The following is a 72,089-nucleotide window of genomic DNA, read 5'->3' on the forward strand; positions in this document are numbered from 1 at the left end:
TTCAGACCTTAATCAGCCTGTTAGGTTTCTGGTTTGTTCACTATCATCGTTATGAAAATACAGGTAATGCAAATTTTACAGCTTTATAAAAAAAACAGCCTCCTCTATACTTGTGCCCAAAACAGCAGATATGAGTTCTTCTAAGAAGCTGCCTAGCACTCTGAAAATGAAAATGGTGGAGGCCCGCAAAGTAGGAGACGGCTATAAGAAGTTGCCATTTCCTCGGTTTGAAATGTAATTAAGAAACGGCAGTTAACAGAAATATTGTAGGTTAAGATAAGGTCTGGAAGACCAAGCAAAATGTCTGTTAGAGCTGCTTGTAAGATTGCTAGAGAGACAAATCAGACATCCCAAATTGACTGCAAAAGACCTTCAGGAATATTTTTATGACTCTGATGTTATGGTACATTGTTCTACTGTTCAGAGACACCTGCACAAATATATTCTTCATGTAAGAGATATCAGAATAAAACCTCTCCTGCGTCCACAAATTCTTGACGCAAAGATAACACTATTTGTAAAAAAGCTGAAGTTGAAAAGAGTATGCCTTCTACAAATGATCCTAAACACATATCAAAATCCACAATAGACTACCGTACCTCAAAAGGCACAAGCTGAAGATTTTACAATGACCCTCACAGTTCCCTGGTCTGAACATCATTGAAATCTGTGGCTAGGCCTTAAAAGTGCAGTGCATGCAAGACGACCCAGGAATCTCACAGAACTGGAAGACAAATGGATGAAAATCCCTCAAGCAAGAATTGAAAGACTCTTGTCTGGCTACAGAAAGTGTTTATAAGCTGAGATACTTTCCATTACTAGGTACTAACCATGCAGGGTTCCCAAACTTTTGCTTCGGCCCATTTTCATTTTTTATTATTTTTAAAATGTAAAAGCTAAAAATATTTTTTTTTGCCTAAAATACAAAGGAAATGTGTCTTCTTTAACTTTATGACTTTTAGAGATCATTTTATCTTCAACTTGCTTAACTGTTCACAATAACAGTAATTTTGACCAGGAGTGCCCAAACCTTTTCATGTCAATGTATAAACAATATAATAAGTTTCACTATATTTCTATTTATTTACATGGTATATTTTCCAGCATGAGGAAGAATAGAGGTTTAATATACAGTACAGATCAAAAGTTTGGACACACCTTCTCATTCAAAGAGTTTTATTTATTTTTGGGACTCTGAAAATTGTAGATTCACATTGAAGGCATCAAAACTATGAATTAAAACATGTGTAATGAAATACTTATAAAAGTGTGAAACAACGGAAAATATGTCTTATATTCTAGGTTCTTTCATTACTACTTTGCACACTCTTGGCATTCTCTTGATGAGCTTCAAGAGGTAGCCACCGGAAATGGTTTTCCAACAGTCTTGAAGGAGTTCCCAGAGATGCTTAGCACTTGTTGGCACTTTTGCCTTCACTCTGCGGTCCAGCTCACCCCAAACCATCTGGAGGTGTGTTTGGGGTCATTGTACTGTTGAAAAATAAATGATGGTTCAACTAAACGCAAACCGGATGGAATAGCACTCCACTGCAAGATGCTGTGGTAGGCATGCTGGTTCTGTATGCCTTCAATTTTGAATAAATCCCCAACAGTGTCACCAGCAAAGCACCCCCACACCATCACACCTCCTCCTCCAGGCTTCACGGTGGGAACCAGCCATGTAGAGTCCATCCGTTCACGTTTTCTACAAAGACACGGTGGTTGGATCCAAAGATCTCAAATTTGGACTGTTCAGACTAAACCACAGATTTCCACTGGTCTAATGTCCATCCCTTGTGTTCTTTAGCCCAAACAAGTCTCTTCTGCTTGTTGCCTGTCCTTATCAGTGGTTTCCTAGCAGCTATTTACCATGAAGGCTTGCTGCACAAAGTTTCCTCTGAACCATTGTTCTAGAGATAAGAAGGTGTGTCCAAACTTTTGGTCTGTACTGTATATTGATACATGGATTGTTATAATGTAAAAAAGTATCCTGACAATACAGATTTAAAGCATAAGTTTAAAATAAGACATAGATTTTTTATAAATGAGTGTCCACTACTAACTCAGCTATTTCTGCAACTCCCGATGTATAACAATGTCCGCCTACTCTCCCAGTGTAGAGACCATTGTTGGGACCCTCATCGGTCAGACTTTATAAAAGTCACTGTGAATATGAGTAAGCCAGAATTAGGGTCCATTTAGACATGTAAGTTAATGATCAGCCTGTCAAAACAGTCTAGCAAGCAACCGAGAGTGCTGCTACTAAAATGATGTTCTATATACACACAATAATTGTATAAATGTACAGGATATTAATGAACGTTCTGTGAACATAGAAATGTGCTCGACTTGCCTAAACAGGTTATAAAAGGCTGCCGATCGGTATATATAATATATATATACAGTATATATATATATATATATATATATACATATCCAATAGGTGGTTGTTTATAAATGCTAAGAGGGTACTGTGCATGGTAGCCTGACAGCTCTTAATATGGCTTACAGGCATAGCATTATCCGCTATGTCTACCGGATCCCAGTGGTTGCCCTGGACTTCATCCTTTATAACCTGTACAAGGATTTGGACTTACACAGAGACCCTTGGGTTGACTCCACAGAGTAGCTGCTAGATAATGTAGAAAACTTGTAAACGGTAGTCAAAAATATTCTCACGTTTATACAAGGAGACCAGGGAGCAAGCAGAGAATTGTCATACTGAAGGATAGTCAAAAAATGGTTAATGTCAAAACAAAAGTCAAATATGCAGAACAACAGTTGGAAGTGTGCTGTGAGTTTAAGTCAGGTGTGGTTTTGTCCCATTGGTCACAGCACGAAGCAAATTTTTCCTGCTGGACGGCATACACACACTCATACTGCATGTGAGAATCAGCCTCAGTCGACCCATCTAAATGGACCATAAGGTTAGGTGCATATGTAGCGCCCTACAGGGCAGGCGGTTAACCTACTCATCGCCGGGCCATTTCGGGTCAGGTCTGGCATTGTCATGTGGTGGCCTTGCCCAGTTCCGTTGACCCAAGGCGTACAGTTAAATGGTGGAGGAAGTGTGGCGCCCTGGACTAGCCAGGTCGTCACAGGTACTACAACATACACAAAATCCTTGTTGCCTCCCTCCAGGGGCTGATGTCCACACCAGGTGAGGTGGAGCCAGGTGGTTGGCCCCACCCACTGAGGAGTTCACAGTCCTGGAGGCGGGAAAAGGAAGTCAGTGCAGTTAGGGAAGTGAAAGTGAGAAGGAGTGAAGGAGTAGTGGAGGAGCAAACTGACAGTGTCCGGGTATGTGGCTCGGGCACTTAGAGCAAGGTTGGCAGACGTTGGTGGCCGTCTGCAGGAGAAGCAAATCAACGCGGAACCGTAGGACCGGGGACGGGCGGTGGCCCGCCGGTACCGAACTGGGGAGCGAAGTGAAGCCAGCACAAACCGGCAGGGCCTGCGGACCCCGACCAGGCTTGGAGTCGCCGTTAATAAGGTCAAATCCGTCAGTGACCAGAACCCCAAGGGTTTCCTAACAGCCAAGACCCGATTGAAGGCAACCGTCCAACCAACAAAAGAAAATACAGCTACCCCCACAGCTAGAGTTCCAAGGGCCAGAGCCTGCGGGAAAAAGGGCTCCTCCGGCACATATACACTCTGGGGAGCGGGTTACCGGTGGGAAGCCATCGGGACCGAATATCCACAAAAGGTGCAGGGAAAGGCAGCCACCACCAACCGTCCGGGAGAAGTCAGCCGGCTGCGGGACCCATCCATCCAGCCGTTTGGTTTACCAGAGACTTTGCGTACATTTGTGGCTGAGTGAGTACAAGCATGCCTTCCGGCACCGCGCTACACAGTCCCCGCGACCCTGCACCTTGCCAACCCTGCCTTCCCGTTACCTCATCGGGCCCCGGGACCACCAACCCCTACCCACGGAGGGGGGAAACAACATCCCAGCTGCTCCCTACCATCGCTCCCGGGATCCCCGTCAATAGCAGTGGTGGTGCCCAACCTCACCACAACCCGTGGGTGGCGTCACAGACCAAATTCCCAAACCAAACTACCCCCTTTCACTCATGGGCAAGGAGCGCCGCTCGAGTCCCCGGATCCGGCCCACCGCTCGAGCCACCGAGCAGCAGCAGCGGCAGCGCCGGACCCGAGCGTGGTGAGCGCAGCGCCCCGCTGCCCGCGACAGAAGCATGGTATTGGTAAAAGTTTGTCATGATGCCGCCTGTGGTATGCGGATAGAAAATAGCCGCCGATGCCGCGTTTCTCTCCAGGACAGGTGTTAAGGCAGCCGGGATGGTGTCGCTCCCCACAGGTGGATGATGACGGTTGTAATGGCCGTAGGTGCCTAAGTGCTGGGCGGTGGCAACGGTAAGGACGAGCCAACACAGTCTCTGCGGGTTCAGGGTGTAGTTTACTCACAACTGCCAGACCAATCACACTGGTCACTGGCGTGATGGGATCAGGTCGCTCCCGAATCTTAGGGAGGTCAGCACCGGTCCGATAGTCCTCACTGCGCTTTGTAGTGTGGATTCCTGTGGCTTGAAGCACTTAGAGTCCCTTCCGTACTAGGTAGAGTACAGTTCCCTATGCCAGTCTCGGGGATCCCCTTGAGTCTGACCGTGATCTAGACTCCAGGAGTCCTATATGCCACCTGGCTCTGGAAACTTGGGTGGCCAAAGAAGCGTGGAACGTCTTCGTCCGGCAGAATCTGGTGATGCAACGGGGAAGTACACCACCCTAGGGTGCTGCACCGTGAACAGCGCTGGTCCCGCGGCAACTGACACGGTATCCTCCTCAGCGACCGTTAAACTTCTATGTCCCACAGGAACTACCGGGAAAGATGTCTGCTCACTGTCACTCCTGCTGGAGAACGCTCTAATTTTTGGTGAACTGTGTTTGTGACTCCTCTATCCCCCTGGTGGCTGCTCCTCTCCCCACCCAGGTCCTAAGCTAGTGAATTGGGGCCCCTGTTGTGATGGCATCCTGCAAATACCACACACTGTTGGAAACCCCTTTTATACCCGAACCTAACCCAGTCCCCAGTGGGAAAGGGGCAACCCATGTGTGTATGTGGTTGTGGTTGAAAAAAACGGTACCGACCTCCTTTTAGATCCATAATCCATGATCAGCACCACACCCTAAGTGGGGTGCAGTACCCTGTGGCAACCTGAGCCATAGGGGCGCCACACATACATATCAATAAATGTTGAATTATTGTAAAAAGTCACAAAAAACATTTGAGTTTTTGTGGTGGCATCTGCATATGTTGCATTACAAAGGTGACACTTGGTAATAAAGTTCACAGTAGATAGGGCAAGCTGCATATCTCCTATATCCACTGTGGAAATTATAGCCTGTAAGTGAATGATATTTGTTAGAATCCAATTTATTTACATTGGTCTGACCATTATTGCAAATTTCAGCACAGATTCAGCAATGAAACTTGTGCAACAATTTTACCGTGTGTGAACTTGGCTAACAAATGTTTTATCTTCATATGCACTGCATTTCGGAACCCAAGCATGTCATGTTTCACACGTGCTCAGGAGCTGTTACTGGAAAGTTCTGTAAATTGATAAGTGAGGAAGCAAATAAACCAGTCTAAGGACAAGTTGCCAGCCTTTCCAGGCTGCCGGATATATTCGCAACAGCTTTGCTTTTTGACCAGCTGCTTAAGATGCCATTGTAGTGTCTTTTACATTTCTGGTCTAATATGCAGAAAATATGCTGAAAGCAACACTTCATAAAACATTTTGGCCAATAGAAATCCTGAGCCAGCTGTCGGAATAGAAGCTTTTATATTTGTTAAATAATCATGTTTGTCTGAGAAGATTTTAAAGCCGTTCAATATTGCACACAATAAAAATGTCTCTCTTTAAAAATCAATCTTTAACCTTTATAATAATAATAATTCTAATAGTAGTTTATTATACATACATTTTACAGTATGCATTATTTGCATTTTATGATTGGGGTGTGCACTGGAAAAAACTGAATGTATCTATAAGATCACATTTATATGATACATGGTTAAAGAGTGTCTTCAGGACGCTATGGATCAGCATACTATTTTCTCCACTGTAGTAAATAGGAGTGTAGATAATGATTTTGCATGCAAAGGTGAAGGAAGGCACGGATGCCAGGCCATACGGGCACCGCATTCCCTTGCCAAGGAGACTCCATGTACGGGTGTGACTTTTAGTGGGGTGTGACACTTATTGGTTTCTTCAGGCTGATGTCCATCAGCCCGCTGCCGAGCCTCGTTGTAGATGAAATAGTAACACATACAACTCCAGGGTTGACTTAGCAACCAAACTCGTTCCTTTTATTCTTTACACCATTATGACAGACATGGCCTTACTCCTCATGGTTATGACTCTACTGTTTCTGGGATACTATTTCTGGAGCTACCCCCCTCCCCGCTATCTTCAAACATGTCCTCAAGATGCCTGGTCTGTGTCTCCATTCCCCCTCCTCCTCACACCTTCGTCCGCTTCTTGGCTCTGTCAGCTCTCTAGTCACACAACTCTCTAAACTTGCTGTGGTGAACAGTAAGCTACAGACCTCTTAATCTGTAGTGACACAACCACCTCTATACACCTCCCCACTTAAATATGGTTGTCTCCAACCATAACTTTAATAAACACAAATATAAAACATTAAATGAAAAGGTTACTTTTGAGTCCATAGCAGTGATGGTCAAAGACCAGAGTTCTTTTCACTTATCCGGGTGCCAGACGAGAATACACCTTTAAAACAAGCCGGCTGTAGGCAACAGTCCTTTTCTGCCATCGGTGTTAGTGCCCCAGCGATTGTCTGCTCTGGGCAAGATGCACTAACAGTCCTGGACGTGCTCCGTAGGGTCCACCATTCCCTCTCTCTCCATCTCCTCTTTGCGGATTCCAGTCTTTTGGACTACAACACTGCTCAGCAACATTGGGGAATGGTAGAGTCCATGTTGCAAAGTTCATAGTGCAAAGTTCATAGCGCAATGTCCATAGTGCAAAATCTATAGGGCAACTGAGGCACTGTTTGTGAAGTGCAAATGGAAGTAGCACAACTCCAGGTTCCGCATTCCAGCAGAGGGGGGCACAACATGTGCAAAATAATATGGAGAACCGAAATGAACAAAAACAATTGGCCACCCGGGCCAGCTTCAGAATACCGGGGCTCCTGACTCACCCCCCACATGATGCAAAACAGTCCCACCCGACAGGGTGCAACAATCACAACTGAGGGCAGTCCAGATCCAGTTAATAACAATACCACATGAACATCGTGGCCGTCCTCATTTCAAAGTGGCTTTGGATTCGGCCACCTTAAAATAGATGGATGTATGGGCTCCCTGGGCGACGTTCACCACTGCCACTTCTGGGGATTCAGCCCAGGGCTCCATCACAGTTCTGGGAACACTGACCTCTGTTTCCTCACTAAGATCACTGGTCCCAAAGGTCAGCATCAGTGGGGGACTGTCTCTTTGCCGGGATTCCTCAGATTGCAGCACGGTGGCTCAGTGGTTAGCACTGCAGTCTTGCAGCGCTGGGGGCCTGGGTTCAAATGCAACTAAGGACACTATCTGCAAGGAGTTTGTATGTTCTCCCCGTGTTTGCATGGGTTTCCTCCGGGTACTCCGGTTTCCTCCCACACTCAAAAGACATACAGATAGGGACTCTAGATTGTGAGCCCCAATGGGGACAGCGTTACCAATGTATGTAAAGCGCTGTGGAATTAATAGCGCTATATAAATTAATAAAATTATTATTATTATTATTGCATCAGCTCCTGAAAGGCCCCTTTCGCCACTGCATGGCAAATGACAACTATGTACCATCCATGGCACTCATCCTCTTTGATGAAGCGGACTTGGTCTCCCCAGGTTAAAGCAGGACCTTCACTAATCACCCGGCATTGATATACATCTTGGCACCGGTCCCCTCCTCCTAGATAAAACTATAGCCTCACTCACAGTCCAGGTGACCTACCACCCTGTAGATTACGCGGCTGCCATCTGCACCACCGCCTGGGAACACCAACTAGGTCTGCACCCAAGCCTTTCTCTTCTTCTTCCCAGCTATGAACCTGGCCACTAATTTGACTTCCACGGGTTGCAGGACCGGGGGCTTCCCAGCTACGTAGTGTTTGGTAAGGGTCGGTTTAGCAGGTGCCACACTTATGGTCGGTGGCATTGATGGCAAGCTAGTGTCTTCATAACGGGCACTGTTACCCTTACGTGGGATGCCAATTGTAACTATTGAAATGTCCCCATAGCTGCAGGACCTCTTGGGAGTAAAAACGGCAACCGTTGTCTCAACTGGTAGAGCTCAATCTTTAAAAAAAAGGGTCTCCTGTGACCCTTTTCCCCAACTGCTGGACTCCATGCTGCTCCTTCTTGGCTTCCATTGCCAACTGGGTGACCCAGTCCTCTCAGCTATGGTGGCCGCTGCTGCTATGGACATGCAGCACATACCAGCAGCTGTCTCTGCTGAGAAAATGTTCTAGGCTCTGGTCTTAATCCATTCTGCTCTGCACAGTGAACATAAATGGTGCCAACCTGTATTGTTGGGGGACTCTCCATCTTTTGGACCAAACCCTCCAGGGTGGTGCCATTTCCAGCTCCTTCACCCCTTTCTTCAGAGCCGCCACCTTTTCCCCATCATACGTCTTGGAAAAGGTGGTCTCTCTCTCTTCGGTACACTCACCAGAGGTGAACACCACTAAACATGGAGTGTTTCTTAATCCCCAGCTTTTGATCACATAAAGTTCAGCCTTGCGATTTTTCCCATAATGAAAATCCTGTGAAGTTCAAACAAAAATTGCAGGTAAACAACTGCACACATTGTTATAAGAGAAACCACTGAAATCTGTATGGTAACCATTACAGCATGCTGTCTTCAGATTACATAGCAAAAAAACAGCTTACAGATTCCCTTTAAAGGCAGTACAAAATTAGCAAGGAGGGACAAGGTTAGGAGGAAAGTTGGGGTCAAATTCAGAGTGTTGTAATGACCCAAGCAAGAATTTAAGGCAGTCCAGAGTCAATACCAACAATCAATCCCACAAACTGGAAGGGTTAAATAGCTATGCTGCTGTGTAAAGAAGATGAATGCATGATCATTGATGTGTGACTCTAATCAATGCATTTCGGCCTAACCTCCTTCATCAGGTTAATCGCATGTGAAAACTCTGATTAAAATCACATATCGAAGATCCTCTGCATTCATCTTCTTTACACAGCAGCATGGCTAATCAGGAATATATTAACAGGAACAGAATTAATGTTTAGAGCTGTCAAGGGACAGGATAGCAGAGATGAGTATGATATAGAGCATTGTGTTTTTCCTTAAGCCAATAAACACTGCACTGTAATTGATCTGCCCAATTAGTAAATTTACACGATGAATTAAAATGTTGATTAGACCTGGACAGAACAGATCTTTCCTTTATTAGAATGACATCAGCACTAAAGGTGGGCAAACTCACAGAAAACCGGGTCCGGTTAAAGAAATCCAGTCTGGAATCTGGTATCCATATAAGTCTATGGGAACCAAAATCCGGAGATGAAAAATGTTGGTAGAAGGGATACGGGGGTAGGAGCGTGCGCGGTGTACTCACTGAAGAGCCATTATGGCAGCAAGCTGCTTCCAGGTTACGCATTCAACTTCTGAAGCCGACAATTAACCCTCATTGAATTTCCTCACTGCTTTCCCCACTTACCGGCACCTACCGGCGCATGTAATTGCTTACAGTTAGACACGCCCCCACCCTGAGTGGCAGCATGTCTGCTGATTGCAACCAATAAATGAATAAATAAAACAATCGGCGCAGGGTCCCCGTATTCTGATACTAGCATAGATAAAGCTCATGGCTGCAGGCCCCAGCTGTCAGGCTTTATCATGGCTGTGTATCAAAATAAGGCTGGAGTCACAGCACTGAACATTAAACCTGGGACTCCCCATACAGACCAGAGAAGATACCTGTTGCGGTGGATTCCTTCACCGTTACCCCATTGTGGGACGTTAATCAGGACCAAGAGTATGTTGGTTACTGTCTGCTAACACAGAAGACAGTACTAAACCAGTACAGGACATCTGGGGGATCGCCCGCCTGGAGGCATTAATCTTCCTAAACTCAGGCAAGGTTGTTTTTTACTGACGGTACGTTTATTGTGGTAACTACATGAGTCATACCTAACAGTCAAAGCCATTATGGAGCTATAGAATCGTAACAGACAGACATATACCAGAAAAGTGGAACAATCTGGCGCCTGAGACCAAAGTTTAGCTACACCCTGGATACATCGGTGCTAAACCACGGATAAGAGAATCATCCACCAAGGAGGTCATGTTCTGATACATCTTGGGACATATCACCAGTGAGCCAATATTCCCATATATCATATACTTTTCAAAGTGACAAAAAGGAGTCTATTAGCACGGAATTGCCAAAAGAAAGTTTTCAAGACACAGTCACAAAGCCCCTGATGAGCCCTCAACTGTTTAAAGGGCGAAACGCGTCGGGCAGTCTCTGATACGGCTAGAAATTTTAGTCGGGCATTTCTTAAATAGCTAATTACTAATTAATATCTAATTCTCTATATCTAATACTGAGCACACAGACTTACTGACAGCTCCTGACCCTAAACCCCCAATCCCCAAAGGTCATATTGGTGATACAGACAAATTAGCCATTATTGACTGAGCACCTCTTCCTCACTGTGGTGTTACTACTGTTGGGGTATTTCATTCTTGAGGGGACTATACTCAAAAATCATTAGGGAGGGTATACTCAGGGTCAGTCGTCGTGGAACGGGGGCGTCTCTTCAATTAGGACGCCGACCCCTGTTTTGAGGTAGGAAAAGAATAGGGCCAATTATCCTTCTTTTCCTCCCTGATTTTAAACAATTTATGTATGTATGTGCATTTGTTATAATAAAGTACATGGTTTTTATATAAAAAGTAGTAAAAAATATTTGGTTGAATACAATATCTACTTTTAGCAATTGATATTGGTATACAATATATACCCCCATCCTAATAAATACCCCCATCCTGCTATATAGCCCATCTTGCTATATACCACCATCCTGATAATTAGCCCCATCCTGCTATATACCCCATCCTGCTATATACCCCCATCCTGATATATACCCCCATCCTGCATTATACTCCCATCCTGGTATATGACCTGCATCCTGTGGCACACAAAAAAAAATAAAGTTTTATACTAACATTTCCTCACTCCTGCAGCATCGCTCGTCTTCCTGTCTGTGTCAGCAGCAGCACCGCTGACCTGTGTGGACCCGTCATCGTTCCCTGCAGCATCGCTCGTCTTCCTGTCTGTGTGGAGCCAGTCACCGTTTCCTGCAGCATCGCGATGTCTTCCTGTCTGATTGTCCGCTAATGTGTGTGGAGAGCGGTGCGCACAGAGATGACGTCATCGCTGTGTGCACCGCTCTCTACACACATCAGCAGGTCGGTAGACAGGAGGGCATTGCGATGCTGCAGGGAACAGAGACCGGTGAGTATACTGTGCTTATTCACTGCCCCCCACCCCCATCCCCGCGGTGATGATGATGTGCGGGGGGCAGTGAATATAGCCGCACATGATCACTCCAGGCTGTAGTTGTCAGGGGTGATCACACAGGACGGCTCTCCCGCCCATCATCCCGGCCACCTATCAGCGCTGAGAGATGATGGGCAGGAGGATGCATGCATATGAAATGATCGGGCCCATGTGGTCACGGCAGGTGCTGCTACAGCCTGCTCACACTGCAGATGACGCGCTTCACCGCAGCACCCTCATTCCCTGCAGCCATGCCCTACATTCAGCCTACAAGATGCACCCCCCACTTTTCCCCAACATTTGGGAGAAAAAATGTTTGTCTTATTGTCCGAAAAATACGGTAGCTAAATAGATCAGCCTCCAAAAGTATCAATCTACAATGGCATATAAAATAAATAAATAGTGTGCAGTAGCCAGTCCACATGTGAATTAGCAAGCAGCATCATCACCCATTGTGATTCACAATACAAGACCAAATACATCTGTGCATAGGCAGAAATGTTTAGCAAATACAGATTGTAGCTGTGTAGCTGTATTCAACAGAACTGAACAAGTGATCAGACTGCTGATCCTTACAGTCCCCTAGGGAGACTAGTAAAGGTTAAAAAAAAGTAAAATAAAAGTTTTTAAAAATAAAAACAAATAAAAGTTCAAATCCCCTCCCATTCGCCCCATTGAAAATTAAAAGGTTAAAAAAATAAAAAATATACACACATTTGGTATCGCCGCACTCAGAAATGCCTCATCTACGAAAGTATAAAATCAATTAATCTGATCGGTAAACGACATAGCAACAAAAAAATTCCAAAAGCCAAAATTACGTTTTTTGGTCACCAGAAATTTTGCTCAAAATGCAATACCAGGCGATGAAAACGTAGCATCTGCGCAAAAGTTGTACCATTAAAAACATCAGCTTGAGACGCAAAAAATAAGCTGTCACTGAACCATAGATCCCGAAAAAAATGAGAATGCTACAGGTGCGCCACTTTTTTGGACAGACTTCTGAATTTTTTTTAACCTCTCAGATAAACGTTAAGCTATACATGTTTGGTGCCTACGAACTCAATACTGACCTGAGGCATCATAATGACACATCATTTACCATATAGTAAACACAGTGAATAAAATATCCCAATAAATTCATGCAATCACACTTTTTTTGCAATTTTTCCCCACTTGGAATTTTTTTTGCCATTTTCCACTACACCATACGGTAAAACTTATGGTTTCATTTAAAAGTACAACTCGCCCCACAAAAAAACTAGCCCTCATATGCCAAGGTTGATGGAAAAATAAAAAAGTTACAGCTCTCGAAAGAAGGGGAGCAAAAAAAAACGAAACAAGGAAAATTGGCTGGGGGTGAAGAAGTTAAGCAACTTCTCCCTCCCATTCTATTGAGGCAAAGGAACCCATGAAATTTGGCACCTGCAGTCCAAGGAGGGAGTTGAACCTGGAACCCCTGCTCAATTCTGTCTACACTGCGGTGAAAATGGCCATGTAATGATTCAGTGCTTCATATAAAACAATTAATTTCTTAAGGGTAAAGAGAAAAATAAATCATTAATATGCAAGGACACTGATTGTATAGATTTGAAGTTATCCGTAATACACAATACTGGTATATTTTTACAAATGTGGGTGTTATAACTACCTCTCCATATATTGATTCATGCTCTGCCTTGAATCATATTGACCGTGATTTTCCTATAAAGTATGAGCAATTAATAATTCTCCCCTTACCCAAAGCCATGTTACTTTTAAGGGAGAATGTGTGCATGAAAGTGGAAACATTACACATAATCTATTTTATTCATGGTGTTTCCTTCTTTACCAGCTAAAATTGTGTTGGTTATGCCCTGGTTGGTAAAAATACAATCCCACCATCAATTGGGAAACTGGCGAGATGAAGTGTTGGGGGAGTTTTGTTTTTTTCCTATTGTTTATCTAAATCCCTAGTATTTATGGGATCTCTTTTTCCAGATTTTATTCAGGATTTTGAAGATCTTTTTTCTGTGTGACACCCCAGGGCTGTGGGGTACTCGGTCCCGGACGTGCTGTGCGCAGGGGGGAACAGTCGCGGCCGATGCCCGATTCTGTGACCCTGGGAGTCGGTCCGATAAAAAAGGGGTGAGAAATAAAAAGTGAATAAAAATAAAAGAGTTCTTGACTATGCCACTTGCAGTGTGCGGCCAGGTTATTGAGGCTGCTGCTGCTGCAGGGTCCTGCTGGGGCTGCTGTAGTAGTGCAGCTTAGGTGTTTTGGGCCCTCTGCAAGCAGGGACAGGCCCCAGCATTAGATGGTAAGGGACAGTCAGTATATGTGTGCAGAGATGAGAAGGAAACAGTCCACATCATGACCATTGAGGAAGGATTCTCCAGTGGTGCTGTGTGTGTTACCCACCAATACCATCTGTAAATAATACACGGACTGCATGTGACTTGGTTTTAAATTGGCCACAGCAGCCTTTATTACCTATTATTTACATTCTAAACACAAGGGGGCGCCGTCCAACGGGCGACCCCAACAAATTACAATAGGTAACACAGTAATCAATACATTAATATGTAACCCTGAGTAGGCCCAGTCCAGGAACAACTTCTCACACCAATATCCCTGGCCGCAACACACCGACCCAGAGATGAGGTATTAATCACCGACGGATTAATACCCCCCAACTTTGCAGAACCCCGTGCCTGCAACATCCCGGAACACAGAGCCACCATACCAAGATGGTGTCTCTCTGTCCAGTTACCATTGCCTTCAACCGCCTCTGGACCAGACCTACCCCCCGCCACAGGACAGGGCACGTGACTCCTTACGTGGCCTGGACCCGCCACACACCAAAGGCTTGTGCCACACTTCCACGCAATCCCAGCGCCCACAAACAGCACCAATATCGTTAAGATGCACCCCCATTGCATCTCCGAACCACCAGTTCAGCGACACCAATTTTTATTGCCGCACCCCAATAACGCTCGAGTGATACTGCCTACCGGACGAGGCCCTCTCCACTCCAACTTGGCCACACTACCAAACCACCTACGATTAAAGCCCGGGTACATCTTCCACAAACGCAACAACCAATATTTTTTTTTTTTTATAAACATTCTAAATTAACTCTCGATAAGCGCGGGCCACCCAATCGCTGCCTCCCACATACAGGACCAGAACAATCGACCCGTCCCGACCCCGCTGGCGACAATTCAGGCGAGCCTCAGCCTGCCAAGCCCCGAAAACAAACGAGTGCCCAAATAACCAAATGAGGCACACTCACACCACAAAACCCACAGGTTATAAACCCACAGATACAACACCGACTGGTTACGCTAACCAAGACATGTTCCACTTCCAAAAGACTCAACCCCTCCCCCGTTGGCCTTAACACGATAACAACGTAAGCCGAACGTAACGCCGAAAATAAAACAAGAGGACTCCCCACCTCCAAATACATCTCACAACCTCTTTCCCGGGACCTCACCGAGGGGCCTCCGTGGCAGCCCCAATCCAGAAGGAATGCGACCCGTAGTACTCCGGGTCCGGGCACCCACCCCCGCCCCTTGCAAGCAAGTCTGCAGCACTGCTACAAACTGGTACTATAACAAAAAGGGGGGGGCCAATCCACGTGACCCACGAACGGGCCTGGGCAGTCTCCCGACACAATTCCACACCCAGGACCGTGTATAACATCACCAACCTTCACAACCCGCCTGACCTGATTCTGTGAGCCCACTAAGCTGGCGCTCAACCCTCTGCCCCACCGCAGACACATACTCCAATATCAAACCACCGCCCGTAACTGTAGATGGGCTGGCCAATTCCCTGATCTGCAAAGCCCTATAAAAGGCTAACACAAAACGTTTCAGACAAAAGGAAACAAAAACCCGCTCATAATCAGATGAACATATCAACCACAAACCACTCCCAAAACGCTTTAACACAACAAAGGAGATCGGACCCTTGTGTCCTGCTCCTTCACACCATTGCGAAAAACCCCTTCAATGCCTTGCCGCACCCGAAAATCCTGCGAAAACATTCCTCTCACCCCTGGACTTCAACCAAAAAAGCCACAGCCACCACCCCATGGTCCACTGCTGATGCCAACCGACCAACCTGAAAACTCGTTACTTACCGCTGCCAACAATACCACCAAATACACCACCAGGCCCTCCCAAAACCTGGTTCCACACAACGTTATCCATGCCGCCCACACTCCTGTATATCTAGCCCAAGTAACCTCAGTCACCGAGGTCCTGAAACCAGCTCCCAAATCACAGCCTCACCAGAGTCCACAAGCCCTCCTGGCCACCCCGTTCCAACCTCGTCCGCCCCCGGCTTCATCTCCCGAGACCTGCGGAACTGAAACAAAACAAAGCCACAGCTACCCCCTTTTGGTGACCCCGGCACAGGTTATGCCACACCTGTAATTTTGTTTTTCTTTTTTTTTTTTTACCGCATGCATTTGAGCACCAAATGCCGCAAATACACCACCCTTGGCCCAGAAGTGGCAAACAAACCTTTAATCAAATCCACCAGTGACTGATAGTCACAATGACAGCACACCTTCCTCTCGGAAAAAACTGCTAACCCCCACAACTCGACCACCACCACAAATTGGAAGCAATACCCACCATGCCCAAACCAACCAACCGGTCCCGCTGCATCCGAGCACAGCTGCAACGTTCCATCAGTTACCACCTTACCCAGCCACAACGCGCGGCCATTGAATCGCCCTAAGAAAACATTCTACATCATCAGATTGACCTTGATCACCCTCGTGCCCCCACATAAAATGAGCCGATGGCTGCACCCTCGCCGCGGCCGTCGACAGCCGTCCAGCAAACACACGCCCCATTGGCGTGACTCCGCACCTGCAGTTCAACTGCCCCAGCAAAGACTGCACCACCTTAAACCGCACCGTCTTAGCTGATCTAACTGCCTCTATCGCAGCCCATAGGACCACACCATTACCCACAAAGCCTACACTCCATAGCCATAACATCAATCTCTCTCCCACACCAACCGCCTCACTGCCGCTGGACCTTCACTCCTTTCCTGCGCCAACGGGACGCCAAACGAGTATCCGCCACCTTCTGCAATGAAACAACAAACCCCCACGAATCATCAGACCCGCCGACCCAATGCAAAAGAGAATCATCCTATAATGAATGAGTGATGTAAGCTTGGACACACCACGCACAACCACTCCACCAAGAAATAATAGCCTCAAATAGGAACATGAAATGGAACAACCCGTCAGCAAACGTAATAACTCCCACCCCCACCGCACCACCAGAACTGCTAGCTAGCAAGGTGGACCAGTAACAAGCCAAATGCCGCCTCCGCATCCGCCTTTGCCAACAATGCTCCACGGCTCACCGACTGTACCAAAGCCCACACTCCCATCAGACGACACATAATAAACTGCCGATAATCCTGGGGCAAAGCAGGCAGACAACCATGACTCCCCCGGATAAGATAAATTTTAAACAAGCCGAAATATTCGGCTCCTTTCGGCACTACCCCCACAACAGGGAAACCCAATCATGACAGGAGGGCCCCGATTGGCCCCAACCATCCTGCCCAAAGCCGCATCCTGACCCCATTTCCACTGACAACATCCGGGCGTCCCCTAGCCCAGCGCCAATTCCAATAAGGAGGCGAAGAACCACCAACCCCAACAAAATGCTAAAAACGCGGGAATTACTATATCCCTTTCCACAGACCGAACACTTATGCCAAAAACAACCGGCTGCGCCAAATTTGCACTGCCCATCATTCTACTGCCCACAAAAAACCCCCGTCGTCTGGTTCACCGGGGCTCCAAGTCCCGAACCCCCGGCTACCCCCCGAAAGGGCTGACTAGGAGCCGCCATCAACCGCAACCATAAGGATATTACCATCTGATCCTACCGCATAATTGCATGCAACACCTTCCCCTGCTGAAATTACTCGGCGTAGAGATGCCAAGCTACACCGCCATATGACCTAACAAGCCTCCCCAAATGCAACCACATAACCAAACAATGCCGAACAATTACCCCATTCCTTCCCCTGTACACTCTCCAACAAACGCCAAAACCCGCAGCCCCGTTGCAAATGTACAAGGGATGAGCCTGTAACAGCACCCCCCCTCCGTCTACTTCTCCTTCTTGGAGTCACTTGGCTTGACCCTATCCAGGTGAAACTGTTCCAAGGGAGGCCGAGAAATTAATTCTACATTTACCCCTTCCAAATCTTATCCCTCACATACTCCAGCAGGTGAGCCCCCAGCGGGCCTCCGAAGCACACATACCTCTCACACTTGGCCTCTGTCATTCAGACACATCATCTCAACCCCCGTCTTCTTTCCTCACCACTTCCTCTGTCACAGCCTCTTGCCGCCTCTGCCCGAACCTGCTCCCCTGCCACCTCATGCGCCCCCGCTCTGCCTGCCGTACCGACGCCTACTAACGCCGACCCCGTTCATGCCGCCGGCGGCTCATGCGCACTCCCCGCAACCGTACACACCATCCCCTGCAGGAAACCCCCCCATACCTGGTCAAAATCACAGACCCCCTTGGCGCTGCCGTGTCCGCAGCTGCCCCCTCCCCAATACTGCCCTCCTGCACCCCCCAAAAATTCCCCCAACCCCCGCCGAATCCACGGCTGCTCACCCGCCCGCGAACCGGCGTATGCTGGAATAAAACACGCCTTCCTCCGCCATCCGGACATCTGATTCTTCCAACGTCGCCGCCACCTCCTCCTCGCTGGAGCCGACCGCCTCTGGCTCATGCAATGCAGACGCCGTCGAAGCGCCGCCACCACCACGGCCGTCCTCCTGGTACACCGCGTGGGCACCGTCCTCCAGGCTCCATCTTCTGTCCCGCGGCGACAAACCCTGGAAACCGTCCCGTCCCATGGGCTGCCACCGCGGGCCACAACATCTTCCGGCCCGACCCCCCTCCTGCTGCCCGCAAGGGGGGGTACCTGTGGCCTGAGCCGCTGCCAGCAGACTCCAATCTAGAGCCGCCGCATCCTGCCCTCCTGGGCCCATACAGCATCCGTCCGCCGGGCCCTCCCCCTCCTGGGGGAGACCGCCGCTGACGGGAGCTGCACGCCCGATCTGGGTGACCAGGAAGAGACTGCAGGGCCTCTGCCGTCACCCCCACTTACGGATGCCTCCAGGGCACCCATCATGCCAGGCTTGCCTGCCCTGGTGCCGGACCCCTGCAGGCTGCAGCCCCCTCACCGCCCCCTCCTCCCCGCCGCCCGTGGGGGGGGTAACGCTGGCCTCTGTCCACCGCCGGGCGCTCTCCCGGCCAGGAGACGCCACATCCAGAAATCCAGGACGGAGATTCCTCCCACGACCGGAGCAGCTGCTGAGTCCCGTCGCTGCCGCGGAGGGTCCCCAAAGGGGGATGGGGGCTCTCACATCGCCTCCTCGCTCCCCTCGCATCTGGTGAATACCTGCATAGGAAGGGGGGGTGGAAACCGCCGCCCGCTGCTGACGGGGGAGCGAGGGGAAAGTGCCAACGGGTAAAACCCCCGGCAGCTCTGACGTGGGACCGCGCTGCCAGGGGCCCGTGCACTGCCATGGTGAATCCGCTGGTCCCGGATAGCAGCCATCCCGTCGCACGTCCGCATCGCTCCATATCCGGAAGCCAAGAGAGAGGGGGTAAGACAAATTCCTTACTTACACCCCTCATCTGCCCCACCTCTTCCTCAAGAAAAATCCTCCTACCCACCAATCCCCCTTTTTCCTGCCCTATACACAACCATTCCTGCTCCTATTAACCCCATCACTCCTTCCCTTCCCTCTAGTCATGTCGCCCCTTCACCCTATGGGTTCTATGGCTTTCTGTATTGCAGTTTCAACTTGCCTTTTACTTGTGGCTGGTACCTAGACCCACTGGTGCTGGTTACAGGTGTTCCCGCTTCCCTTGTTCTCCATGCCAGCTGTGACCTGGGTTGGCTGTCCTCCGTGAACACTTGTTGTTGATGGGCTCCCATGGCCTAGAGCTTCTTGGGAGTCCCTTCCTTTCAGTCTTGTTCCTATTGCAGGCAGCCTGGACTATTTAAGGGGTGAAATCCCCAGTTCCCTCTTTGCTGCTGATGCTTCAGACTCTTTGGGTTGGTGAGGGATCCTGAAAATCCCCTCACCTGGCAGAATTAACAGTTGGCCATAAAGTGTCCCGCTGTCCTAGGGTCTGCTCCCCGCCTTGTGCTGAGTCCTGTGAGCCTTGATTCCAGACTTCCACAGGCGTCCCGTTATTCCTGGAGTTTTCACTTATACAGGTAACCCACAGCTCTTGCAGTCCTGGTTCCATACTCCACAGTCCCTCACTTCTGTTACAGCACTCCAGTGTTACTTTTCCCTTGCTTTCTGTACTTTCACTCTCAACTCTCTACTTCCACCTCTCCTCTCCTTGACTTCTTCCTCCACACTCCTTTCAACTCCATCTCCTTCCTCTCAACTTCTTCTCATAACTTCCTCCCGCCAACTTCCCAACCGACCACTGGTCCCTCCCCCTCGCTGGGTCTCTCCCTACAGATTGGGTGGCGACTATCCAATCAGTGCCCATACCTTTTACCAGTTGCTAGGCAGTCTCATAGTCTGCTGTTGGGGCTGTGTGTGTGTGGCCTGAGGGTGCTGGTGTGTTGACTGGCACGGATATTCCGGGGTTTGGGTTTCCACAGATTACATTTTGTGGCATCTGATACCTCAGGGGTTTACTCACAAGGAAGTTATCAATACTCAAAAAGGCTTATTCATAGTGGTCTTTAGAGCGTCACTAAATATATATCCCTACAAACACTTCAAAAGACCATTTCATAGTACAAAATATTCCATCTTTATTAACATGATTAAAAAACATGTACACAAGGACACAAGGACATGATAAAAAATATATAAACAAAAAGGTGTAGAGAGAGGAATCTATCAAAAAGGCAGAATTTTTAACAATTTCATTTGTGTTACCATCAATATGTTGGAACCATCATCTATCATCCCCTACATACTGGGGTGAGTTTATGCAAACATATAAAGGGTCCACATACAACTATCCTTGCATATAATCTCTAGATAATAGTAATGAAACCTTTTACTGAAAAAAGCAAGAGAGATGACCCTCATATGGTGAATGAAAAAATCTGCATGCAGTTATAATTGAAAATACTTTGGTTTATAAGCAAAATGCATTTGTCCCATTAGATATAGGTCTGTCATTTATATTTTGCACAAGGGCCCCATATAATGGACAACAATAATGAAGTATATTGCAAAAGGTCTCAGATCTCACACTGAAGGAGGTCTGATAGCGTTTCACAAGTCATTACAAAAGTCCAATTGGACTAAACATGCAGAAAGATGGTATAGTTACCTGATGGATAGAGCCTCCCTCACACCACTCCAACGATCGTTTCACGTATCTTCGTCAGGGAGTGATGTGAGGGAATGCTGGGCAACCTTAAATAGCCCCCAAACAGCTGATCGCTATCAAGAATAAGCACTATGTTTACCGGACGCTGCTGGTGCGGACGCAAACACTCCCCCCCGGGCGGCCACGAGGCACGGGTACGTCACCAGACGCGACCGAGGTCGCATGTGATGACGCAACCACGCCACGAGGCCGCAGGGACGGGAGTGCGCATGCGCATCGCAGCGTCAGTGCTTATGATGCTGTGCACAGGGGGAAACAGCTCCATTTTGTTGTATACCAGAAATCGGTTTTCTCCACATGGATAATAAGTATATAGGACAAAAAATAAATAACGAAAAACCCCATATATTCTATTCATAGATTCCAAAGGGCACAATTCTAGTACTCGATCTTAAATTCATAGAAATTGCATTAATTTTCATGGTGTACCATTCATATATCTATATATTTATAACGAACAAGGGGTATTTAAGTAAAGCAATAATCAGCAATATCCCATATTCCTTACATCCATTATCTATTTATTTGCTGTATATAAGGTGTCCATATTTTTCCCTCGATTAGAATAATTAAAACACATATCTAAAATGATGGCGTTGCGGACAAACACACTCAGAGAATATCACAGTTAGCAGTTTGAACTTTATGGTCATAAAAGACCCTACTAAAGCGACAATACGGAGAGGGGTGACACAAAGGTGTCACCACTCTCCAAGTATGGCCTAGTAATTAGAAAGTATATATCCACGCATTTAATGAAAATCGTGTTAGATATGTCCACTATAATGTGGAGGTTGTACAAAAAGGTGTAGAGTAGGGTATCAGCGACGATGTGCCAGAGAGGGTGTCGCATATTGGTAACCTACTATGCATAATATCAAAAAGGTAGGGAGATACAAGTCTCAATCTTTATTTCCAGGTCCTCACCAATCATAGAAGCGTCCGGTAAACATAGTGCTTATTCTTGATAGCGATCAGCTGTTTGGGGGCTATTTAAGGTTGCCCAGCATTCCCTCACATCACTCCCTGACGAAGATACGTGAAACGATCGTTGGAGTGGTGTGAGGGAGGCTCTATCCATCAGGTAACTATACCATCTTTCTGCATGTTTAGTCCAATTGGACTTTTGTAATGACTTGTGAAACGCTATCAGACCTCCTTCAGTGTGAGATCTGAGACCTTTTGCAATATACTTCATTATTGTTGTCCATTATATGGGGCCCTTGCGCAAAATATAAATGACAGACCTATATCTAATGGGACAAATGCATTTTGCTTATAAACCAAAGTATTTTCAATTATAACTGCATGCAGATTTTTTCATTCACCATATGAGGGTCATCTCTCTTGCTTTTTTCAGTAAAAGGTTTCATTACTATTATCTAGAGATTATATGCAAGGATAGTTGTATGTGGACCCTTTATATGTTTGCATAAACTCACCCCAGTATGTAGGGGATGATAGATGATGGTTCCAACATATTGATGGTAACACAAATGAAATTGTTAAAAATTCTGCCTTTTTGATAGATTCCTCTCTCTACACCTTTTTGTTTATATATTTTTTATCATGTCCTTGTGTCCTTGTGTACATGTTTTTTAATCATGTTAATAAAGATGGAATATTTTGTACTATGAAATGGTCTTTTGAAGTGATACCTCAGGGGTCCTACATCTGCGACTGAATGTGAAATTCTTCCCACACATAGATCATATGATTGTGCTATCGAATGCATACCCGGGGCAGAATTGTCTAAATCTCATCTGTTCAACCTCTTTTTTTCCTGAAAGCGATGTGTCGCGGGTGGGGGATGGATCCCGACCGGGGGGCCACTCGAGGTACTCGGATCCGGGCAGTGGCTGTGGCTCGAGTGGCAGCCAGATCCAGGGCTCGCGCAGCCGTCCGTCGCCCACGAGTGAAAAGGGGATATTTACAGGGGAGATTGTCTGTTACGCCACCCATGGGTTGCAGTGATGGATGGTAGCACCGCCGCTGCTGGTATACGGGGTACCCGGGGCTGATGGATCTGGGCAGCAAGGTGGTATCCCCTCCACGGGTATTGTAAGAGGGATTGCAGGGAGCAGGAAACTCACAGTTCGATGGCTGGTGCAGCAGCTGGAGGAGATTTGAGGATGGGTGCTGCCGTCGTTGCGGCCGGGCGGACTGCCGGAGCCGACATCATCTCTGTTGAGGTCAGGCGGACTGCCGGAGTCTACGTCATCTCTGTTGCGGCTTGGCGGACTGCCGGGGCTGAAGTCATCTCTGTTGCGGCCGGGCAGACTGCCGAGGCTGGGGATGATGTCATAGGGGCTGCGGTCTGGCTCGGGGCCAGATGGGATGTCATCGGGGTTGCAGCCTGCTGTGACATCTTGCCGCTCTTATGTCCAGGAACAGAATTTTGCAGAGTCCTTCCTGGCGTCCCTGCACTTTACAGTTCTGGTTACATGCCGCAGCTTCTCCGCCCGCCCTCCCCATGGCATCTACTGCTGGGGTAAGAATCCTGTTCGTGATGCCAAATTGTCACGGGTGGGAGACAGATCACAACCGGCGGGCCGCTCAAAGCACTCGCATCCAGGCAGTGGCTGTGGCTCGAGTGGCAGCCGGATCCGGGGCTCGCACAGCCATCCATCACCCACGAGTGAAATGCACATGCGATCGGACTGTGCAGTTAAAATGTCCCCTAGGAAGGCTAGTAAAATAAATAAAAAAATGTAAAAAAAAGATTTAAAAAAATACGAAAAAATTAAAATAAAAAACTAAAAGTTCAAATCATTCCACTTTTTATCCCATTGGAAATAAAGCAGTTAAATAAAAAAAAACATATTTGGCATTGTCACATTCAGAAATACCCGATTTATCAAAATGTAAACGGTGTGGCGAGAAGAAAATATTAAATGCCAATATTGCATGCACCTACACAAAAATGGTATACTTAAAAATGTCAGCTTAAGAAGCTAAAAATAATCCATCACTGAGCCTCAGATCCTGAAAATGAGAACACTACGGTCTCAGAAAATGGTGACAAAAGCACTACTGCTTTTGGGGACAAATTTCTGAATTTTTTTCACCTCTTAGATAAAAGTAAAATTATACATATTTGGTATCTATAAATTCATACTGATGTGAGGCATCATACTGACATGTCAGTTTTACCATATAGTGAACATGGCGAATAAAAAAAACCAAAACAATCCTGCAATTGCACTATGTTTACTATTTTTCCACATTTGGAATTTTTTCCGGTTTTCCAGTAAACTAAATAGTAATATAGTAAAACTGATGGTTTGATCAAAAGTACAACTAACCCTGGAAAAAATAAGTCATTATATGGCAATATTACTGGAAAAATATAAAAGTTATGTCTCTTGGAAGAAGGGGGAGGAAAAAACGAAACTGAAAAACGGGAAATCGCCCAGGGGTGAAGGGGTTAAAGCTTTACAGAGGTTCTTAGGTTTTACTAACTATTACTGTAAGTTTAAGAACTTTTCTGTCATAGTCAAGCCTCTTACTGACCAAGAAGGTGACTGACTTTTCTGCTTGGTCAACTGAGGCTATTGATGCCTTTGCGGCTCTCAAGACAGCTTTTTCTAAAGCTCCCGTCCTCAATTAACTCGATATTGATTTGCCTTTTGTGGTTGAGGTAGATGCCTCTAATATAGAAATGGGTGCCATTCTTTCACAGAAGAAGGCTGGTTACTTTCATCCTTGTGCTTTTTTTCCTCAGAAATTCTCACAAGCAGTGTCCAATTATGATATAGTCGATATTATGCTCGCGGATCGAGCAAGGGGTTAGGGGATCCACTAGACTGAAGATACCGATCACTAGCCTGGGGGAGCAAACTAAAATGACTGCCAAAACTTTACTAAAGCCACAGAGGGTGGCGATAGACACACACACTGGTAGGCAGCTGACAGAGGAAAGCCCCAGGGAATCAACAGTACTTCGGCAGCTGGCGCCACAGACACAAATAGTCTCTGGTTGTAAAATCAGTGGATCTCGTAGGTGTAGCCATTGTGAATAGTTGCAGCAGTGGATATCGTAGGAGTGTCTGGTGTGGATAGTTGTGGCAGCAGCAGACATCGTTGGAGCATCCAGAGAGGATAATTACAGAAGTGGCAGTGGATATCGTAAGAATGGCTGGTATAGGTAGTTGCAGTAGACTTGATATGCACTGAAACAATAAATCAGGCACAGCACACAGCACAGTAGCAACAGTGACAGCACAAAGGACCTTAGAACTATCAATGTATAGAACTCGTTGCCCTTAAGGGGAAGGTGTCTTAAATACCTGCTGCCTTTCAGCCATGCTAAAAGGCACTTCCGGGTCAGGGTGTACTGACCCTTACTGGTGTAAGTGGCCACATGCGCACCCTAATGACGTTCGCATCCCCGAGGAGACAGCATTTTTGTTCTCGTCTGGGTATCATCCTAAGACTAATGAACCTAGAATTAAAACAATATCTAACATGTTTTGTTTCTTCTAATCAAGAGGACTGGGTGCTTTTTGTTCCTCTGGCTGAGTTCGCTCTCAATAACCGCACCTCTACAGCTACCAGTATGTGCCGCCCCGGAGCAGACCGGGTCCAGGATGATCGTGGCTCGAGGGATTCGGACCCAGGCTCGGCAGACACTCCGATCCTTGAAAGGGGATTATTTACAAGGGAGGAGTTTGTGACGCCACCTGTGGGTTGCGGTAATGGGAGTACCTCCGCTGCTGGAAAAAGTACCGATGCAGATGGCGTGGAGCAGCAAGGTGTCAGTCCCTCCGCAGGTAGGGAAGGCCCCGGCCTCTGCGGTTTTGGTGGATATTTGGGAGCGCAGGGTGCAGGGGAACCAGAATACTCACTGTGGGTAGTCGTGGTGCTGGATGAGGATTATAAAGCAGACACTCACACTGAAGGTAAACCAAAGACTCTGTGTATCACAGTCACTACGGGGAACCCGTCCAGGTGTCCAGTCCCACTGGTGTCGCTTGGTAATCCGGAGCCACCTCCGTGCACAATTTAGTTCTCCATTGTGGCTCCTTGGCTTGAAGTTGTTGGGGCCCGGCTCACTATGTTTAGTGTAGCTGTGCTCTTGATGGCTGGCACTTGGGATTTTAGTGGGCCGATTTACTGGAAAGCCCTATTCCCCGCAGTGTTCAATCTCTGAGCTCTTAGGGAAGTTCATAAAGATACTCTCCCTCCCAGGTTAATTTTCAGGACGTTGAATCGGTTCCTGACTTATGGTTCTGTACCTCGTCGTGCTTGGTACCGGTCAGTTCTTTTGGGTTTCTGATGCCGACAGTCCTCCTAGATTATGTCGGTTGCACCCTTTTCAAATGTTTCTGCCACCGGTCCCCAACTCCTCTGGTCCCGGACCCAACCTCGGTCTAGCTCCCTTGGAGCTACTACTCCAGCTCCTCACTCCTTGAGGGCCCTCACTACTCTGCTCACTTCCTCCCTCCCTCTAGTCTGCCTGACCCCTAGGTGGGTGGCACTATTCAAGCTTAACCAACCCACTGGTGTGTCTGACAGGTCATGATGTGAGATGTGATTGGGATTTGTGGTGCTGATGGTAGTGACACCGGTTTCTTAAGAACTTGGAACCATGGTCGTAGGGCCCTGTACCATGCGTGACGGGATGCAGTTCTCTGTGGCACCCTGATATACTCAGGGGCGCCACAGGTACCTTGCCTTTTTTGTTGTGGGGGTTTTCATCCAGTTTTTGGTAATTTTTAGGTAAAGTTTAGGAGATTTTGTGTAGCTATCTTCAACAAATCTCCATCTAAAGATTCCATCAAGGAAATTTTCCCTTATATTTATCGATCCATATAAGGTAATTAAAAAAATAATTCTGTGATGGTCAAGCTCCAAATCCATACTGCATGCAGGATTAATAATTCCTTCCATTTGAAGTAAAACGTCTGAGTGGAGGCTGGGTCCCATGGATATTATTGAGTCTGACTTGGAGGAGGACAAGGAGTATGAGGTGGAACAAGTTTTTAGATCCAGATATGTAGAAGGGGGTACTGTCATGCATCTGAATTCACACCCTTGAGTCTGAGATCGGCTTCTCTGTCTGCCAGAGCACAGCAGATACATCTTTTCTTCAGGTTTTTAGTTTCTTTTCTCCTTGCTTTAGTTCTATTAGGATAACAGGTGCATTCACTCATACTCATTTGCCTGCCCAATCACCTTTCAGGTGTGGCTTTATGTACTTTCCTCCTGGTGTTATAAACTGCTGGTTATATTCTCATTTTGAAGACCAGCCATGTTGCTTTTAGTTTCTTTCAGTCACTGGAAGGCCAGCTATGATACATCTCTCTACTATGTTCTTTACTCTGCACCTGTCTTATGTTTGCTGTGAGTAAGTAGGCAGCATTCTAGTTAGCAATATTCCCCCTCTCTGGTATTTTATCTTTTGTTGTATGGCTTACTCACTCTGAGATCACTTTTTACGTGAGCACACCTTCCCTTCTGTAGGTAGTTTGTACTCTGCTCTGCCCTCCGGTTCCTTAGGAGGAATGTTAAGCTCTCGATGGCTAATCAGGCAGTATAAGCCTGGATTGCCATGATTTAGTCTGTGGTCAGAAATATTCCAACTACTGCAGTAACTAGTAGGGACTGCAGGGTTGAGATTTCTACTCTGCACCGGAACTTGCAGAGTTAATTGCAGTTCTTTAGTGTGTTACCTTTACCCCTTGTGAGTTGCTGTTCAAACATGCTGCATTTCCTAATTCTGCTAATGCCAGATATGATAGTCTCTTCTTGATTAGCAATGGTATACAAAGTGATTTTATAGCTGTAAGGCATTGAGGGTAAGCCTGCCTGGCCGCACCGGAGGTGGTGTGACCCTTCTTTGGCCAATGCAATCTTCTTCAATGTGTAAAAATGGTTGTGGCAATTTAACACTATTTACATGACGCAAACTGAAAATTGTTCAAGTTCAGCAGATTCAGTAAATTCCGAAAAATGCATCCCAAATTCAATTTGCAACAATTCCATTCCCTTATCAATAAAGATAATTGAATGGTAAACCAATGTAAGTCAAAGCCAGTGTAACTTAAGGAAACTCTGAATATTTAATTAGAACACTATAAGATATACAATTTTGCAAACATATAAAAGAAATACAAAATAGAAATCCTTTTTAAAGTAAATTATGCCAAATAATTGATATAATAAAGGGATTGCCATTTAAATAACCTCTCACATTAGATTCCAAATATACATACTACTTTTTAGCAAACGTTTGAGTGAAATTTCTATCTAAAAACAAATAACATACCCAAAGATTGTTTTTTCTTCCACAATGACCATAAGTATGGATAAAATACAGAAACCCAACTTTTAAGTGCACTTTTGAAAATGAACGTTAATGTGACCCTATTTTACCATAGGTTCAACCTTGCATGACACTAGTCAGGAAATGTAGAAAAGCAGCAGCCATACTAATGGATGTTTATTTTTCCATAAAAATACATAAAATCCATTAGGGAGGTAGTGATACTCAAAGATTTCTTGTTAAAAGTACCTACAGGCCTATAGAATATGATTATTGGAACTTATCAGTTTGGAATGTGTCCTCAGGAATACTTAGTGTTATGGCATAAAGCATTTGAGGATACCAGGATTTGGAATTGCCACCCAAATATATATCCAGTCATATAGGGTTATAACAACGTAACTATTTAATATAGGGTTTGAATCATTACTCAAATCAGACAGATGGTCAGACTGGGTGGGCCAGGGATTACTTGAAACTCGCATATACTTTCTGAGATCGTGTTAAGTACATAATAGATTTGTTGACAATCTTACAGTGTCAACCGTTTCATTGCACGGCTAATTGACTGTAAGATATGCTTGTAAAAATGTATTCCTAAGGAACCGCTGAGATATATGCTTTATGTTAGGGACACATAAGGACAAGCACACACTCGGAGTCTCCAGACAATCATTCAAACCTTAAAAACTCCCCCACATAAAACAGCCAAGGGCCTCTATTTTTATTTCTTTGCTTTCAATGAGTAATTCAATTAACTGGAAGATTAGTCAGAGATCTAAATGTATATTACCCTACATAGAAATGTCAGGGATCTTGATTGGAGATGAAAGGACCTTTCTATGGGGTCTTGGCAAGCAATGACATGACCAACATGACTCATGTTAATAGAGACAGGGCATCCATCTCGAATTGAGTCACTTCGAAAACAGATGGATTTTAAAACTTAACCATCTATTTCTAGGAATAATACACATCTGTATTTGCCCACAGAAGGTAATTTAATGGATAATCGCATTTACTGTAGTCCTTGTTTTACCCAATAACTTGTGAATTCTTCAAGTTTATATTTATCGACTTGGAACTCTAAGCTTTAAAAATAAAAGATCTACCCATCATATAAAATTAGAAGTCATTAATCCTATACTTTTGTGGCTCTTAGAAACTCTTTAAAAGAATGGAAAGCCATAAATTGTACTTGGCTGGTGATTTAATGTGCAGCTTTTTTTATTTATACCTTCTGGCCTTCAATGAATTTATCTATTTTAATCCGTGATAAGGTTTGGATAAAATCCCACACATTTTCTATAGCCACCTTTTCTGAGGCCTTGAGTTTGTGCTTATTCAGCTTTGATGTTTCACGGCTGGGAAAGTTTATAGAAAACATTTAACTTTTGTTAAATTTGGAAAAGATACCAAGCTCGTTATTACTGTATTCAGTACCATGACTTGCATCAAACCGTGAGTGGTGACAGCATGACAGATCTCTCAACTTAGCTATGAAAATGGCCAAGAAACTTTGAAATCAAGGCTGCTGCAGCAAAGAGAGCCATTTATCAAGGGCCAAGGCATGATTTAAACATTAATCTGACACAGTACATAGTACAGTACCTAGACCTGTCAAAGGATCTGTGAAGGCTGTGAGAATATAAAAGACTTATTATTAAGAAGAAAGGACTTTTAACTTTTCTTCTATTCTACACACTTTTTGAAGTAATACAGAGTCTTTCAACAAAATTCATGGAAGAAAATTAAAGTATTTTTTTAGTCTACACAATATTCATTTTTGTTATATATCTATTACTGTTATACGAGTAAGGTCAACAATTATTACATGCCAAAATGTTTTGCCTTATTTTCTAATTCTATGACACTGATCCCCCAGTTTACAATGGCTATATGTTACTACCGGTACAGGTTTATCAAGGCCAAAGTCCCTGCTCTGATACATTGCAGCAATCTCTGGTCAGACACTTGTGCCGCTCCTGTGATCGCTCACACAGTGTCTGCTGGATACAAAAACAATCAGCTGAGAGAAGTATTATTGGGCTCTGTGCACACGCTGAGAATTAGTGAAGGAGTTCCGCAGCCCCGAGACCCGACCATAAGGGACTGCTCTGCGAATCCCCCGTTTGTTCCACCAACGGCAAAAATCGCCACTGAAGACCTGAACAACCTTCGCCAGCAAATGAGGATCAACAACATCTCCGCTTATATAATTCCAGCCACCGACCCGCACCTGATTTAATGTTCTTTGCCTGACTGTCCTGAGGAAGGGAGCTGGGTCTCCCGAAACGCGTTGACCAGTGCACAAATAAAGCTACATTAATCTTCAAATCTTCCTGACTGGTAGTCATTGGCGCGGCTTGGAAATACCCTGCTCTACAACTCTCTGTTATCTGCCGATTTGGGGACCGCTGCCGTGACTCAGAGATACTTACATGCTGTCATAGGAGTTGTGACTTTCACAACCCCTATAGGTGAGTGTGACTACCCCTTTTCATACCCCCCTTCCTACCGGGGTAAGACCCTATTGCGCTCTTTTTTCCACAGTTTTCTGTTAAACATTAATCTGACACAGTACATAGTACAGTACCTAGACCTGTCAAAGGATCTGTGAAGGCTGTGAGAATATAAAAGACTTATTATTAAGAAGAAAGGACTTTTATCTTTTCTTCTATTCTACACACTTTTTGAAGTAATACAGAGTCTTTCAACAAAATTCATGGAAGAAAATTAAAGTATTTTTTTAGTCTACACAATATTCATTTTTGTTATATATCTATTACTGTTATACGAGTAAGGGCAACAATTATTACATGCCAAAATGTTTTGCCTTATTTTCTAATTCTATGAGACTGATCCCCCAGTTTACAATGGCTTTATGTTACTACCGGTACAGGTTTATCAAGGCCAATGTGATTAGACATAACATCAGTATCCGACTGGGGGCAAACAGGTTCTGTATTACTAAAGTGTATAAGTTAGTTGGCTTCTAGTTTGCATTTCACATGTGCTGCATTAACTGTTTTTCTATGTGTTCCGGATAAGCTGCCATTTTGGACACCAGATTAGGGTGATAGGGTGACCATACCTTTTTTGTGCTGTAAACTATATGGGCTATAAATGATGCTGAAGACCCTCCCAAACGTTTACACAGTTTATATATGTAGCATGCCTTTGAACCAATTTCCATAAGCCTGGTGAGTCCTCACCTCATTATAGCACAGTGCCTCCTTCTAAATTGTACTGGGAGTTCTGCCATGGACCTATTCAGGAAACCTCCACCCAAGCTTAATACATACTCACAAGAGCTTCAAATATAACAACTGAATGGATTTTTTTAAAGGAAGTTAACGATGTTGTCAACTACTTGGACAACACCTTCTTAAATACTGTAGTCCCTTAAAAAAATAAAAAACCTTATACCCCAACCCCATTTGCACTATTGCCATTCCAGATATATTGGCGCCAGGGACCCTGCACTCACGTAACATTGTTATTGCATGTAAACACTGTAGCCAATCGTTGAGCAATAATATACTGCAGCGTTCACACTTCCCTCCCTCAGACATTCCTTTTCTGATAAGTGGGGAAGGTAGCTGATGTCTCTGATAAGTTACTGTATATTATAAAGTTTCTTAAAATCAACTGTACTTTTAGTTTTTTGCAAACAAAATTCCTGTTTCAAGAAGAGGTTGTCCACAAATTACATCTCTAATGGTGAGTTGAAAAATACATGTGTGGCACCCCTGAGGCTTCAGTCGCCATAGGGTACTGCACCTCACCAGACGTGCAGTGTTCATCCCAGGTAAGGAGGAGGTCATTGCCGGTAAACCACCACAATCCACCACAACACACAGTTAGATCCCCTCTCACTGGGACTGGGCTAGGGTAGAGACATTGGAGAGTGGCCATTACTAAAGTAGTGGACCCTCTGCTCACTAGTTCAGGAACCTGGGAGCTTGACACAGGAGGGCAAGGTGACACACTCAGAAATCCAGTCAGTTACAGACTAGCAGAGACACGGAACAAGGGAGACATTGGAGAACACGGTCGCTAAGGGGAGAGCTGCGCCATAACTCCCTCACGACCAAGTGCCCACTACACGGTACAGAGCCCTAGGCTAGTGGCCACTTCACGTCCCGCCAGTAGAGTCTGCCGGCCAGAGGATTTCCAGTGTTCTGGCCCACCCAAAGCGCCCAGGGCACAGCAGCATATAGAGCCAGGAGTCGTGATCAAAAGGATGGCACCAACTACGGACTCATGCTGCCTGCTGTACGGGACAGGAACAGGGTCCATTCAAGGACTCGAGTCCTGTGTGGCTTCAGGCCACAGAGACTCACACCACACAGCGCAGGGAAGAAGGACTCATAGAAAGAAACACCGGTTCTAACCTCTGAACTATTCGGGATCAGTTGGGGCCCATCACAGCAGAGTCCGGCAGTCCAAAAGCAGTGACATCTCAGTGAGTAAAGAACTTAAACTGCAACTGCTGTGTCGTTCAATCCTTCCCGCACCCCTTCATTAGAGTAGTCTACTACGTTCGGGTGTCCGCCTTCAGAAAACTTATATGCCCGAAAAGGGTGCAAGACAGTATACGCTGACAACGTCTGCTCCATTATAGTCAATGGCCCCATTGGCGTAGGCCTCCGAAACACATTTCGCGGGGAGGGGGGTTCGAAAGGATGCCCCGATGGGACCAGTGAACATAGGTGAACACGCAATGTGAAAGCGGCCTAAGAAATGAGCCATCCTTGAAATCTGAGCCCTTGCCTCATGCTCTCTTCAGATTACACAGCAAAAGTCTGCAGACATATTCCCTTTAAGTTGGGGACAGAATACTTTTCTGAGGTAGGAATTGATCTGCATATTCTATACCTCCTCTTTCTGTCTGCTTGATATTTCCACATGAAAGGCACTCTGCAATCTGTAATGAGCATTCACTCTCACCCTCTCCTGGCTATGTGACTCTCCCATTTTCTTCCCCCTTGCTCATTATTTCTTCCATTCCTTCTCCATATTGTAAAGAAAAACAGAGCTTCTGGGAATAGTAGTCTGAGGTATGTGGAATTTGCATACACTAAAGTGGGCTTTACACGCTACGACATCGCTCAAGTGATCTCGTTGGGGTCACGGATTTGGTGACGCACATCCGGTCGCTTTAGCGATGCCGTTGCATGTGACACCTATGAGCGATTTTGCATCGTCGCAAAAACATGCAAAATCGCTCATCGGGGACATGGGGGTCCATTCTCAAATATCGTTACTGCAGCAGTAACGGAGTTGTTCCTCGTTCCTGCGGCAGCACACATCACTCCGTGTGACACCGCAGGAACGAGGAACCTCACTTTACCTGCGTCCCGGCCACAATGCGGAAGGAAGGATGTGGGCGGGATGTTACGTCCCGCTCATCTCCGCCCCTCCGCTTCTATTGGGCGGCGGTTCAGTGACACTGCTGTGACGTCGCTATGACGCTGAACGAACTGCCCCCTTAGAAAGGAGGCGGTTCTCCGGTCCCAGCGACATCACAGGGAAGGTAAGTCCGTGTGATGGGTTTGGGCGATGTTGTGCGACACGGGCAGCGATTGGCCCGTGTTGCACAACCGATAGGGGCGGGTACGCACGCTGGCGATATCGGTACCGATATCGCAGTGTGTAAAGCGCCCTTAAGAGTACTATGGCTTTTAAACAATTTTTTTATCCCTACCGGCTAACACGGTACAAAGATATATTTTACCTGCACCTAGATGATAGAGAGATGGCATGGGAGAAGGTCATGTGGTCAGAGGAGACCAAAATAGAACTTTTTGAAATCAACTCTACTCGCTACGATAAAAATTACAGACCCCTCTATTCTTTGTAGGTGGGAAAACTTGCAAAATCGGCAGGGTATCAAATACTTATTTACTCAACTATATACTGCCTGCATGTTGAGCGTAAATCTAAGTATCTGTATATATATATATATATATATATATATACAGTTAGGTCCAGAAATATTTGGACAGTGACACAATTTTTGCGAGTTGGGCTCTGCATGCCACCACATTGGATTTGAAATGAAACCTCTACAACAGAATTCAAGTGCAGATTGTAACGTTTAATTTGAAGGTTTGAACAAAAATATCTGATAGAAATTGTAGGAATTGTACACATTTCTTTACAAACACTCCACATTTTAGGAGGTCAAAAGTAATTGGACAAATAAACCAAACCCAAACAAAATATTTTTATTTTCAATATTTTGTTGCGAATCCTTTGGAGGCAATCACTGCCTTAAGTCTGGAACCCATGGACATCACCAAACGCTGGATTTCCTCCTTCTTAATGCTTTGCCAGGCCTTTACAGCCGCAGCCTTCAGGTCTTGCTTGTTTGTGGGTCTTTCCGTCTTAAGTCTGGATTTGAGCAAGTGAAATGCATGCTCAATTGGGTTAAGATCTGGTGATTGACTTGGCCATTGCAGAATGTTCCACTTTTTAGCACTCATGAACTCCTGGGTAGCTTTGGCTGTATGCTTGGGGTCATTGTCCATCTGTACTATGAAGCGCCATCCAATCAATGTTTCAGGTCCCGCACACCCATACAAGTCAATGGGTGCGTGTAAAATGTCAGACTGCACTCAATCCAATGCACTCCAAGACAGGCAATGTTGAAAATGGAGAAAGTAAGCTCTCCGTCTTCTCCACACCTGTGAGACAATTCTCACATGCAAAAGAATCTGAGCACAGAAGAAGGACACTTAGCTTACGCTCGCATCAGAGTTTGAGTGTTATAAGCATATCGCATTAAATGCTCTTGCATCTGATATCATATATGCTCGAATGACCCCGGCCTTATTCTGGTTATATATAAACTGCACAGTACCATTTCTTCTGTCCTGTATACTGGGTGTAATCTTCAATATCTGTATTATTCTGTATATATACACTGCACAGTAACACTACTGTTTTGTCTTCTGGGTGTAATAGTATCTGTATAATTTAGCATATATACACTGCACAGTACAACTTTTCCTGTCCTGTATACTGGGCGTAATTCTGTGTATATATACACTTCACAGTACCACTTCTCCTATCCTGCATACTGGGTATAGTAATCAGTATCTGTATTATTCTGTATACATACACTGCACAGTACCACTTCTCTTATCCTGTATACTGGGTGTAATTCTCAGTATCTGTATTAATCTGTATATATGCATTCCACAGTGCCATTTCTCCTGTCCAGTATATAGGGTTTAATTCAAACTATCTGTATATATAAACTGCACAGTATGCCTCTGTCCTGTATTTTGGGTGTAATTCTCAGTATCTGTATTATTCTGTATATACAGTCATGGTCAAAAGTGTTGACACCCTTGAAATTGTTCTAAAAAATTAAGTATTTCTCCCAAAAAATTATTGCAATTATGTGTTTTGTTATACACATGTTTAAATCCTTTGTGTGTATTGGAACAACACCAAAAAAACTGAGAAAAAAAGACAAATTGAACAACTTCACACAAAACCCCCCAAAATTGTTGACACCTCTCCAAACTTGTGGTAAACAAATTTGTTTCAAGCATGTAATGCTTGTTCAAACTCACCTGGGACAAGTAACAGGTGTGGGCATTATGAAAGTCCTACCTTAAACCAGATAAAAAGGGGAGAAGTTGAGTTAATCCTTGCATTTTGTGTTTGTGTGTGCCCCAATAAGCATAGAGAACTGAAGGAGGAGAAGCGAACTGTCTGAGGACTTGAGAACCATAATTGTAGAAAAATATAAACAATCTCAAAGTTACAAGTCCATCTCCAGAGATCTTGAACTTCATTTGTCTACGGTGCGCAACATAATAAAGAAGTTTACAATCAATGACACTGTAGGTAATCTCCCTAGTCGTGGAAAGCAGTGAAAAATTGATGAAAGGTTGCAACGCAGGATAGTCCATATGGTGATAAGCAGCCCCAAACAAGTTTCAAAGAAATTCAAGCTGTTCTGCAGGCTGAGGGTGCATCAGTGTCAGCACAAACTATCCATCAATATTAAAATGAAATTGAACGTTATTGCAGGAGACACAGGAGTACGACACTGCTAATACAGAGATATATAAAAAGCTAAAACTGCAGTTTGCCAATATGTTCATCTGTGCACCAAAATCCTTCTGCTAAAGCATCTTGTGGACAGATGAGACCAAGATAGAGCTTTTTGGTAGAGCATATTATTTTACTGTTTACCGAAAATGGCATTAAGCATACAAAGAAAAGAGCACAGTACCTACAGGAAAATATGGTGGAGGCTCAAAGATGTTCTGGGGATGTTTTGCTTCCTCTGGCATTGGGTACCTTGACTGTGTGCAAGTCATCATGAAATCCGAAGATTACCAAAGGATTTTGGGTCAAAATGTAATGCCCAGTGTCAGAATGCTGGGTTTGTGTCCAAGGTCATGGGTCTTCCAGCAGGACAATGACCTCAAATATACTCCAAGAAATACCCAGAAATGGAAACAAAGCCCTGGAGAGTTCTAAAGTGGACAGCAATTAGTCTGGATCTAAATCCCATTGAATACCTGTGAAGAGATCTTGAAATTACTGTTAAGAGAAGGCGACCTTCACATATGAGAGACCTGGAGCAGTTTGCCAAAGAAGAGTGGTCCAAAATCCCTGTTGAGAGCTGTAAAGGGCACGTTACACGCAGCGACATCGCTAGCGATGTCGCTCGGGAAAGCACTTGCCCCCGTCGTTTGTGCGTCACGAGCAAATCGCTGCCCGTAGCGCACAATATCGCTAGTACCCGTCACATGGACTTACCTTCCTAGCGACGTCACTGTGGCCGCCGAACAGCCTCTTTTCTGAGGGGCGGTTCGTGCGGCGTCACAGCGACGTCACACGGCAGGCGTCCAATAGAAGCGGAGGGGCAGAGAGCAGCCGCATGAAAGACACACCCACCTCGTTGCCGGAGGACGCAGGTACGGTGTTGTTCGTTGTTCCTGGGATGTCACACATAGCGATGTGTGCTGCCTCAGGAACGACGAACAACCTGCGTCCAAAAGCAGCAACGATATTTTGAAAATGGACGAAGTGCCAACAATCAACGATTTGGTAAGTATTTTGCATCGTTAGCGGTCGCTCATATGTGTCACACGCAACGACGTTGCTAACGAGGCCGGATGTGCATCCCAACTTCTGTGACCCACACGACATCTCGTTAGCGATGTTGTTGCATGTAACGGGGCCTTAAGAAGCCTGTTAATAGTTATAGGAAGTGATTGTAGTTATTTATTTCAAAGGGTGTGCAACCAAATATTGAGTTGAGGGTACCAACAATTTAGCTAGCCTACTTTGAGGTTTTGCGTGAAATTTGTCTTTTTTCTCTGTTTTTTTTTTTTGTATTGTTCCAAAACACAAAAAGGAAATAAAAATGTGTATAACAAAACAAGTGTAATTGCAATAATTTTCTGGGAGTAATACTTTGTTTTCTGTAACAATTTCAAGGATGCCAACACTTTTGGCCATGACTGTGTATGTGGCGCCCCTGACCTGGTCAGGCGCCACTGGATACTGCACCCATGCTGGGGAAGTACCTCCAGGTAATCCTGAAGGCTGAATAGGGTGTGTACGCACAGACACATAGCAACAAGGTCTCCCACACTTTAGAGGGGACCCTTGGGCAGACCCAAGAGGGGGCATTCCTGCACATCTTAGCTAGGGGTGTAGGGGAGGGGCTGGAAGCTAAGGTGGCAGTGGCTGTCAGGAAAGTAGGAGGAGTTAGCCTGTCTGGTAGTGAAGAAGCGCAGAAGAGGTGGCAGAGAGAAAGTGGCAGGAGAGAGACATGCGCTGACATGCTAGTCAGACCCTGCACATGTAGTAGCTGTTAGCGGGGAGAACGGTTACCAGCAAGTCGGACAAAAAGACACTGAGGAAGTCAGCTGGTCATGTACGGAGACTTCTGGTGACTAGGCACACATGGGGAACAGGTCCCTAGAGTAGATGTCCATTTACTGATCTGCTAAACCTGCCGGTGGGTGGAACCACAACTTCCACACCAACCAACTAGAGTCCGAGCATCAGCAGCAACGAGGGGGCCTATAAGGAGGATCGAGCCTGGAGCCATCTTCCTTGGTCCATGCTGCCAGCAAACGGGCCAAGAAGGGGAGAACAGGCTGTAGCGACGTCCGTGGATGAATCCCACGGTACTTCAAGTCAGGGGTTATCCAAAACAAGAAGTGCTAGGAAGGCGAGTTAACGGTTACCCATAGACCAGCCTAAAGGATACCTGGTTTCTCCTGGTTTATCTCAGCATCGCCCGGGTTACCTCACAAAAACATCTGAAAGTGAGTAAACAAGTTGAAAGACATCTTTTACTGTGACTGAGTTATTCTGGGACATGTTGTTCTACACACCCAAGCCCCTGGGGCCAGCCTCACTCACGGGAGGCCATATCACCAGACTGCAGATTTCATCAGCCCCAGATGCTCGTTAAACCTGCAAGGGCGGTCACCCATAACCCTGACCGCAAACTAGAGTTGAGCGCGGTTTGCGGTTCGAGGTTCTCCAGTTCGCGTCTCGAGTGATTTTGGGGGCTGTTCTAGATAGAACTAGAACTTGAGCTTTTTGCTAAAGCTCGATAGTTCTAGATACGTTCGAGAACGGTTCTATCAGCAAAAAGACCAGCTAATTACTAGCTGCCTTTCCGCTGTAATAGTGTAAGTCACTCTGTGACTCACACTATTATGAAATTTCAGTGTATAGTGTGTGGGAACAGCGCATTCAGATCACTGCTGTATGGATAATGGCGATCGCCATTTTTTTTTTTTTTTCCTTGTCTTCCTTCCCTAAGCGCGCGCGTGTAGTGGGGCGGGCCAGCATGTCAGCCAATCCCAGACACACACACAGCTAAGTGTACTTTTAGCCAGAGAAGCAACGGCATGTGTGATAGGATGTCCATGTCACATGTCCCTGCATTATAAAAACGAGTATCTGCCCGTCCGGACGCCATTATCTCTTCTGCGTCCTTTGTGTCAGTCACTGCTGGCGCAGCGCCTATCTCCGATACCGCTGTGTATGCTCTATACACAGCGCTGTACAGAATAGGGATAGCACTTTCTATCAGTCCTTTTAAGGGCTAATACCGGCAGGGTCAGAGCCATAGGTGGCAGGTCCGTGAAAACAGAGTTTAACAGCTACACAAGATGACAGCGTCTGTGTAGCTAAGGTCAGGGATTTCCTCGCTGCATTTCCCCATTAGGAGGGATAGAAAGGCAGGCTTCCTTTCCCCTATCCAGAGACCCACAACCCTGCCACTGTACCCTCCTGCCCTTTGCACACTCAAACTCATTGTTACTAAGCCATTATACTAGCAAACACTGAGTGAACTTAGTGACATCCTAAACGTGGCTGTTGGACTTCTGTATTGTCCCACTAGTAAAAAGATATTTGCAGCACGTCTACCTGCATTGCACACTCAAACTCATTGTTACTAAGCCATTATACTAGCAAACACTGAGTGAACTTAGTGGCATCCTAAACGTGGCTGTTGGACTTCTGTATTGACCCATTAGTGCAAAGATATTTGCAGCACGTCTATCTGCATTGCACACTCAAACTCATTGTTACTAAGCCATTATACTAGCAAACACTGAGTGAACTTAGTGGCATCATAAAAGTGGCTGTTGGACTTCTGTATTGTCCCACTAGTGCAAAGATATTTGCAGCACGTCTGCCTGCATTGCACACTCAAACTCATTGTTACTAAGCCATTATACTAGCAAACACTGAGTGAACTTAGTGGCATCATAAAAGTGGCTGTTGGACTTCTGTATTGTCCCACTAGTGCAAAGATATTTGCAGCACGTCTGCCTGCATTGCACACTCAAACTCATTGTTACTAAGCCATTATACTAGCAAACACTGCTGCCCGTTTAAGGGCCGTAGTTGCATTGTCAGGGATAATTATTGTTGTTTATTCTGCTGTTAATAAAGCTAGACCACCGCTGAAATCTACACCACCTCTCAATTTTTACTACCACATTATAAGTGCACAATCTTGTCGCAATCAAAATGAGTGGCAAAATGAACTGGAACAAAGGTAGATGATGGCCAAAAAAGGAAAATGCTTGAATGGATCTCAAGTGGTCCAACAAGTGCTCTCTCCGCCACCTCAACTACCGCATCCAAAAAACACCAGTCCTCTGAGTTGTCATCCCAATCAAACTTTCTCCCAGCTCTGAAGTCTCCATCTGCCCTGCACAGTATGGTGGAACTGAGATGGCTGAGTCTGCAGAGCTGTTCAGTCACACTATAGCCTGGGAATCAGAGGTCTGCTCCCAAGCTACAGTGAGTACAGACCAGGAAATGGTCTGCAGTGATGCCCAGAACCTTTGTGACTCTGATTCAGGCCGTGAGGACCAAGTTTCTGAGCATAATGTTGACCCTTTTTCACAAACTGTAACACCGGTTGTTATAGACAATGAGGAACATACTGATGACGATGAGACGCAGATACCAGATTGGGATGACAACTTAAATATTCGGTCAGGGCAAGAAGAGGCTCGGTCTGAGGGTGAGGGGAGTGCAAACACAACAATTGATGAGAAAGTTCTAGATCCCACCTACTGTCAACCCACAGTCAGGCCCTCGAGGAGGTCAACAGAGACGGTGGAGGAGGATGCAACTGACAACGAAGTTACCTTGCGCCTTCCTGGACAGAGTAGGAGTACTGGTAGCACGTCTACAACTGCATCCTCAGCCACTACTGTGCCTCTGAGCACTAGTCGGGGTGGATCAGCAGGTCGCATGCCCTCTAAGCCTTGCCTAGCCTGGTCCTTTTTTGACATAGCAAAAGATCGCCCAAATTATGTGATCTGTAAAATTTGTCATGATTCTGTTAGTAGAGGGCAAAACCTCAGCAGTTTGACAACTTCTTCCATGAATCGTCACATGAATAAATATCATATGTCCCGGTGGGCAGCTCACCGTGCTGCAATGCGGCCTAGCGGAGCGAACCATCCACCGCCTGCCCCTTCTAGTGCATCCGCGTGCTCTTCATCTTCTAGGACTGTGGGGACAGCTGTCACACCTGGTTTACCATGCACAACTTCCACCACTGTAACCGCAACAGGCAGTTTGCTTGGTAGGTTGTCAGTTGGTTTGGAAGAGGAAACAAGTACGTGTGTACAGCTCTCTCAGACATCGATAGCACCAACGTTGGATGAAGGCGACATCATGTCTACGCCTGCACTTTCCTCGCAAAGCTGCATTATTCCAGAGACACCCTACTCAACACCGTCTACACACAGCAGCCAGATCTCTGTCCCTCAGATGTGGACAAATAAAAGGCCATTTCCTGCGACCCATGACAAAGCTAAGAGGTTGACTTTATCCCTCTGTAAGCTCTTGGCTACCGAAATGCTGCCTTTCCGCCTGGTGGACACACAGGATTTTAGAGACCTTATGTCTGTCGCTGTGCTCCAGTAAAAGATGCCCAGTCGCCACTACTTCTCTAAGAAAGGTGTGCCCGCGCTACACCAGCATGTCGCACACAACATCACCGTTTCCTTGAGAAACTCTGTGTGTCAACGGGTGCATTTCACCACCGATACTTGGACCAGTAAACATGGACAGGGATGTTACATGTCGCTGACTGGGCACTGGGTAACTATGGTGATAGATGGTGAAGGGTCTGCTGCACAAATCTTGCCGTCCCCACGACTTGTGTGTCAATCCTCTGTCTGTCCAAGTTCCGCTACTGCTTCTGCCTCCTCCACCTCATCTGGGTCCTCGCCCTCCGCCCCAAGCCTGCCTGGTCAGGCCACCAGCGTTCGCACTGCGCAGAAGGAATCACGCACCCCTCATTACTATGCTGGCAGCAGAGCGCAACGGCATCAGGCGGTCTTTAGCTTGACATGTCTTGGAAATAGGAGTCACACAGCGGCTGAGTTGTGGGCAGCTCTGGAGACTGAGTTTAATAAATGGTTGTCTCCACTCAACCTGCAGCCTGGTAAGGCCGTATGCGACAATGCTGCAAACCTGGGTGCGGCCCTTCGCCTGGGCAAGGTGACACACGTGACTTGTATGGCTCACGTGTTGAACCTTGTTGTCCAGCAATTTTTAACACACTATCTCAGCCTAGATGGCCTTCTGACCAGGGCACGAAAACTGTCTGCTCACTTCCGCCGTTCAACCGCCGCAGCTGAGCGACTTGCATCGCTCCAGCAGTCTTTCGGCCTGCCGGTTCATCGCCTGAAATGCGATGTGGCGACACGCTGGAATTCGACTCTCCACATGTTACAGCGACTGTGGCAGCACCGCCGAGCCCTGGTGCAATACGTCATGACGTATAGCCTGGGCCAACGAGAAGCAGAGGTGGGGCAGATCACCCTGATGGAGTGGTCTCAGATCAAGGACCTATGCACCCTTCTGCACAGTTTCGACATGGCAACGAATATGTTTAGCGCTGACAATGCCATTATCAGCATGACAATTCATTTTCAGCAGAAGCTGTTACTCGATCTTAGCTCGACTTTTCCACCAAACAACCGTGCAGGTGCAGGGAGTGAATCTCCCAGTTGTAACTTGACAAACATGGGACGGTCTCGTCATCTTCAACAGTCTACCCGTACCAGTGGCACCGTATCTGGTGCTGGTAACAGCAATTTTATGGAATCTTTTCATAATTTTTTTAGACCGTCCTTTGCAAGGCCACCAGAGACAACAGGTCTGACACATAGTCAACGGCTGGAGAGGATGATACAGGAGTATCTACAAATGAACATTGATGCCATGACTTTGCAAATGAAGCCTTGCTCATTTTGGGCTTCAAATCTTGAAAAATGGCCAGAGCTCTCAACTTACACCTTGGAGATTTTGTCGTGTCCAGCTGCCAGCGTTGTCTCTGAACATGTCTTCAGTGCTGCTGGGTGTGTGCTGACAGATAAGCGCACGCGTCTGTCCAGTGACAATGTGGACAGACTAACGTTCATCAAAATGAACAAGTCATGGATCCACAAGGAATTTACTACCCCTGTGTCATCCTGGGGAGAGTAAATGCTTGCGGATTTGGAATGTGCTTGATGCAAATCAAAACATCCTGTTTGCAACTAGGGCACAAGTGCTGCCACTGATGGGGTGTCTGTGTGGCCCAATTTTTGGAAAAAAGGGAGACTCCGCTTGGAGTAACCCTTGCTTGCTGTGTTTTTTAAAAGGAGCCAAGATGAACAAGTCATGGTTCAGCAAAGACTTTGCTACCTACCCCGGTGTCATCCTGGGAACGGTTAAGAATGGCGTATTTTTGAATGTGCTTGATGCAAATCTAGCTGTGAAGTGTACAACTGGTGCACAAGTGCTGCCACTGAAGGGGTGGGTGTGTGTGGGGCCCAATTTTTGGACAAAAGGGAGACTTCGCTTGGAGTCACCCTTGCTTACAGTGTTTTTAAAAAGGAGCCAAGATGAACAGAGCTGGGATCAGGAAAGACTTAGCTACCTACCCCGGTGTCATCCTGGGGACGTTTAAGGATGGCGTATTTTTTAATGTGCTTGATGCAAATCTACCTGTGAAGTGTACAACTAGGGCACAAGTGCTGCCACTGAAGGGGTGGGCGTGTGTGGGGCCCAATTTTTGGACAAAAGGGAGACTTCGCTTGGAGTAACCCTTGCTTACAGTGTTTTTAAAAAGGAGCCAAGATGAACGGAGCTGGGATCAGGAAAGACTTAGCTACCTACCCCGGTGTCATCCTGGAGACGGTTAAGGATGGCGTATTTTTGAATGTGCTTGATGCAAATCAAAACATCCTGTTTGCAACTAGGGCACAAGTGCTGCCACTGAAGGGGTGTCTGTGGGGCCCAATGTTTGGAAAAAAGGGAGACTCCGCTTGGAGTAACTCTTGCTTACAGTGTTTTTAAAAAGGAGCCAAGATGAACAAAGCTGGGATCAGGAAAGACTTAGCTACCTACCCCGGTGTCATCCTGGGGACGGTTAAGGATGGCGTATAGTGATGAGCAAGTACTAAAAAGCTCGGGTGCTCGAGGCTCGGGCCGAGCATCCCAAGATACTCGTGTATCGTGTACTTGGCCCGAGCACCGAGCCCAATGTTATCCTATGGGAGACCCGAGTATTTTTGTGAAATGACCCCCCGGCAGCATGTAGAAACCCTAAAAATGTCACAAAAGTCTCAGAAGAGTGCTCAAATGACATGGCATCAGCATGGGGAAGACCCCTTGAAGCATTTATCACTCAAAAGTCACAGCTGTGAACAATTTTGTCCAAGTTTTACGCCATTTTTACGGACTCACCAGAAAACCTTCCAAAATGACACCAAAATGAATTTTCATGGCGGAAATGTTAAGGGCACATACCCAATAGTGAGATAGAGCTGGTGTATGTTACTTTTTGAGATTAATACATGAAAGATTTTACGTGAAAACCTTGTGTGGCACTCCGATGTCCAAAACGCACGTTTTGTGCTTTTTACTAGCGATGTCGGTCATTTTTTTTTTCATTCTATCTCTCGTCGGTCGGTCTCGCTCTGTCGGTCTCTCTCTGTCTTGTCTGTCCCCCTCTCAGAGTCTGTCGGTCATTCTCCCCCCTCTCTCTTACTTACCGTTCCTCGATCACTGCCGCGGCGCTGCACAGCTGTTCACTAAACTCCGGCGGCTTTTCCTCTTTTGAAAAAGCCGGCCGCTCATTAAACAATCTCGTATTCCCTGCTTTCCTGCTTTTCGGCGCCTATGATTGGTTGCAGTGAGACACGCCCACCACGCTGAGTGACAGGTGTCTCACTGCACCCAAACACAGCAGCCGGTGTGTGTGTGTATACTGTGCAGTGAAATAAATAATTAAATAATTAAAAAAAACGGCGTGCGGTCCCCCCCAATTTTAATACCAGCCAGATAAAGCCATACGGCTGAAGGCTGGTATTCCCAGGATGGGGAGCTCCACGTTATGGGGAGCCCCCCAGCCTAACAATATCAGTCAGCAGCCGCCCAGAATTGCCGAATACATTATATGCAACAGTTCTGGGACTGTACCCGGCTCTTCCCGATTTACCCTAGTGCGTTGGCAAATCGGGGTAATAAGGAGTTAATGGCAGCCCATAGCTGCCACTAAATCCTAGATTAATCATGTCAGGCGTCTCACCGAGATTCCTTCCATGATTAATCTATAAATTACAGTTAAAAAACACACACACCCGAAAAATCCTTTATTAGAAATAAAAAACACTAACAAAGTCCCTCATCACCAATTAATTAACCCCGACAAACCCTCCATGTCCGGCGTAATCCACGGACCTCCAGCGTCGCGTCCAGCTTTGCTGCATGAAGGTGACAGGAGCTGCAGAATACACCGCCGTTCCGGTCAGCTTCACACAGCAACTGTGGTGAGTATAGCGATCAGCTGAGCTGTCACTGAGGTTACCTGGATCCAGCGGTGGATGCAGCGGTGGCCGCGGGTAACCTCAGTGACAGCTCAGCTGATAGCGCTACTCACCGCCGCTCCGGTCAGCTCCATGCAGCAACTGAGGTGAGTATAGCGATCAGCTGCTGTCACTGAGTTTAATCGCGGCCACCGCTGGATCCAGCGGTGGCCACGAGTTACCTGACTGACAGCAGCTGATCGCGCTACTCACCTCAGTTGCTGTGTGAAGCTGACAGAAGCGGCGGTGTATTCTGCAGCTCCTGTCACCTGAATGTAGCAGAGCTAGACGCGACGCTGGAGGGCTGTGGAGTACGCCGGACATGGAGGGTTTGTCGGGGTTAATACATTGGTGATGAGGGACTTTGTTATTGTTTTTTATTTCTAATAAAGGATTTTTTCAGGTGTGTGTGTTTTTTAACTGTAATTTACAGATTAATCATGGAAGGAATCTCGGGGAGACGCCTGACATGATTAATCTAGGATTTAGTGGCAGCTATGGGCTGCCATTAACTCCTTATTACCCCGATTTGCCAACGCACTAGGGTAAATCGGGAAGAGCCGGGTACAGTCCCAGAACTGTCGCATCTAATGTATGCGGCAATTCTGGGCGGCTGCTGACTGATATTGTTAGGGTGGGGGGCTCCCCATAACGTGGAGCTCCCCATCCTGAGAATACCAGCCTTCAGCCGTATGGCTTTATCTGACTGGTATTAAAATTGGGGGGACCGCACGCCGTTTTTTTTAATTATTTATTTATTTATTTTGTTGCACAGTATAGACACGCCCACCGGCTGCTGTGATTGGGTGCAGTGAGACACCTGTCACTCAGCGTGGGGGCGTGTCTCACTGCAACCAATCATAGGCGCCTGTGGGCGTGGAAAGCAGGGAATATGAGATGGCTGTGTGCAGAGCACAGCGCGCCCGCCGGTATAAAGGCTCGGTCACGCTGTGCAGGCCGGCCAATCACTGCAATTCCACAACTAACAGAGCTGTAACATTGCAGTGGTCTGCCAGCCAATCCCTGCATGAGGGCTGGCTCTCAAAAGAGCGCCAACATGCAAAGATGAAGACCACGAGTACAGCACGAGTATCGCGAAATTACTCAGTACCCGCCGAGTAGCCCGAGTACAGTGATACTCGTGCGAGTACCGAGTAGTAACAAGCATACTCGCTCATCACTAATGGCGTATTTTTGAATGTGCTTGATGCAAATCTAGCTGTGAAGTGTACAACTGGGGCACATCTGCTGCCACTGAAGGGGTGGGTGTGTGTGGGGCCCAATTTTTGGAAAAAAAGGGAGACTCCGCTTGGAGTAACCCTTGCTTACAGTGTTTTTAAAAAGGAGCCAAGATGAACAGAGCTGGGATCAGGAAAGACTTAACTACCTACCCCGGTGTCATCCTTGGGACGGTTAAGGATGGCGTATTTTTGAATGTGCTTGATGCAAATCAAAACATCCTGTTTGCAACTAGGGCACAAGTGCTGCCACTGATGGGGTGTCTGTGGGGCCGAATTTTTGGAAAAAAGGGAGACTTCGCTTAGAGTAACCCTTGCTTACAGTGTTTTTAAAAAGGAGCCAAGATGAACAGAGCTGGGATCAGGAAAGACTTTCCTACCTAAGGCTCTGTGCGCACTGGGAAATGAAATTTCCTTGCGTAAATTCCGCATGCTCTCAAAGATTACCGCACCCGCGGTAAAAAACCGCGGGAAACCGCACCCGAAAACCGCATGCGGTTTGCCGCGGTTTTCTGCGGTTTTACCGCGGCATTGTTCGCGGTATTGCCGCGGTTTTGCCGCGTGCGGGTTGGGATGTGCTTTATTGCATTCAATGCAATAAAGCACATTGAAGAAAAAAAAAAAAATACATTTAATTCTGATAGTGGATAGACAGAAGAATAGATAGAGGGATAGATAGATAGACAGACAGAGGGATAGATAGAGAGATAGATGACAGATCGCTGCATTTCCCACGGTCGGCAGTGAGTTCACATTACCGGCCGTGGGAAATGACCGGTAATTACCTCTGCTGTCTGCTGCTTTCAGCCTGTGTCTGTGACAGTCGCGGCTGGATGTTAGCAGTGCAGGACGCTGGAGCCGGAGCTGTGGACTACGCCGGAGCTTTGTTTGGGAGGGGTTAATAAAATGGTGAACGAGGCTTGTTGGTTTTATTTAAAATAAAGGATTTTTCGGTGTGTGTGTTTTTTTCACTTTACTTACGGGTTGATCATGTCAGCTGTCACATAGACGCTGCCATGATCAAGCCTGGAGTTAATGGCGGTGGTCCCCCATCACCATTAACCCCTTGTATTACCTTGCTACCACTGCTACACGGTGGCAAGAAGAGCCGAGGACACGCCGGTATTGCCGCATATTGCATGCGACAGTGCCGGGGCAGCTGCGGCTGATATTCTCGGCTGCGGGAGGGGGAGTGAGGCGGGGGACATTACCCCTGCCCCTCTCCCTCCCCAGCCTGAGAATACCGGGCCGCCGCTGTGTGCTTACCTCGGCTGGAAGGTAAATATGCAGCGGAGCCCACGTTCCTTTTTTTTCTATATTTCCGTTTTCTTTCTATGTGTGTTCTGTGTGTCTGTGTCTATGTGTTCTATGTCTGTGATGTCTGTGTGTCTGTGATGTGTTTGTGTTTACTCTCTGCACGGCTTCCTCTTCCTGTAATGACATCACTTCCCTGCAAAACCGCAGACAGTCGATGTACATTACCGGAGGTAAACCGCGAAATACCGCAGGGAATAACGCAGGAAAACGCAGTGAACCGCACAGAATTTGCTGCCTGCGTTATTCCCTGTGGGATTTCATGATTAACACTGAGTCAATGGAGTGAAATCCCGCAGCGATGTGCGGAAAAGAAGTGACATGCACTTGTTTTTGCTGCGGGATTCCCGCAGCAAAACATGCAGCTGTCAAATTCCGCCCAGTGCGCACAGGATTTTTTTTCTCCATAGGATTTGCTGGTGATTCACTGCAGAGATGTTATGAACATTTTCTGCAGCGAAACATGCAGCAAATCCGTGGAAAATCCGCGGCAAAATCCGGTAAGTGCGCACATAGCCTAAGTATGGCGTATTTTTGAATGTGCTTGATGCAAATCTACCTGTGAAGTGTACAACTGGGGCACAAGTGCTGCCACTGAAGGGGTGGGTGTGTGTGTGGCCCAATTTTTGGAAAAAAGGGAGACTCCGCTTGGAGTACCCTTGCAGTGATTTACATGATTTTAGAAGTGCGTGCCATGCCTATATCTGTGTGTCCTCCTCTTTTTCCTTGTCCAGCTCTTTTGTTTTCGCACGAGTATATGTCCTTGTCACTTTCCCATGTGTTTGTGTTGTGTTGTGAGTTGTTTGTCACCTTTTGGACACCTTTGAGGGTGTTTTCTAGGTGTTTTTATGTGTTTCTGATTGCCTGCCATTGTTTCCTATGCGGTTCAAGTTCTGAACTCGAACGAAACCTCCATTCGACGAACCGAACTCGAGCCGAACCACGACCGGTTCGCTCATCTCTAGTCACGACTCCCATGTAAATAAACCTGACATACCTGTGGCCAGAAGTACCAACAAGTGGAGACCCTGTGGCATACCTGAAGGTGGAGTGGTGTCCCTGGGGCGACCGCTGCACGGGGACGACACATGTTCACTGCAAAGTACCACTCCACTTCTCTTTTGTATACTGGGAATAATTCTCAAGGAAGTTTCAGCTCATCCCAGGAATGTACATTCAAATATATGTAGAACTTCAAAGGAGGAAAAAACCCTTACATCGGCTGAAGGTGTGAAGCCATAGACAAACAAAATTTGTTTCCAGTAGCTCATCCACACTTGGTACACAAATTAGTTTAAAAACATGGATTTATTAAAACACATTAAAATCAAACAATTTCCATGACATAGGAGGGACTTATGCATTTCAAACTTAGAAATTGTTCTTATTCATAGCATGGTTTTATAGCACATTGGGTTCCATGTTATAATGCCTGAAAGGAAATGACATCAGTGAAATGAAGGTAATGACAATAACTGACACAATAAAATCAACAATTTGATATTTCGTTGATATAACTAGTATATTTATATTCATCCTAGGAGTAATTATAGTGTTTGATTGAATATCCAAAAATCTCCTCTTTTGGATGGAGATATTTTTTCAGGGTGTTTACTCCAAGGGAACCAACTTTTCTTCTGGGAACATGGGGAAAATGTTGCTATGCACCAGACAAGCTGTGAGTAGTTTTATTCTGTGCTAAAAATGTTTTTTCAGTGCAGCAGCACAATGGCCTGGTCGTACACCCAACGTATTGTAACTTGCGTGTCTCACATGTTATATTGTAAAGGCACTATCACAGAATATAAATGATTTCATTTTATACTCTCTACCAGAAGAAACATAAGACACATGATTTTTGGCTGCATTTATATGAACCTTTGGTAGAGTGATATTTGGTTGCCAATTGTGACACCTCTTTTAAAAAAAACTACACAAAAATACTAGACGAACGAAGATAAATTTATATAAACATGAATACATGGCAATACTTGCAAACTAATGAAAATATAATCCTTAAGAATAAAGATAAAGGTGGATCAATTGTTATTTTGGATAAAAGACTATCTGAGAAGGAGATTTAAGGTACCGTCACACTAAGCGAAGCTTCAGCGATCCCACCAGCAACCTGATCTGGCAGGGATCGCTGGAGCGTCACTACACAGGTTGCTGGTGAGCTGTCACACAGGCAAATCTCACCAGCAACCAGTGACCAGCCAGCAGCGACGCGTGGAAGCAATGCTGCGCTTGGTGACTAAGGTAAATATCGGGTAACCAACCCGATATTTACCTTGGTTACCAGCGCACACCGCTTAGCACTGGCTCCTTGCACTCCTAGCCAGAGTACACATCGGGTTAATTACCCGATGTGTAGTCTGGCTAAGTGTGCAGGGAGCAGGGAGCTGGCACTGACAGCGTGAGAGCGGCGGACGCTGGTAACAAAGGTAAATATCGGGTAAACAAGGAAAGGGCTTCTTGGTTACCCGATATTTAATTGGTTACCAGCGTCCGCAGAAGCCGGCTCCCTGCTCACTGCACATTTAGTTGTTGCTCTGTCGCTGTCACACACAGCGATGTGTGCTTCACAGCGGGACAGCAACAACTAAAAAATGGTCCAGGACATTCAGCAACAACCAACGACCTCACAGCAGCAACCAGGTTGTTGCTGGATGTCACACACAGCAACATCGCTAGCAAGTTGTGCCTCAGCAGCGATGTTGCTAGCGATGTTACTTAGTGTGACGGTACCTTAACTCCTTAAGAACTGGATGATTTTTCATTTTTGAGCTTTCATTTTTTCCTTCCCTTATTCTAATAGCCATACTTTCTTTTGTTTTTCCATCAACATAGCGGCATGAGGGTTTGATTTTTATGGGATGAGTAGTACTTTTAAATGACACCATTCATTTTATCATATGATATAATGGTAAGCAGGAAAAAAAATTCCAAGTGTGGCGAAAAAGAGAATAAAGTGATATTCTGAAAGTTTTTTTTATATTTTTATATATATATGTATATATCTATATATATAATTGCCTTATTCTGTCTGTCTGTCTGTCTGTCTTGCTCCAAAATTGTGTCCTTACCGTGACATGTCCTTACGGTGACAAACAGCGGATTGGCCGCTGGCCTCGCCATGGCCCCGCCCCCCGCACGGATTGGCCGCTCGCCTCGCCTCGGCTCCTCCCCCCCGCACGGATTGGCCGCTCGCCTCGCCTCGGGTCCGCCCCCCCCCCAACACGGATTGGCCATGTCCTTACGGTGACAAACAGCGGATTGGCCGCTGGCCTCGCCATGGCCCCGCCCCCCACACGGATTGGCCGCTCGGCTTCACGGATTCGCCATGGCCCCGCCCCCCTGCACGGATTGGACGCTCGCCTCGGCTCATCCCCCCGCATGGATTGGCCGCTCGCCTCGGCTCCGCTCCCCCACATGGATTGGCCGCTCGCCCAGGCTCCGCCCCCCACATGGAATGGCCTCTCGCCCCGAGGTGAGTGCATCAAGGTCCTGCAGCGGCGGACACACACACACACACACCAGATCACACTCACTCTCACACACACCTCACACACACATCAGATCGCATCCACGTCCTGCAGCGGCGGAACACACACACACGCACACACATCAGATCACACTCACTCTCACACACACCTCACACACACATCAGATCGCATGCACATACTCACAACATCCCGTGATATCGCTTGCTTCTCGGCGGCGATCCTATGCGTGCAGTGATCTTCCAGGACCTGCCGGAGGATCACATGGCCGGAAGCATGTGGTATCTCCGGATGTTGTGATTGTGTCAGCGCGTATGTGCGATATCGTCAGTGTGTGTGTGTGTATGTGAGTGTATGCGATCGGATGTGCGTGAGTGTGTTCTGATGTGTGAGTGTGTGTGTATGCGATCGGATGTGCGTGAGTGTGTTCTGATGTGTGAGTGTGTGTGTGTGAGTGTATGCGATCGGATCTGTGAGTGTCGGCAGAGGAGCATGGCGTGCAGCACAGCTGCTGGGACCGCACACCGGTGGGCACAGGGAGAAGTGGGGTGTGTGTGTGAGTGTATGCGATCAGATGTGTGCGTGTTTACTGTCTGATGTGTGACTGTGGAGCATGATGGGGGGTGCGCAGCATGGGGGATGGAGCACGATGGGGGTTGCGCAGCATGGGGGATGGAGCACGATGGGGAGTGCGCAGCATGGGGGATGGAGCACGATGGGGAGTGCGCAGCATGGGGGATGGAGCACGATGGGGGGTGCGCAGCATGGGGGATGGAGCACGATTGGGGATGTGCAGCATGGGGGATGGAGCACGATTGGGAGTGTGCAGCATGGGGGATGGAGCACGATGGGGGTGCGCAGCATGGGGGATGGAACACGATGGGGGGTGCGCAGCATGGGGGATGGAGCACGATGGGGAGTGCGCAGCATGGGTGATGGAGCACGTTTGGGAGTGCGCAGCATGGGGGATAGAGCACGATGGGGAGTGCGCAGCATGGGGGATGGAGCACGTTTGGGAGTGCGCAGCATGGGGGATGGAGCACGATGGGGAATGCGCAGCATGGGTGATGGAGCACAATGGGGAGTGCGCAGCATGGGGGATGGAGCACGATGGGGGGTGCGCAGCATGGGGGATGGAGCACGATGGGGGGTGCGCAGCATGGGGGATGGAACACACGATGGGGAGTACGCAGCATGGGGGATGGAGCACAATGGGGAGTGGGGATGGAGCACGATGGGGGGTGCGCAGCATGGGGGATGGAGCACGATGGGGGGTGCACACCTCCCCCCAAAGACACCCACACACACAGACAACGCCGCACACACACAACACCCAACACACAAAAACCGTGGCACACACAAATATACGCACATACCGCACAACACACACATTGCACAAAACATACCTCCCCCCAAAACACACACCCCACACCCACACAAACCACGCAACACACATACACAACGATTCAGACACACAGCGCTCCACAAATAACGACACACAACGCAACACACAAACACAGCTCTCACCCCCCGCCACACCCAGACAACACCCAGAACATTAGATACATAGAGTCCAACATTACATTAGAGACACACAGCAGCTGCCCCTCACTTGGGACGCTGCATTGCGTGTCAGAGCTACTCAAAAGTAGGAATGAAAACAGGAGAAAGACGAGTAGAACTGCTTCGCAATATATGTTTTTTTTATTCTATATTATTATCTTACTTTATAAAAGTTGGTAGACAAAAACACAAAACACATATATGATGTAGATACAATAATGGAGAAAGAGGCAAAGAGGAGGGATGTTAAAAAAGAGGCACAGACAAAACCTTCATGAATAATTGTAAAAATACTATCATAATACCATAATATTGTCACAGAGGCTATATCAGACAAAATGAACAATAATGCTGACAAACCCCTTTCCTGTGTGCTATCATGTATGATTATCGCACCTATATGTGATTACAACAGTGCAGCAATCTCACACAGGAAAGGACAAAACAGAAGGGCATAAAAAATCTATCTATGCCAGTTATGTGTCCAATATAACCTCTAAAACGCCCAGAGCAAAAGACCGCACATGTGTACATTTATTTCATCAAGCCTATAACCACACCATCAGCAGGCACCATTGGTAAGTAGCCCATTTTACATATATAAGACAAAGGGTGTAAAGGGGGTCTGCCAGGCTGGCTATATATCAATACGGCATTTATCACCTAATGTGAAAATCACATGTACGTGCATTCAGTTTAATAGGCATATAACAAATGACAATAAGGTGGTTATGAGTGGAGTCCCGCCAGTTCCAGTGTCCCTTACTACTAATCATGTGTCAATACACTGAATCAGCATTAAAAGGAAGTTGCCTCATACTACTGCAGTAAAGGAAACACAGACATAGGCGGGAGCCCCATACATACCACACTATGCAGTCAGTAAATGTAGGTCCAGTCAGGAAGGCTTGTCAGGTGTGGAAGGGTTAAGTCCCCCAGAAACTCCGACGTACGTTTCACAGATAACCTAGCTTGTGCGTGGTTGCTTCATCAGGGAGTGACTGATCATACTGAATCGGCTAGTTTAAATAGCCGCTCAGTCCCTCAGAGCAGCTGTATCCTATCAAAGGATGTTGCCGGCGCATGCGCGTATGGCATCCCCGGGATCCGGAAACCTCCACACACCGTCATAACCCCAGCGCACGCGCGGGAGCGGGGACGCGTCTCCATGGCGCCCGCGCGTGCGCAGTGAGTCACCCAGAGACGGCCGGGAGGAAGGCGGACCCGCAGCGCAACACGCGCACGCGCACGTCCATGATAGGTAAGAGGCAAGTGTGCACAGACACGGGTATATATAGTAACATTATGCGGTCGCATGGTAGATGAATGCAAGATAAAGCCACATAACAACTTATGACATAAATGAATATACAGTCACAGCGCCGCATATAACATCCAGTGTCTGTGTCCACAAGAGTAGAAAGATTCCTCGATGTCAGAATTTAGCTTGATAGTTCAAATTCATACAGGACCAAGGCTGTTATTTCAGAGGGACATATAAAAGGGGAAGAGGAAACACAATAAGTAATTAAGAAGAAGATAAGACATACATAAAAACAATTCCCGCAGTCAAACAGAGGGAGATGGAACCCATACAGCGGGGTAATGTCAAAGAAAAGGGGCAAAACTTAGTGCCTCGTTAAGACCCGACGGAGTAATTGTGCCCAACAGCACCATCCATCGTGTCTCACGTTGGGCTAGCCTTTTCTTAATATTGCCACCCCTGATGCCACCATGGACCACCTCAATCCCACGTATTAGTAGAGATTTCGGATCACATCCATGGTGGGCCTTGAAGTGGCGTGGGATAGTCTTGAGGGAGGCAAAGTCAGTCACAGTCCTTGCCGCAGCAATGTCCCTCACATGCTCGCGGACGCGAATGCGCAACTCGCGCGATGTTAACCCTATGTAAATCAATGGGCACCCACAAACAGCATAATATATGACGTTTGAGGTGCCACATGAAATGTAGTCCCTAATATGGAACTCACGCGTCCCGTCTGATGACGAGAACACCGAGCTGCGAGTGACATTGCTGCATGCAAGGCAATGACCACATGGGAAGCACCCAACCCGAGGGCTGGTAAGACCTAAAAAACCAGATGCTGGTGGAACATAATGACTCCTGACGAGCACGTCACGGAGGTTAGCCGATCTCCTGGCCGTCATTAGGGGGTGGTCAGACAGAGAATCCTTCAAGGCGGGATCAGATGTTAAGATAGACCAGTGGCGATTCAGAATGGAACGAATATTGTGCCATTCATGATTAAAGGTAGTAATAAATCTCACCGCCTGATGTTCTGGTCTATCCTTTTTTCTTGTCAGAAGGAGTTGGGACCTTGGAGTGTTTTTCGCCCTAAGGTAGCCCTTCTTAATACTACGGTTGCTATATCCCCTTTCTTGGAACCGAGACTTGAGGTCGGTAGCTTGCTCCTCAAATTTTTGGTCGGATGAGCAAATTCTCTTCATCCTCAGGAACTGTCCGGTGGGGACAGCGCGAATAGTGGATAAGTTATGGGCAGACGAGGCATGAAGTAACGCATTCACCGATGTGCTTTTCCGAAACACATCTGTTTGAATCAAATTATCATTATCAACTGTAATTAGAATGTCCAAAAAATCAATGCATTTATTGTGAAATTTGTGTGTCAATTTAATATTGAATGGATTCATGCCAAGTCTGCCCACAAAAGTCTCAAGCTGCTCCGCCGTACCCTGCCACAAAATCAACAAGTCGTCTATATATCTAAGCCAGCACTGCACATGGGATACGGCCTGGTCGCCCTCGTCGCCAAAAATAGATCTCTCCCAGTACCCTAGGAAGAGATTGGCGTACGAGGACGCACAGGCCGCACCCATTGCAGTGCCGCGTTGTTGTAGATAAAACGAATCTTTAAATGTGAAGAAGTTGTGGGTAAGGATAAAGCGGAGCAGCTGGAGAATCAAATCACACATCGCGCTGTCCCGACCGGAGGCCCCAAGGAAGAATTGAGTAGCTGCCAAACCATCGTCATGGCGGATGTAGGTATACAAAGATTCTACATCCGCCGTGACCAAAAGCATGTCTGGTTCCATATAGATGCCATTGACCCTGTTGAGCACGTCCGTCGTGTCTTTTAGGTAGGAGGGAAGTGTTTCCACCAGAGGTTTTAAATAGAAGTCAATAAACTTACATACTGGGTCACACATTCCCTCCAGTCCAGACACGATCGGACGGCCCGGCGGGTCAAGGGCATCTTTATGAATATTGGGGAGCAAGTATAAGGTGGGCACCTTGGGATATTTAACCAGCAAGCCATCCACAACCTTCCTCGTGACAAGACCCAAATCCAGCGCCCGCTCAAGAATTATTGAGAGCTCTCTGGAGAAGGAGTTCACAGGGTTAAAGTCTAGTTTTTTATACGTATCTCTATCTCTCAACTGACGAAAGGTCTCCCTTTCATATTTAGTAATAGGCCAAATTACTATGTTTCCCCCCTTGTCAGCGGGTTTTATTACCACGTCCTTCCAGCTCTCAAGTTGTTTTAATGCTGTTCTCTGTCGAGATGTAAGGTTATCACTATGCCGCCTAGATGGTAACTGAGCGAAATCATTTAATACCAACCTTGTAAATATCTCGACAGAGGGACAAAGTGACAAGGGGGGAAATTTCGTAGATTTTGGTAAAATTGATGATGGGAACACACCTGTGCCATCAGGGGATTGTTGTTCCGATTGAAGTTCCTCCAAAATTGCCAAGGCCTCTCTCTCTTCCCGACTGTCCAAACCAAATGTTGGCGTGTTGCGATTATGTAACTTTTTCAATACCAGCTTTCTAGAAAAAAGATGGAGATCTTTCATAGCTGTAAAAAAGTTGAAAGCATTAGTTGGAGAGAAAGAGAGCCCCCTGGACAGAACCTCAATTTGTGCCCCTGACAACACATGGGTGGATAGATTGATTACCTGGAGAGTACGGTTATCTTTTTTAGATGTTTTTGATGGAACTTGTTTGGTAGCTTTAAGTCGTGTTATTACCCCTGAAGTTGCAGGGTTCAATCCCAAATTCGTCCCATCCGTACTACCAGGAGCCGTTGTTTCGTCAGAAGAGAAACCAGATATGAGGGACGCAGATCGTGACCGTGATCCTGTTTTAGATCGAAATCTAGATCTAGATCTATATGATGGCTGTTGCCATCTATAGATAAGGTTGAGTTGTTGATCACGAAGATCACGTTGGAATTTTTTGATTTTAAACGCCTGTATCTCCTTCTCCATCTTACTGAGCTCAAGATCAATATCATTATTAAATTTGGAGAGCGCTTCAGAGGATAATGAAGATTTTATCGTATGAAGCAGTTGTTCCATTTCTTTCTCCATATCTCCAATAGATGAGCTATTGAGCTCAATTAGGAGTTGTAAATATCCTCTGGAGCAAGTGCTGGATAATTCTTCCCATTTATTCCTGAATGACTCACTCTCCACTGGGAAAGATGGAAATATTTGTACCCGCAATCCACGGGGGATCAGATTTCTCTGCGCATACTTGTCGAGGAAAGCCCTGTTCCACCAGGTTTTGGTTCGCTTCCTCAGGAGATCCCTGTATCTTGTGACTGCCTCCTTGATAATGACATCACCACACACCTCCTCACCAGTGGTGCCGACCTCCTCAAGTGCCACATTTAATTGTGTGAGCCACGCATTGTCGCGGGCTCTGAAATCCATACTAGATAAAAGAAGGAAAGCTGTGGAAACCACAGAAAAAAATGTTAGATACATAGAGTCCAACATTACATTAGAGACACACAGCAGCTGCCCCTCACTTGGGACGCTGCATTGCGTGTCAGAGCTACTCAAAAGTAGGAATGAAAACAGGAGAAAGACGAGTAGAACTTCTTCGCAATATATGTTTTTTTTATTCTATATTATTATCTTACTTTATAAAAGTTGGTAGACAAAAACACAAAACACATATATGATGTAGATACAATAATGGAGAAAGAGGCAAAGAGGAGGGATGTTAAAAAAGAGGCACAGACAAAACCTTCATGAATAATTGTAAAAATACTATCATAATACCATAATATTGTCACAGAGGCTATATCAGACAAAATGAACAATAATGCTGACAAACCCCTTTCCTGTGTGCTATCATGTATGATTATCGCACCTATATGTGATTACAACAGTGCAGCAATCTCACACAGGAAAGGACAAAACAGAAGGGCATAAAAAATCTATCTATGCCAGTTATGTGTCCAATATAACCTCTAAAACGCCCAGAGCAAAAGACCGCACATGTGTACATTTATTTCATCAAGCCTATAACCACACCATCAGCAGGCACCATTGGTAAGTAGCCCATTTTACATATATAAGACAAAGGGTGTAAAGGGGGTCTGCCAGGCTGGCTATATATCAATACGGCATTTATCACCTAATGTGAAAATCACATGTACGTGCATTCAGTTTAATAGGCATATAACAAATGACAATAAGGTGGTTATGAGTGGAGTCCTGCCAGTTCCAGTGTCCCTTACTACTAATCATGTGTCAATACACTGAATCAGCATTAAAAGGAAGTTGCCTCATACTACTGCAGTAAAGGAAACACAGACATAGGCGGGAGCCCCATACATACCACACTATGCAGTCAGTAAATGTAGGTCCAGTTAGGAAGGCTTGTCAGGTGTGGAAGGGTTAAGTCCCCCAGAAACTCCGACGTACGTTTCACAGATAACCTAGCTTGTGCGTGGTTGCTTCATCAGGGAGTGCGCAGCATGGGGGATGGAGCACGATTGGGGATGCGCAGCATGGGAGATGGAGCACAATGGGGAGTGCGCAGCATGGGGGATGGAGCACGATGGGGGTGCGCAGCATGGGGGATGGAGCACGATGGGGGGTGCGCAGCATGGGGGATGGAACACACGATGGGGAGTACGCAGCATGGGGGATGGAGCACAATGGGGAGTGGGGATGGAGCACGATGGGGGGTGCGCAGCATGGGGGATGGAGCACGATGGGGGGTGCACACCTCCCCCCAAAGACACCCACACACACAGACAACGCCGCACACACACAACACCCAACACACAAAAACCGTGGCACACACAAATATACGCACATACCGCACAACACACACATTGCACAAAACATACCTCCCCCCAAAACACACACCCCACACCCACACAAACCACGCAACACACATACACAACGATTCAGACACACAGCGCTCCACAAATAACGACACACAACGCAACACACAAACACAGCTCTCACCCCCCGCCACACCCAGACAACACCCAGAACATGTACAGCCCCTACACAAACACTTGGTAACTACAGACAACAACATCTATATATATATATATATATATATATATATAAAACAAAAAGCATACATTAACTGCACAATACGTAAATTCTAGAATACCCGATGCGTAGAATCGGGCCACCTTCTAGTATATATATATATATGTATATATAAATATATAAAGATGTGTACCGCCCCGCTCTCGACGCTCGAGTCCGGGCTCGTTTGGTGGGTGGCTCGACCCAGGGGTCACGTCGCTCTGCAAGGGGATGCTGGCGATCTCGATGGGGTTGGTTAGGGAGGTGTACAGCCGGAGCCGTGTTTGAGTTTGTGATGCCACCCACGGGACGTGGTGAGGGTGTAGACACCACCGCTGCAGTTATGGGGCACCTGGGGGAGATGGTAGTGCAGCAAGATGTTAACGCCTCCGTGGGCAGGGATGGTGGCCCCGGGATCCGCTTAGGGAGAGTGGCAATTGGGCGGTGCAGGGCGGTGCGCAGCCGGATGGCACTGTTGTACTCACGATTACTGACACACTCAAGTCTCTGATGAACAAAGTTGATGGTGGTCGGTGTGGAGACACGGGGCTCAGTTGGTGCTCTTGTCCGCTGGCCCAGCCGTCTTTAGAAAGACAGCGTGGCTCAGGGCTCATCCCAACTGAACGCATGACCTCCTTAACCGTGGGCGAAACACTACTCAGACAACACAGGGTGAGGGAATCACAATATTAAGACTTTATTGGATCCCCAAAATATTAACGGCACATAACACATAACCAGCAAAACACACAAATGTAACAGGCAACAGCATCTCACCCTTCCGCTGGCTCACCAGGGATTAGAATGTCCGTGCCTCAGAGCTTCCAGGGCCACTTAATCCAATCCAGCAGCACCCCGCTTTTGGCGGGCACCCACCGAGAAAGGAATAGCGCCAGATTTAGGAAGCTGTGTGAGGTCTGCAAAGTCTGTAGCCAGGTGACCAAATTGTCCCAACCTGGGTTTCTTCCTTAAGTAGTCCTGAGCTGGCAGATGGGCTCCAAGCATGCAGCCTCGGTTTTGGAGACAATCTTTATCTATATGTCCATGGCACCCACCTGTATAACAGCGCCATAGATTGGGCGAGTCACAGGCCCTGTTTGTAGTCCTTTGTTTTGGCGCAGCTTCTGCTGGGTAGCGGGACCATCCTTCTCGAGCAGCTGGTGTTAGCAGTACGGCAGCTGGAATCCCATAAACATATTCCATAAAATAAGCCCTCTCTTCTCTTGAGGATTTAGGCCCCAATGCAGCCAACAACGCTGTGGCTTGGGCCACTTTTGACCAAGTTGATTCCCGATTGTCACTAGATCCATGATGTGGCACATAGTTTAAATCCTCTGGGTCAATATCGGCGGGATCCTCATTGTCCTCTGCATCATTCTGGGCATCCCAATGGACTAATTTCCAGATCAAGTCTGACCGAGTGTCAGCATTCCTGTAGTCAATCTTTTGTCTCTGGCACAGATCCTGTAGCATCCATTTACTGCTGCGGTCGTATCTCCTCTCTTGTCCTTGTCCCATGGCTGAGCTGGTGAGGTTGGACATGGCAGCGTCCGAAACCTGAATGCCTCCCTTATGGCCCGCTAGGTATGCTTATGTGCCTCCCTGGTTGTTGAGCCCTGGACGGTGTCCGAGAACACCAGTCCTCTGCAGCTCTCCTGGATAACCCAGGCTGAGTAGTGTCCCACTGCTGCCACCAATTGTGGAGACAGGGGGCTCAGTGGGTGCTCTTGTCCGCTGGCCCAGCCGCCTTTAGAAAGACAGCGTGGCTCAGGGCTCAACCCAACTGAACGCACGACCTCCTTAACCGTGGGCGGAACACTACTCAGACAACACAGGGTGAGGGAATCACAATATTAAGACTTTCTTGGATCCCCAAAATATTAACGGCACATAACCAGCAAAACACACAAATGTAACAGGCAACAGCGTCTCACCCTTCCGCTAGCTCACCAGGGATTAGAATGTCCGTGCCTCAGAGCTTCCAGGGCCACTTACTCCAATCCAGCAGCACCCCGCTTTCGGCGGGCACCCACCGAGAAAGGAATAGCACCAGATTTAGGAAGCTGTGTGAGGTCTGCAAAGTCTGTAGCCAGGTGACCAAATTGTCCCAACCTGGGTTTCTTCCTTAAGTAGTCCTTGGTTTGATGATATAATCCTGGCAGCCGGAGTCGAAATCCCTAGACTGTGGATATGGTCTCCAATCGGAACCGGAGTCACTAGATTGAAGCCACAAGGTATCCTGATCCTCTAGCCAGCTCATAAGAGCTTAGACTGGATCATGCATATCCATCAACAACAACCTGGTGACTTAAAGAAATCCCTTTTATAGCCACAGACTTCCACTTGGATACACTGCGTCCTCATTGGATTGGTTGGACAAGATTGCTTCTCCCATTGGATGAATTTCAAGCTGCATGGATAATGTTCATTTAAATGATGTGGGAAGGAAGACTGAGGATATCTACATGGAACCTTCAAGTCACCGACTAGACAATGGCTACTAAGGTAATTACATTAGCAATACACAACTACATTACAATGATTACTGGAAGGGTATGGAGAAACAATAGCTAAGCAAACATGAGGTAATACACAAAAGAACAATATGTCTGGCTGAATGTTAAGAAACTTTAACCCATGAGAGTCCATGTCATCACAGTCGGTGCCCGCAGCTGGCTGTGTCTTGTCCCCCACCCGGGTTGGTTGTCCTGGCCTTCTTCCTGCACCTTGTTATGTTTATGTAGACTGCCTGTGCCTTAGCAGCGGGAGTCCGCTCCCCAGCTGTGTATGTGCCGGTGGAGTTCGTTTGCCCGCAGGCGCTGGCCCGTGGGATCTCTCTGCCTGTGCGGTGGCTTTCTATCTCCCTCGCTGGGCTGTTGCCAAATTGGAATGGGAAAGGACCTAAGGTCCAGACCTCAATCAGTGAATTCGGCGTGGTCCAGTGGCTTCTGGGTCTCGTTCTGAGTCTGAGTACCCCCCTTGTGCTCCGGTTTCCAGTCGGTTCCCCGTTTCGGTACCGGCAGGCCACTACCCTGTCCCGGTCCCTTACGGTTCCACCTGACCATCTTCCCGGCTCCTGCAGGCCAGGCTACTGCCTGTCTTCTAGCCAAGGTACCAGGGTCGTCAGTTTCCGCTGCAGACCTGTCACCACAGGCCTGCTGCACACTACTCCTCTCAACTCCACTGTCAACTATCAACTGAACACTGTTTCTCCTGCCTCAGGCCCTCTGGACCCCTCGGTGGGCATGGCCAACTGCCTGTCTCCGCCCCCTGGTGTGTCCATTAAGCTCTGAGGGAGGTGACTAGATTTTAATGTGGCTGGCTGCTGTTACCTTTTAGGGGGACGGGTGTTATGCAAGGGCCTACCTGTGACTACCTGGCTAGTCCAGGGTGCCACTATATATATATATATATATATATATATATATAGCATTTATTTTACTATAAAACTGATGATTCCTCGGGGCAATACAATTATATGTCGATACCAAACATGCATAGTTTTTGTTTAATTTAAGTGGTGAATAGAGATGAGTAAACCCGAGGTTCGGTGTTCAGTGTTTACACCAAACACAGACTTTACAAAAAAATACAGTTTGGGTTCGGGTGCTTTACATATGTTGACCGCTCGCATTGGCGTCGCTGTGATCGGGCATGGTTGGTGCTCAGCCCAGTGTGAGCCGCTTGCAGTGTTTGAACGGCTCGCACTGGGGGTAACCACAGCGTGATCAGATGCAGTGTGCACCAAAAAACAAAAGAAAAACCCTGCCCATCCTCCTCAGGAAGTGTTCTGTTTATGGCTGGCTGCATGTGGGTGGAGACCTGAACCGTCCAATTAGTGACTTCCAATGAGGTTCAGAACAAGTCGGGGTTACGAACTAAACTTTATCTAAAGTCTGAATGCACCCACTGAACTGAACTTCCACGGGTCCACTTATCTCTAGTGGTGAAATAAAATTCAGAATTTTTTAATTTTTTTTTAAATCTTGCTTATTTCACAACTTTTTGAGAGTCGGAATGTTTTAAAATTTGGGGATCTGGAAGTGTGTGAGTTTTGCACCCCAAACTGATATTGTTATTGATATTATTTTGGTGTATATATATATTGTTTGATTTTTTTTTTTTTGTTACGCTGTTTATCAATGGAATTCATTTAATTTATCTTTTGATAGATCAGACATTTCTAAATGCAGCAATATCAAATCTGTGTATTTTTGATAAAATGTTTTATTTTCAAAGGCACAAAAGGAGTGTGAGTAAAGGAGTGAGTTCTAAAAACTTTTTTTTAGAAAACTCGTTGCTGTTTTTACTAGTCTTCCTAGGGGACATGAAGTTGTGATCATCAGAACACTTGTGCTATACAGAGCAGTGCATCAGTATTACTCTGTATAGCATATTTCACAATCTCCTATGAATGCCAACTCACAACCGACGTTCAAAGGAATATCATCATGACAGACACAGGGGTCATCAGCTCACCCCAGTTTGTCATAACAACCCATTGGCGCCCTGCAATCACGTCACGGGATCGCTGACAAAAGCTGGGGATGACATGCCTGTCTGCCAGCGCCAGAAAAATCACACTGTCAGGCCCCTTTCACACGTCAGTGATTCTGGTACGTTTGTGCTTTTTTTAAAACGTACCAGAATCACTGACATACGCAGACCCATTATAATGAGTGGGTCTGCTCACACATCAGTGATTTTTCACTGCACGTGTCTCTGTGCGGCGTTCCTGCGTGTGTGTGATTGCCGCACAGAGACATGTCCATTTTTTTCTGGCATCACTGATGTTCCACGGACCACGCAGTGGTGTGGTCCGTGAAACACGTGCCAGAAAAAACGTGCTTTTAAAATAAAAAACATTTTAACTCACCCGGCGTCCAGCGATGTCCTCTGCAGCCCGTTCTCCCTGCTGCTTCTAAGCCGGCTCATTGTTGTCACGCATATTCATTATGCGCGACACAGCCGACCCGGAAGCAGCTGCTGCGGGGGAGACACTGCCAGCTGCCGGCCGGATGCTGCACAGCGGGAGTGATCAGCACCATGGACAGCGGGAGCGCGCACAGGTGAGTTGTTTTCTAAGTGTAATCACGGGCCACGGAGAACGGAGCCCGGATTGCACTTAGACAACCCACGTGTGCCGTGATTCACGGCACACGCAGGGACATGTGCGTGTTTTACACGCCAGTGAAAAACGTTTGTGTTTTTCACTGACATGTGAAACGGGCCTTAGGCCCCCTTCACACGTCCGTGAAAAACACGCACGTGTGTTACGGGCCGTTTTTCGGGTCCGTGTCCCGTTTTTGTGTCCGTTTTTATGGTCCGTGTTGCTCCTGTGTGAATTGCGTATGCTAGCCGTGTTTGTGTGTAGAACGTCCGTGTGTGCGTGTGGAATTAACGTGTATGTGTACGTGGAATGTCCGTGTGTAATGTCCGTGTGTGTGATGCACAATGTCGTTTATAAATGTCGGCTGACAGCAGACAGAGTTGCGCGATGAGAATGAACTCGGGTGAACTTCACCCGACTTTATCCTCATACCGCGGCTCTGTCTGTGTCGCGCCCTGATTAGCGGTCACCTGTGAAGGATTCACCGGTGACCGCTAATCCCCCGAGTGACTGAAGTGTCCCCCCCTCTCTCATACTCACCGATCCCCGATCACCGGCGCTGCACGGCATTCACACTGCTGCAGCGGCTTTTACTATTTTGAAAAAGCCGGCCCCTCATTAAACAATCTCCTATTCCCTGCTTTCCCCGCCCACCGGCGCCTATGATTGGTTGCAGTGAGACACGCCCCCACGCTGAGTGACAGGTGCCTCACTGCACCCAATCACAGCAGCCGGTGGGCGTGTCTATACTGTGCAGTAAAATAAATAAATAAATAATTAAAAAAAAACGGCGTGCGGTCCCCCCCAATTTTAATGCCAGCCAGATAAAGCCATACGGCTGAAGGCTGGTATTCTCAGGATGGGGAGCTCCACGTTATGGGGAGCCCCCCACCCTAACAATATCAGTCAGCAGCCGCCCAGAATTGCCGCATACATTATATGCGACAGTTCTGGGGCTGTACCCGGCTCTTCCCGATTTGCCCTGGTGCTTTGGCAAATCGGGGTAATAAGGAGTTAATGGCAGCCCATAGCTGCCACTAAATCCTAGATTAATCATGTCAGGCGTCTATGAGACACCCTCCATGATTAATCTGTAAGTTACAGTAAATAAACACACACACCAGAAAAAAATCCTTTATTAGAAATAAAAAACACACACATATACCCTGGTTCACCACTTTAATCAGCCCGAAAAAGCCCTCCATGTCCGGCGTCATCCAGGATGGTCCAGCGTCTTGATTGGGTGCAGTGAGGCACCTGTCACTCAGCGTGGGGGCGTGTCTCACTGCAACCAATCATAGGCGCCGGTGGGCGGGGAAAGCAGGGAATAGGAGATTGTTTAATGAGCGGCCGGCTTTTTCAAAATAGTAAAAGCCGCCGCAGCAGTGTGAATGCCGTGCAGCGCTGCGCCGGAGATCGGGGAACGGTAAGTATGAGAGAGGGGGGGAAACTGACTGACAGACTGTGAGAGAGGGACAGAGAGACCGACAGAGAGACGGACTGACGGACTCAGGGAGATTGACCGACATACACAGAAATAGAAAGAATAGCCGACATCACTAGAAATAAAAACACCAAACGGACACGGACTATAGGTATATGCATACGTGTTTACTAACGTGTGTGCACATACCCATAGACTTTCATTGTGTCCACGTGTGCGTGCTCCGTGCAGATAACGGACATGCATCCGTGCAAAACGCAAAGACATACGGATCACGGACACGCACACACGGACATAATGAAATAACGCACGTGTGACCACAATCATAGATTAACATTGGTGCACGTTTGGCCGTGTCTCTGGCATATACGGAAATGGACCAAACACGCACGTGTATCACGGACGTGTGAAGGGGGCCTTAGAGATAGACTAATTCATAAGCAGCCAAGGAAAAATACAAATAAATGGTGCAAAGACAATAAAGTAGAAGTGCTGGATTGGCCCCCACAATACCCAGACCTCAACCCAATTGAACACCTGTGGGTAGAGTTGAAGAAAAAGCTGTATACATAACCTTGTTTGTCGACCAGTATGCACCAACATTGAGAATGTGCAGAAAAGACCTGTGATCTGATTTTTATTGAGAGCATGCCTAGAATTATTCTAGCAGATATAAGTCAAAGGTGGATTTAGAAATTACTAACAAAATAATAAAAATTAAATTTAGATTTTTAGGAGCAAGACAATAACAATGATGTGACATGAAAAAATGTTCTATCTATATATATAATTGCCTTATTCTGTCTGTCTGTCTGTTTGTCTGTCTGTCTGTCTGTCATGCTCCAAAATTGTGTCCTTACGGTGACACAAAGCTGATTGGCCGCTGGGCTCGCCATGTCCCCGCCCCCCCACACGGATTGGCCTCTCGCCCCGACTCTCTGCAGGCCCCGCCCCCCTCACGCAATGCACACTCGCTCTGGCCCAACTGACACGGAGCTCCGACTCCCAAGTGAGTACACACACACACATCAGATCACACTCACTCTCACACACACCTCACACATCACATCCACACACTCACAACATCCTGGGATATCGCTTGCTTCTACACCGGCTCCGTCACGATCCCAGCAGCGCCAGACATAACCTTGCGATGCTGGGATCTTGACGGAGGCCGTGAACGCTAGTAACCATTATACACATCGGGTAACTAAGGTCCCTTGGTTACCCGATGTGTATCATAGTTACCAGTGTACACCGGCTCCGTCACGATCCCAGCAGCGCCAGACATAACCTTGTGATGCTGGGATCTTGACGGAGGCCGTGAACGCTGGTAACCATTTTACACATCGGGTAACTAAGGTCCCTTGGTTACCCGATGTGTATCATAGTTACCAGTGTAGACCGGCTCCGTCACGATCCCAGCAGTGCCAGACATAACCTTGCGATGCTGGGATCTTCACGGAGCCCGTGAACGCTGGTAACCATTATACACATCGGGTAACTAAGGTCCCTTAGTTACCCGATGTGTATCATAGTTACCAGTGTACACCGGCTCCCGGTACACATGTGCAGGGAGCCGGCATTATACTCCTCTCCCCCCAGGACTAGTCCTCCTATTACAGTCCTCCTATTATACTCCTCTCTGAGTATAATAGGAGAACTATTATAGCATGGGGGATGTAGCACGATGGGAAGTGCGCAGCATGGCGGATGGAGCACGATGGCGGGTGCGCAGCATGGGGGATGTAGCACGATGGGGAGTGCGCAGCATGGGGGATGTAGCACGATGGGGGATGTAGCACGATGGGGGATGTAGCACGATGGAGGGTGCGCAGCATGGGGGATGTAGCACGATGGGGAGTGCGCAGCATGGGGGATGTAGCATGATGGGGAGTGCGCAGCATGGGGGATGTAGCACGATGGGGAGTGCGCAGCATGGGGGATGTAGCACGATGGGGAGTGCGCAGCATGGGGGATGTAGCACGATGGGGAGTGCGCAGCATGGGGGATGTAGCACGATGGGGGGTGCGCAGCATGGGGGATGGAGCATGATGGGGAGTGCGCAGCATGGAGGATGGAGCACGATGGGGAGTGCGCAGCATGGAGGATGGAGCACGATGGGAAGTGCGCAGCATGGCGGATGGAGCACGATGGCGGGTGCGCAGCATGGGGGATGTAGCACGATGGGGGGTGCGCAGCATGGGGGATGGAGCACGATGGGGAGTGCGCAGCATGGGGGATGGAGCACGATGGGGGGTGCGCAGCATGGGGGATGGAGCACGATGGGGAATGCGCAGCATAGGGGATGGGGCACGATGGGAGGTGCACACCTCCCCCCAACACACACACACACACACACAGGGAACCACAAACACCGCCATACACAGACACCCACACACACAGACAACGCTGCACACACACACAACACCCAAGACACAAACACCGCGGCATACATAAATATACGCACATACCGCACAACACACACATTGCACAAAACATACCTCCCCCCAAAACACACCACACCCACACAAACCGCGCAACACACACACACACAACGCGACAGACACACAGCGCTCCACAAACAACGCAACACACATACAACACCGCTCTCACCCCCCGCCACACCCAGAACATGTACAGCGCCCTACACAAACACTTGGTAACTACACACAACAACATCTATATATATATATATATATATATCTATATCTATATCTATAACAATAATCATACATGAACTACACAATACGTAAATTCTAGAATACCCGATGCGTAGAATCGGGCCACCTTCTAGTCATTAATAATAACCTATCTGACATCAACCTCCCAAAAATTACCCTTTGCCCAGCTATTCCCGATTGCCACCAGATCTCTGCTTTGACTTGGTTGGTTATGAGAAATAGAGAGGACCCAATGCCGTTTTTATAAGTTATTTATTTTTTCATGAGGTTAAACAAGGCTAAAAGCACAAATCTAAGCTCTCCATTCTACATCAAGTGACCCTGAAGCACTTCCAGAGGAGAGTGTGCTGAGCATCGAGCTCTCAGGTCTCATATAGGACCTGATGACACAATGCGGGAGAAAGGGACATACTGCCACTAGGAAACAATAATGAGGGACATCCCCTGACACTTAAGCGGGCTTTACACACTGCGATATCGCCCGAATTTTGTCGTTGGGGTCACGGTTTTGGTGACGCACTTCCGCAATCGTTAGCGATATAGCTTTGTGTAACAGCGTTCAGCGATGTAAAATCGTCGCAAAAGCGTGATTTATCGCTAATCGGCTACACGGGTCCTAATTCCCAAAAATCGTTACTTCAGCAGTAACGAGGTTGTTCCTCGTTCATGCGGCATCACACATCGCTGCGTGTGACGCCGCAGGAGCGAGGAACGTCTCCCTACCTGCCTCCCGGCCGCTATGCGGAAGGAAGGAGGTGGGCGGGATGTTACGTCCCGCTCATCTCCGCCCCTCCGCTGCGATTGGGCGGCGGTTCAGTGACGTCGCTGTGACGCCGCACGGACCGCCCCCTTAGAAAGGAGGCGGTTCGCCGGTCACAGCGACGTCGCCAGACAGGTAAGTATGTGTGACGGCTCTGGGCGATGTTGTGCGGCACGGGCAGCGATATGCCCATGTCGCGCAACAGATGGGGCGGGTACGCACACTAGCGATATCGGGACCGATATCGCAGTGTGTAAAGTAGCCTTTACTCTAAGCAACCCTAAGCTCCCTGATGTCCATAGATGGGTTATTTCACTCTGTGTGGTGATCATATTCTTATCCCTGTTTTTCTTCAAAATAACTTTGTCTAGTGTGTAAGGCAGTGGACACACTAGTACCGCTCTAGGTTAAAGACACAAAGGGGATAAGACAGACAGAGGTAAAAAAAAAATAAACAGCAATCTTATATCCCACAGCACACTACATGAATGAGTAAAGGAAACAGATAAGTGAGGAAAACTGAAAGGGGATAAAAGGTAGGGAAAACACCACTCAAACTTCCAAGCAGAAATTTCTAGCTACAGCTCCAAAAACAATGTATTTGTTCACAGCATCAAAGTCCACACCATGGCTAACTATAGCTAAGCTTTCACTAGTAACTCCCTGAGATGAGAGGAAAGTATTTATAGCAGAGGTGAGGGGGAAAATCAGAACAGCTAAGATAAAGCTTTTCATATTGAGTTAGGAGACCAAATAAACTGCTTAACCCTTGCAACACTGGACTAAAGGCCCCGTTACACGCAACGACATTGCTAACGAGATGTCGTTGGGGTCACGGAATTCGTGACGCACATCTGGCCTCGTTAGTGACGTTGTTGCATGTGACACGAATGAGCGACTGCTAACGATGCAAAATACTTACCAAATCGTTGATTGTTGATATGTCGTTCATTTCCAAAATATTGTTGCTGCTTTTGGACGCAGGTTGTTCGTCGATCCTGAGGCAGCACACATCGCTACATGTGACAACGGCAACGAGGTGGGCGTGTCTTTCATGTGGCTGCTCTCCGCCCCTCCGCTTCTATTGGACGCCTGCCGTGGGACATCGCTCTGACACCGCACGAATCGCCTGCTTAGAAAAGAGGCTGTTCGCCGCCCACAGCGACTTCGCTAGTAAGGTAAGTACGTGTGACGGGTACTAGCGATATTGTCCGCCACGGGCAGCGATTTGCCTGTGACACACAAACAACGGGGGCGGGTGCTTTCACGAGCGACATCACTAGCGATGTCGCTGCGTGTAAAGCACCCTTAAAGAGAATCTGCACAACTAACAGAAAAGAAAGCAGATTTAACCTGTGCAAGTGTGTGTAGCCATGTGCTGCAATATCCTGACAACTGATATAGAGGGGACCAAGTCATGTCCTTTTTTGCGCACTCCTCCCAGTTACTTCAGGTGTTTTTCATTTTCCTTTTTCAGTTTGGACAAGAGAGGCATAGCATTTAGAGTAGGACCCAGATTAGCGTTACACTTTGATGTTGGTATCTGGGCACAGATAAATTCAGCCACCTTTATTTGCTAAGTAACTCATATTTTTTTAAAAAAAAATATTTTCAAAAATTTTTCTTAGTAGTAATATGTATTCAAATTCCAATATTTACCATCTACATTTTTATTTTTCTACTTCCCTTTACTTGAGTGCAACTGATATTTTTGAATAAGGATGAGGAAGAAGCAAGTAGTTTCTAAACGCGTCGGATTGACCCTTGGAGGCCGCTGTACTCAGTGGTGACGTCACCCCTCCTGTTTTTGCTCGTTCTGTGTCGGGTGCCTTGCTGTGTTTGGGACGCCGACGGCCGAGGCGTCCAGCAGCAGCATCGCTCTCAGCAGAAGGAGGGATCGCTCTACTTTGTTGGGATAGACCCTCACAGTACCTCGCAGCGAGGAGCCATACCGAGGTTGGCACAAGTTTAGGCAGATCTACTTTATTCTGAGCACTCCATAACTGTAGATTACTCGGACAGACACAATTCTGGAATTGTATTCCTGCAAGGGAACGATTTGCAACCAGCCTTAATATGGAGCCCTCCTGATTTGTACCCCTGATTACGTATGGTCGCAGTGAGTGTTCCCTTAGCTGAGAAATATATGTGTTTACTTTGATACACCTCTCTAAGGTGCTCCACTGTTTGTTAATTTGTTTTTGTGTCTGACACCAGCAGGAGAGCGATCTGCGCAGTGGTTTTACTCTTATATATTATTTCCTTGTTTGACACTTTGCAGGAGTGTTTGTTACTGCTTGCAGCATCCACGTGCTCTCTATGTAGTGGTTAGTTACGGCGTAGATACTCACCTTATATTCTCTATTTTTAACTACAATCCAGCAAGTGAGTGCTTCTATCCCTATAAAGTATAGGCATAAAATGGCATTCTTTGGCATCCCTATGTTTTGCACTTCCTGTGATAGCCTGATTGGCTGTGCTACACCATATGATCGGGCA

This window comes from Anomaloglossus baeobatrachus, chromosome 4 (genome assembly GCF_048569485.1).
Source record: "Anomaloglossus baeobatrachus isolate aAnoBae1 chromosome 4, aAnoBae1.hap1, whole genome shotgun sequence".
Classification (NCBI taxonomy): domain Eukaryota; kingdom Metazoa; phylum Chordata; class Amphibia; order Anura; family Aromobatidae; genus Anomaloglossus; species Anomaloglossus baeobatrachus.